The following is a 72,089-nucleotide window of genomic DNA, read 5'->3' on the forward strand; positions in this document are numbered from 1 at the left end:
GTCAATAATGATGGAACAACTTTAAATAATTAATTAGACCTACCCAATTAACCCTAAAGAGATGATTGGATGCTAAAATGCACATGAATGGAAACATGAAGGGGTATTACATCCTCCCCTCTTGAGCTATACTTTCTTTTGGAAGGACCATACATCACACATCGTGAGAGAAATAATAATATTCTAATAGCCTACAATTAAACATAATATCAAGATGAAAACATCAATCATCAAGGATCAAAAGACATTTAAAGACTAAAATGCAAGATCAACACAAGCTCAAGTACTACCTCCAAATAAAAAATAATGCAAATAAAATAATTAGATCACATCCTCACATACCCGTCATATATAAGGGATCAAGAGGAATTAGATGATGTCTTCCCAACAACCCAAATTGATAACAAAATTCATAAGGTGTTAATCTCATATTGCTTTTGACAAGGTAGTGACAAAACACTTAGTCATAATCTAGCAGAATTATAGTGCAAACCACACATAGTGTATGTCAAGTTATTAGAGCGAGTTGAGAAATCAATGTGAGCTAAGTGATCAAAGCATGTCGAGCATTAGTTGTCAGCCAATACATGCTGAGCAATATGGATACTTAGTGTCGAGTCACTCAAGTGCCAAGTAGTCTATACATGCTGAGTGATTCAGGTGTCGTGTAAACATAGAGTGTCGAGCTATTTTGAAGTTGAGTTACAACATTAGGAGAACAATCAAGGTCGAGCATCAGTCTTTGGATGCCAAGTGAACAATTTTTTGGCATAGTTGTTTGTAATGGCATAAACTTCTATGTAAACCATTTTTTGGCCAACATAATCATATTTTATGATTATGAAAGATAAGTATGGAGGTATATTGTGAATCCCTATGCAGTACATGCAACCAATCAAAAAAAGGGAAACTTAAGGCAACAATATGGATTAACCACAGTCATTGATTATTACCTAATCCATCCCCACTAATGCTTATTTAACAAGCAAAACCATAGAGAGTTTGTATGTATGTGAGAAGATGAATGCTAAGAATAGAGAGAGCATTCATGGTGGCTGAGATGACTATGATAAAGCCATGCATTGAAGAATTAGTTTGAGAAGAACAAAGTATAGAAGCGAAAGGACACAAGAGACATATATGATGAGGAGGATCAATGTTTAATTAGTAAGGAGAAGATCTGACATCAAGAAGAAAGGTGCAAACCAAAGGATCATGGTGTTGAATCATTCTAATAGGTGATACAAAACAAATCTCTTAACCGAGTAGTTCTAACAAGGTTTTGTAAATCTCTTAATTGTGTGCTTGCTTTATTGTAAGTTTAGATCCTCTAACAAGGTGAGACCTAATAGTCTTTGTAAGCCTTTAACATGCCATACCTTTCACAGGGTAGATCATAGATTATGATCAAACACATTGTAGCCATAACAAGCCACACTTTACAACTGCAGTAGTGAAGATTTGTGGGTTTCATCCCCACCCCAGTTTTACCTTCTCATTGGAGAGTTACTAGGTAACCAATTTACTATGTTATGTGTTATTTACTTTATGCTATGGATGTGATGCATGTTATGTTATTTCAGTTTAGATGTTAAGTTATGAGATGGATGTTGGTGATATGTTTTAGAGGCAAAAGTTTTAAGTGTTGATTCACCCCCCCCCTCAAAACTTACTTTCACATTGTTATTTCCAACATAAGGATGGTGGCTAGGGTTCAATCCAACAATGTGACTTGTGTTGTCTCCATGTCAACAATACTCCATCAAGTAAAGGTACACTCATTCCTTTCTATTTAAGGGAGACACCACATGATAAATACAAACATGTATCACAAAGATGGACACACACGCGCGCGCACACACACACACACATGTATGTTTGTATATATGTACATACACTATCTATACATTGTAGTAGATAGTGAGAGACAACATGAAGAGGATGAAGACATCATGTAGATCTCCAATCATCGTAGAGTAGTCACATATATATATAGAAATAAAAGAAATGTCAGTAGGGTTAAAAGTATCAAAATTTATAAATAATAATAAAAAAATGACATAGAGGAGCATAAAAATTGTTTGATGATATCAATGTATCAATATAAAATCAAATACCAACTACAAATCTCATAGGTAATACACATAATAACAAGTTTTTCATTACACGCACAAAGTACAATAGCATGGATGATAATCCTTTTTCTATCTTGTACACTAAATTAGAATCATCTTCATAAAATAGTCAATTTGACATGCATATGTATGTATATGTGTGTGTACATACATACATACATATACATATGTGTGTGTATGTATGTGTGTATATTAAACACACATATATACATATGTGTGTACATATGTACACACACACACACACACACACACACACACACACACACACACACATCTGTGTGTGTGTGTAATATACATACATACATACATAAAGAGAGAGAGAGATCCAATTTTGAAGCACATTCCTATCACTAGAAAGTTTTAAATTTATTTTACAATGCCCCATGCAAAAACTTCTTTCCGAAGTAAACAAGAACCAAACGATTCCACATATTCTATAGTGTAAAGTAGATCTATAGACATACTAAAACATCCATATTCCTAGTTAATACAATAGTTTAGCTAAAATTTCACTTTATGTACCTTTCAACTCTACACAATCCAAGCATGAAATTGTAAATGCTTCCTACTTTCTATATATGTACATATTCCAAATATACCAACTTGCACAACAACATATAGTTATTTTTGTGTTTCATTGATCTCAAATTAATACTAACAACATAAAATAACTCATTTTACTTAGAACCTCAAATTTGTGCAAAAAAAGTCTTGCATGCAACAATAAGAACGGTAATTGTCAGCAATACAATAAAAACACTTCTTTGTTTATCAACACATAGTGAATAATGTACTACAAAACACAACATGATCTATATTGAATCTTATATATAAGCTTGAACAATGCAAAATATGCATTCTACTAAACATATGACAACCCCAACATCAGGACTACACAACATGAGACTTAGGAAAGGTACCACATTAACTCATGATTCCCACATCTAATTCCTTACATATGATCACAAAGTCCACCTTATATACATCCTTGATGAGGAATTCACAGCAAAATACAAGACCCACCTTCAAAGAAATTAAAAGAAACGAGTTTAGCCGCCAAAGTTCAAAAATAAAAGAAATTATGTCTTCAATTTCAACAATAAATACATAAAATTTAAAGTGTTGTAATATTACATAATATGTAAATTGAATCTCACAAATTGTAGCTAAACCATCACAAACAAGATTGAATAAGTAGTTGGTCAACACAGTCAAAGATAAAAATGTCATAAAATAAAAAATTACATCAATATGTGGCTAGAAGGTTATTGCCTAATAAGGAAGATGAACTATTTGTTTGCGTACATAAATTACTAGTTTGTACAACACTCCAGGCATACCAAAACTATGAGAAACTTCTTTCTACAAGGGTTATCCATTTTTTGGAAAGGATAAGAAAAGATGAATACTTATCATTCATGATCCATAAGAAACTTAAGAACATGTTGAATCTCATGAGACCAAGTATAGAAAAAAATATTTAATTCCAAATGTAATGCCCTACCAGGGAACCCAAGAGGATAACTCATAATCTAAGAAGGACAAATAACGTTTTTAAAAATAAAGAGTAGAAATATCCTAATAATTAACATTGCATATAATATTGTCTCATCAATAATACATTATGTTAAATGCAAAAATAAATTTTAAATACTAATCAAATAACACGACTATGTTAGGTTCCCCGACCTTGCCACTAGCAATGAAAAGAAACAAGACTAAGTCAAGTACACAACTATGAATTCATGAACATGATAAAAGTGTTAGTTAACTCAATAAGATGTGCAATCAAGCTATCATGTATACATGTAATAAATATACCCCAAGTCAAAACATTATCTATATATTTATGTTACTTCATTACAATAATTATTGATATATGTTTACATGAATAATTACAAGTAATCACTGAAATTTTACATGTATACATTTATCTTTGTCTTCTCAAGGAGATAACCATACTAAACCAATGTACCAATATGATGATATGAGATATGTTACATCATTACTTTAACATGAAGCTACATAACAATATATGATGAATCATAGCATCATCTGGCTTCATGGATAAGAAACTATAGAGAGGAAGAAGCAAGACCATCCCAACTCTTGATAAAACTTTAAAAAATACTTGATGGGAAAAATATTTGTCACCCAACCACATGGAACCCTAAGGTTTACTCTCCCAATCCAAAAGATAACACAAGGTCCCACACCGCAATAAAAAATACAAGTAGGTCTATAAGTGAAGAAATATATTTAAGACAAGTAATAAAAATAGGAAATACACAAGGGTAAACAATAGGGTTAACACAAGATGTCATGAGATACTAGAGGTGACTCACTAGGCAAATGGAGTGAATCTTAAGAAGCATGTAGGAGATTTTCATCACATAGCCTCTTTTCTAAGTTATCCTTGTCTAGTTCCACTGGATCTTGGCCCTCAAAACTCTTGGATGCCTTGATGGGATGCTATAATAATATATAATGCATGAATGTCCACATTATTCACAAATAATCATTAGAAAAACTTAACTAATCATGGATACTTATCCCCTTATTTTTTGAATAAGTATGTACTTATATAGAATTCTAAACAAGTATACAAATTCCACTCCTCATTCTATCACCCACACATTATGCATAATGATTTTTCATTCTTTTATTAAATCTATAACTTGTAAAGTCTCCCATAGTTGAAAAAGGCAACTAGAAAAATATAATGGGAAATAGGTTGGCACTATACATTCTTGTGGTGTGGAGGAAATAAAATTGAACTACAACACATTATGTCATGAACCAAAAATATAATTATACATATTATATTTCTTCTTGGATTAAATGAGATAGAATAATGAAATGTAAACACCAAAGGTCAGCCAAACCTAGAGTAGAAACACCATCAAAATATGAAACTAAGTCTTAGAAATCAATAATCTCATGTCATTTGAAATGAATAAAGCTAAGGTAATTAACATATCATTATAGAAGTTGACTATAAAAAATAATTACATAAAAAAATATGAAGTATGCATTCACATAGGAACCACAATCAGTCACATCTAATAATAGACAACAAGAAAATTCATTGTACTTTGTTTTGAACCTCAAAATATTGAAATAGTTATCTCCAAAAAAGTCTTCAATAAAAGGACAATCTCATTAATAAATTTTCAACATAGAGAGTATGTAGAGAGATATACTCAACACTGATTATACATAAATTATTATTCATGGCAATATTAGCTAGTTGACATCAATGACAACCATACTAACACATCCATGTTGATTCTCAATTCTACCCAATATTTCAACAATTTAAGAATATTTCCATGCTACAATAACCTATATGTTTGTGCATATATAGGTACACACACACGCGCGCGCACACACACACACACGCGCGCGCGCGCACGCACACACACACACACACACACACATTCACTTTATATGTACATTTGTATGTGGGTATATACAAGATCACGATATGTCCTAAAGTGGTGATGTGATTTTTTTTTCACCCGTCCAAAAATACAAAATGTGTGTTTACTTTTTAGTAGGCTTGGTGTCAATACACCTAGCCAAAGGAAACCAAAGTACAAAGCACATAAGGTATTTGATAGGTATGGGTTACTTGATATGTATCAAATATCCAATAAGTAGCACATTGTAAGATTATAACATGATTTGTAACTTGTAATTAAAAAAATAAGTTATATGATATTTAAATTACCTTGTAAAAAATGAACATGACTAAATCTATAATACACAACCTTACACAATTTGAAAACTTGATACACATGGCATACATACCTTAAAATAGATTATTGGATTACAATGATTAGCTTCTGGATTAGGGTGATTCAAAATGATAATGGTAAAAATGCTAACACAATCTAATCCAAAAGCTAATCATTGTAATAATAATGGATTGTGGAAATATCATATATCTTAGACTATTGAACTTGAGAAACTTAAATCTTAAAATTGAAAGAACATATTTAAAATCTATGAAATGAAATGCTTTAACAATCTATAGGAAGAGGAAACTTTTTTTTTTAAAGAAACCTTTCCTTACATGAATTTATTTTTAATTGGTTGGATATACTAGAATCTAAATTTGGATAAAAATGTTATTCAAATATACTAGATGCTAACAAGTTGATTTATATGGCTAAGGAGAAAGGCATAGTTTATGAAAGCTCAGGGGTCACAACAAGCAAGCACACTTTCTCTAGAGGTAAAAGTATACAACTTAAAAAGATCCATTCACTAGAACAACCAATACCCATTGTGCTTATTTATCTCCACAAAATTAAAATTTGATCGATACATGTCGTGAGCTAATTCATCCTCTACATTTTAGTTTCACCAAGATCTAACTCCAAGATCTAAGAAAGAGATGTAGAAATTTAGGTTCACCAAAAAGAAGGTAAACATTGAATGCAAATAAGCTAAATCTAATAAGAAAAGTGCATAGCATGTCGGGTTCACCAATTAATGTAGGGTAAGAAAATGAAATCAATCCAACCATACATTAATAAATGGGGGAGGACCAAGGTCCACCCCTTGGATAAGGTTTGATTGATAAAAAAGGAAGTATCAATGCAAACGGGATGAATAACTCATATTTATTTCCCTCTCACCTCCACCTTAAGAGGGTTAAGCAAGGAGATATGCAATATAGAGATAAGATATAAAGATATGACAAAATGATAAAGTATATTGAAATGAAAGAAAGGACGATGATATACCTTGTGAAATAAAAACCTAAAAATTAGTTGTCAAACAACTTCTAAAAGGACTGATTCACATGCTTTGGATTGAAAATTGCACTATGAACAAAACCCATAAATCATTTAGTGATCTTTCAAGGGTGAATTGGATCTTCAGGGGTGCAATGTGCCCTAGATTGACTATGTGAGATGTTGATTTTGATTTTTCAATTATGATAAACGATAAAAAAGGTATCCATATATGCAAAATATTCATCAATTCGAGATCCAAAACTTGCAAAATAAAAGAATTTTTTTATTTGTTGTTTGGGGGGGTTACCTCAGTCAAACCCTAGTTTAGGAATTAACCTTGATTTGAAAATAGAGATAAAATACCAGTAAGTAGTAGTCATAGATATAACATGAAGCAATGTAAATCTATGAATATGCTCTTGAATTTGGAATGTAATCAAGTATGTAGATTTAATAGGCTTGACTGAACTTCAAAACCCTAGAAAGGAAATCAAAGTGAAACAAAAACCTTCATGAATGATTGTGCTTGAAATTCGCCTTATGAATGTAGATCTTGAGAGGATGAATGTAGAAGATGTAACAAAGGATCTTGAATGTATGAAGAGAGATCTTGAATGTTGGAATGATAGATCTTGCATAGGCTCCTTCAATAGATTGAATGCATAAAATTCTTGATCTTCAATGGAGAATTAACTTGAATTCTTTGAATGCTTGAGAAATTGAGAGCTTGAGTGCTTTAACTTGAACACATGATGATGACATATTGTGATGATGGAATGGAGCAAATGGAAGGGTTTATATAGATCTTAGAATTAACTAACTCCTGCAGGTTGACACACCTAGGAATTAACACCTTGAATTTACTTGGACATGGGACCCAAAGAGGAGACCTAAAATGGGTCCCAAACAAGGGTGCATTGTGCCCTTGAAAGCTAGGTCCCATAACCTCCAAATAGCTTTTGGGGTAGGACCACTAAACTCACTATCCAATTGATCTTTCAACTATTCCTTATATAATAATTGTTTGTATTGTACTTTAATCTTTTTTATTTTTCATGTCAATAGACCAATCACTGTCAGACCTTGTAGACTAGGTCACGAACCTCAGATCCAAATATCAAACCTCAGATCTCACAATAAAACCTCACCACTGAAGCTCTCTTCACCTTCACTTTACTCTACTTATCTTCGCATTCCACTCTTCATGCTTCTTGAAATCATTCATACATTCCATACATAATAAAGGAAAATGTCCTTCCTTTATACTGAATCCATAAAAAAATTCCCTGAGTCAGTAATTACACCTTCTCAATTGATTATTATAGGACCTCGTTTGGTGATAACATTGATCTTTCACCTTGTAACTTGAATAACTTTATGTACATGTGACATTATGATGAGCGAGCATAGCTATGCCATCTTCGAAATATCTTGTTCACATCTTTAATTTCGACTTCTCAAAATATCAATTCTGACAAGTTTACCAGAACATGCTTTTGTAAACTCTATCTCCAAACAATCTTCGCCAAAACTTGTATAACTTCTTCCAGAATTAATATCTTATGCTTTTGAGGTTAGTTACATATAATAAACACATAGTATTATCTCCCTTTAACCTCGCTTAGTAAAAATGCTCAACTATCTATCTATACCAACTTGATCTTTATCGTTGTTCTTTTGTCAAATACCATAGAAAATTGTTGTGTTGACATCAATGACACACATAGTCATGAATGTAACATATCATCATGATAATGATCTAATCATGTTTCTACAATACTCCCCCATAGAAGTATCATCAGTATTCATGCTTCCAACAATTTCCCCCTTTGCCATTGATGGCAACATAGATGAAAAACATCTAGTTCCAAAAATACCAACATTAAAAGATTGTTATCCTTTCTTTTCAAATCTTCTTCATCAATTATTATCCCCCATTGATATACCTCAATGTGTTCTATATCAGCTATAATCTCTCCCTTCAATGTACTCTATATCAAACTATTTTTCATGTTGTAATCTCTCCCCCATTGACATCAATGTCAAAGGTTTCAACAACCAACAATATCTGCAACAACTATCTCTTACTTGCTCAACTATCCAAAGACAATATTTAGAATAACATCCAACAATAGTCCTAGCTGACTCTGCCCATCACAGATACTCCCCTATATAGGAAGCATCAACATTCAATCTAGACAAATAATAGTGTTGTTATACTAATCTGCTGCACTCTTGCATCATCTACTATGATGTAGGAAGGGGCATAACCCCAAGCATAGCTCACAAATACTCAAAAGTCTCTTTGGGAAGAGGTTTGGTGAAAATATCTGCAATATGCTCTTTGGTGCTTACATTCTCCAATCTAATTTCCTTTTCTGCAACTTTCTCTCTCAACATGTGATATTTGATAGAAATGTGCTTAGTCTTAGAATGCAACACTGGATTCTTAGTGTGAGAATTTGCTTTGGAGCAAAATTCACCCAAGATCAAGGAACTCAAGCACAAGCACAATAGTAGACCAAAGAGTATGATCAATATGAGAATATATTATCTCAAGCATGTGTATACACACTAGGAGTGCCTATATATAAAGGCCTCTAAGATGCATCTAGAATGTGTCTAGAAAGAACTAGGAGATAATCATGACAACTAACCACATATCCTCCACATTGAGAGGATAAGCATGATGAGGTGTCTCATGTGTATAGATGTTGTAGACACCATGTGCTCAAATAAAGTGCTTACTCTTATGTTGTAGATACCATGTGCATAATTAGAGTGGTAACTCCTGTGTTGTCAACATGACAACTCACAAGAGTATGCATACTCCTAGGTGACTAACTAATAAATAATAAAATATGCATTAACCTAAGTAAAATCAAGTAAAGTGTAAATAATACTTATTTACACCAACACCCACCCTTAAGTGCAACTTAGGGGAATGTACTTAAGTTTACAAAATCTAGGATGAAATGCATGATGGGTCCTGGCTACTAGGCCATGTTAGGTACCCATGTACATAATGCAATGCAATCTCTCATAAAGTGGAGAAAGAGGGAAAACCACATGGGAAAAACTCTCCCCCAAAAAGAGAGAAGAAAAAAACACGATGCATGGATGGATGGAGTAATCAAGACCCCCCCATTACGACATACATCAAGTATATACAAAGGAGAAATATGGGAAGAAGAAGAGAGACAAGGTAGTGTCCCACTCCCCATAGAAGAGTGCTGACCACTGATAGTTGCTCTGATGTAGAAGTTGATCCGAGACTGCTGAATGGTGTTCCTCCCCTTTGGAAGCAACAATGTCGTAGGTACAAATGAGATGCTTTTGTTGTGTGTAGAAAGAATCCCATTGATAAATGTTGTATCTGAAACTTGCTTAATTGTCCCTGTGTTGATACTGATGATTGCTCCTTCCAATACTACTAAGAAGAAGTGTAGATCTAGCAAGGATGTATGTAGAACCTATCCCAGAGAACATACTATCTCCTCAACTGATAAAGAGACCCTCTACAATCGTTATTCATAAGTATCCACAATCACATCAACCTGTAGAGAATGGATAGGAGGGTCAAAGTGAGCCCTCATGACAACTGAAGAAGTGTCTACTTCATCAAAGAGAAGATGGATATGATCAGTGTTGTCCTCCAAATCTGCTAAGTGTGACTCCACGAACAAACTTGCAATGTCTGCCAAGAAGTCATCCACTAAAGTTGGAGCTAGAAGACGAGGTGTACCCTACTGTACTAGACCTATCACTATGGAAATGGATGAAGTATTCACCTCAACGAAGAGAAGAAGAATATCATCAATGATGTCTCCCACATCAAAGCACTCTATTTCTGATAGTTCCTCGTTGTCAACTTTGATCTTAAACCAAAATGGAATATGTGACAAGACTCCATGAGATCAATGTATGTATGCACCCCCAAATGCAAAATTAATCAATCAACCCCCCTAATGTATGATTTGAGCACTTGATAACCACTTGCCAATGTAGGGCCTATTTCTGAAAGCAATATTTATGTCCATAGAAGCCTATACCTAATTACATATCTGGAAAGTAGACAAAAAAAATGCACTTTTAAAAAAAATGGAACCTGATTATGTGTCCAGATGAGCCCGTACTGAGCATTTGAAGTGGCAAAAATTGAGATTTGTGAGTTGTACAAAAATCAAGAACAAAGATCTCAAACAACCCGCACCAATGTGTAGATCATGAAATTCTACCCCAAAACAAAAAAAAATTGCTCCAAAAAAGGAGATCGTATGAGGGAGATATCGTTGTTGTTATTATTTTTCTTGAATCGCCGTCGTTGTGCCTCCAAAAATAAGATGACTCTAGATTTCACCTCAAATGCCTAATTTTGGTGAAACAAAAGTTGATTTGGGGGTTTTTGACCTTCTGAATGTGATGCAAATATCTAATTTGCACTAGCAAGCTTCAATATTCACCTACAAAATATCTCTCCTACATGCCTGATGGCCAAAAATTTCTCAAAAAATAATGCAGATCCAAAAAAATTACAAAATTGAAAGGAGATCCAAATGAAAAATGTAGATATGAAAATTAAATATATAGATCTGAAATGATCATACCTATTTTTCAAATTGGGTCCTTCAGGTTGTCAATTTGCAAAAAAAAATTGGCTCAATTTTGACTATTGCCGAACATAGGCGAATTTATAGTCAATTCACTAAATCGACATTCTGAACATAATGGTGAGGTCCACTTTGGCTCTAGATGCTCCAAATATCTGTAGATTCTTCGGATCTAGGTCGAGTTGCTGAAGCAAGATGGTCTCGAATGATGATCTGAAGAGAATCTCCCCGAGCTCTGATATCATGTACGAATTTGGTATAGCTTTGATACCATGTAAAAATTTTCCTTAGAGAAAAAATCACCCAAGATCAAGGAACTCAAGCACAAGCACAATAGTAGACCAAAGAGTACGATCAATATGAGAATATATTATCTCAAGCACGTTATACACGCTAGGAGTGCCTATATATAAAGGCCTCTAATATGCATCTAGAAAGAACTAGGAGATAAGCATGATGACTAACCACATATCCTCCACAATGAGAGGATAAGCATGATGAGATGTCTCATGTGTATAGATGCTGTAGACACCATGTGCTCAAATAAAGTGCTTACTCCTATGCTGCAGACACCATGTGCATAATTAGAGTGGTAACTCCTATGTTGTGAACATGATAACTCACAAGAGTACGCATACTCCTCGGTGACTAACTAATAAATAATAAAATATGCATTAACTTAAGTGAACTTAAGTAGAGAGTAAATAGTAAATACTTATTTACACCAACACTTAGACATATTCATTGTGCTTGTGTTATCACAATGTACAACAATAGGTTCAATGAATTCTATCCTTATATCCTTCAACATTTGCTTCAGGACGTCTCAAAACATGGTGAGGAATGATTTAAGTATTTGTGGTAGAGGATTTTTGCCCACTTGTTTGAATGTTGACACATATTCAAAACTAGTTTAGTCACTAGAGCCAAATCTCGCCACTTCTAATTTTTGATACCAATACCTCCTAGTTCTAATGGTCTACATAACTTATCACAACTTATGATGATCATTTTCTCATTGGAGGATTTCCCCTTCTAGAAGAAATTCCTCATCTTATTTTCCATCATACTTCTAGCTTTGGTTGAAAAAGGTAAACATGACATTTGATAAGATGGGAGAGTAGATTATTATTTTTTATCATGCTATCCCTCCCTACTTTTGAAAGCCATTTACCTCTCTAGTTATCTATTCTAGAATCATATTTTGATGTGAGTTGATTTCAGGCACTAGATGCCCTATTATCCTTATCAATGGGGATTCATAGGTATTTGCATGGAAATATCCCTTAATTGGAACCCCTTGAATTGCATTTTTCATCTTCTACTTAAGGATTGATATTGATGAATAAGATTTCTAATTTGTCCAAATTCACTTGTTGACCTGAGGCTGTCATATATATAGTTAAGATCCTTTGTGATTTCTAGCATCAATTAAAGAGATTTTTTACAAGTAAAATGACATCATCTACAAATTGTTGATGGGTTACACTATCAACCTTATCTGTGACTCTAACTCCTATTATTAAATTATTTTGATGGTAATTAATTATCATTTTTCCATAAGCTTCAACCATAATTACAAATAGGAAAGATGATATGGGTTCTCCTTCACGAAGGTCTTTAAAAATACTAGAGAAACCTTTTGGTGTACCACTGATTAATACTAAGATTTTAGGAGTTGAAATATAATTGAGAATTAGATTTATCCATTATTTTGAAAAACCAAAAGCCTCTAAATATTTACATAGGAATCACAAATCTACTTTATCTTAAGTTTTCTGAATGTCCAATTTGATAATCATACTTGGTCTTATTGAGTGAATAAGTTCATGCATACTAATTATTCAATAGAAAATGGATCTTCCAGGAACAAACCATGTTTGTTCTTACGAAATGAGCATGGTGAGGAATGATTTAAGTATATTAGCTATTACTTTGGATAATGTTTTATAGATGGTATTACTAAATGCTATTGGTTTGAAATTGCTAAAGCTTATGTGGTTCTCTTTTTTTGGCATGAGTGCTAGAAAAGTTTTGTTAATTTCCTTAAGGATGTTTTCTAATTTCCTTGTGTTCTCTATTGCCTCCAATAGTTCATCCCTTAGAAAATGTCAATATTTTTGGAAAAAATGTTTGCTTGTAGACCATCTAGACTTGGGGCTTTATCTAGTTTCATTTGAAAAAGTGTATTTTTAAATCTCTTTGTTTAAAAAACTACTGTTTAGTAGCTAATTGTCTTCTCTAGCTATCATTTTAGGGATACATTTGATAAATTATTGTTGTGATTCATTATTAGATGCTTCCCAATTGTTAAGGGGTTTTCCAAAGAAAGCTATGTAAAAACAACAATTAAAAGGATTGGGTAGAAAATCCTTCAAAAATATCCATAGAAGCTTATTGAATTCTTTGTTATTTAGTCTTCTTTGTTTCATATTCTTATGAAAAAAAATAGTGTTTTTGTCTCCATCTTGAAGTCAAATTTCTCCAAACTTTTGTTTCTAAAATGTTTCCTCTTTGAGAAGAATCTCCTCTTGCTTGTGTAATAATTCATTTTCTTTGAAATATTTGTTATTATCCATTCCATTTATAAAACTATCTTCATTTAATTCTTTTATGTCATTTTCTATATTTTCTCTTTCTTCAAATATATTCCTTGTTTGTTTCATTTTTAAACTTTGTTTTTAAGTGCTTTGAGCTTAAGATAAGAAATAAAATATTTTAGATCCTTCCAAGGATTCATCTACCCACTATTATTCTGAGTAAGTCAGAAAATTATTATCTAAAGATCACATATTTTCAAATTTGAAAGAGTTTCTGATCAATTTAGACCTAGAAATTGAATTAATTGAAACCAAAGTGTATAACTAAATGTTGTTAGGTCCCACAAAAAGGAAATCGCGATGTTTAAATTTATCTTGTCAAATTTCAATCATTGTTTAACTCAATGTTATCATAAAGAATATTTCTTAATGAGTCATACATTTCTATGATACATCCATTTCCTTGAAAGAGATACTCCTAAACATTTTATATAATTTTTATAAAAGATATATATGCTCATTTTCCTTTACAATTAGAAAGCTTCGAATAAATAAATAAATTATACTATACAAAATATTCCAAAAACCCATGGCAACAAGCCAGAACTAAAACATTATTATCGGGGACTAATACAACGGTTACAGCTAATATTCTGGCCGCGTAAGGAGACAGCTAAAAATAAAAAGAATCGTATAAAAAAAGTTTCACAAATTTCCATGTAGAAAATAAAGTACGAAAGGCTCTACACGTACTCCGACCTCGTTGTATTCATCGAAGGATATTTCCCTGGACTAATCAACGGCAACTGTAGAGCGCATTAAATATGACCCACAGGTTCCACCTCTTTGACTTACACTAAAATACCTCAAGTGGGTCCCATTTTTCACGTTAAAGACCCCCCAGATCCACGCCACTTGAAAGGCGCACTGCCGTCAGATCGTGGGGCGCAATCCTGTCCGTTCAATTAAAAATTGGCGCCAAGCAGCATTACTAGTCATAATGCGCTTTAGAAACAATAGAGTTGGACAACTAAAGCACTAAAATATTTCCACACATAAAGTAAACCCGCCACGCTATACATGTCGCCGCCAGATATAGCGGAAACTCTAAATTTTGTCGCTCTCGGCGCTAAATATATAAACGTATAAATAGTATTCAATTGTTCTTACAGGTGGGCTCTCCCGCTTGCTCACATGTGAGTGCAATTAAAACCGCCGCACAAGATTCTTTTCTTTTCTCAAGGCGGTTTGGAACTCCTGGAAACCGCTTTCAGTGATGCGTTAGAACGCGTGGGAGTGCTAACAGAGACGGTCAGCGCTTAATAAGTAACGTAGTTTGGTAGTGATGCAGATATGTTTATTGCGGATAACGTCGCATTGTTTTCGTCTGTTCGTCAAAGGACGGATAGGGATTGCAAAGACTGAAGACTTTGAGGCCAAGACTTGAAGAATTGGAAGTCTCCACGGTTTTTCCTGATAGTCCTACAATGGTAGCTTTCCAGACAAGGATTTAATGGATAATGGAGTGAGACGGATTCGAGGGAGTGTGGTTGAGATTTGGTCCGAGGAAACAGGTAGCGCTCTGACAGGTGGTGGCTGTGCAGAGGTTTTCATTGTTCGGAGTTAAAAAATAAAAATCTTTGTTGTTTGGAATTACGTATTTGACATTTGAATCTTCACAGTGCCAGTCGCAGGAGGAAGACGGGGGAAATAAAATAACCGCATGGAAGAGTAAATAAATGATTGCACTTGGAGCATCGGGTAAAAGGGAAGAATATTCGCCAGCGTCATTATTATACGTGATGAAATGGTGAAGTTTATAGTAAGGGGGGTAGATCTCGAGGCTATGTTCGGATGCTTGCAATTATACAAGAGCATTACCTGCTTGCTTTTCAATTTTGATCAGGCTCAAGCGATTAAGTCGTTCGAGTCGTTGAGATGACGATCGGCTAGTAAAGTTCTGTCTTGTGCTGTAATGGAAAAGCTGTCGAGCGTTTAGGTGTGCTAAATGCCCACATTCTGAGCTCAAAAGAGTTTCGGTAGCTTTCATGTTATCGAAAGATTTCGTTTCAAGAGCCTTCAGTTTGGCAGCTTAGCTTTGCACGTCTCTCTACTAAATACCAGGGGATTTAAGGAGTGAAGATGATGGATAGTTTGTTCAGCCGGGGTAGTGCCTCAAAATGGTAGGGAAGCTTTGCTTTGTTTCCATCAATGGTTAGTTTTCTCTTTAGGGATTTGTGAAATGTTATAAGTTTCTGAATGCAGAACAGTGAAATAAATTCTCTGTCTTTTATGATTTATATTTTTCTTCATGTTGTTTGGAGGATCTTGTTAATTTTATTCGCTTTGTGCGAGCAGCAAAACTTTGATCAAGAACATAAAATCCAGGGTTGAAGTTCTAAGGAAGAAGAGAAATGGGAAGGCAAGTTTGCAAAGAAGAGATATTACAGAACTTCTACAGAAAGGGGAGAATCAGAAGGCGCTTTCCAGGGTGAGAGCATTTAGTGATTACAGTAATAATAGCTTGCTTAAAATTAATTAATTTTCTCCTTATCTGTATTCAAAGTCTTTGATCCTCTGAACTTCTACTGTGCGAAGGCTTTCCATTTCATGCGAGTCCCTTCAAACTTTCGTAAAATTAAACTTTCTTTTCCCGTTCTGAAGGGTCGGAACATGTATTTCGTTCAGGTAAAATAGTCACAACTAGGGGACACGTTCAAAACTCAAAACTTCTGTGGATGTTACTATTTTGTACGTCGGATGTAGGCAGAGATGAGGTTCGTTTTACCCCGAACTATGTCCTCAGGTGAAATCCAGGTGTATTAAATTTGAACAACGGATGAGGTAAATATGAAGAAATTCCCTAGTAGGCTGCAACAGAGGCATTTCATAACACTAATTGGTGTCTGCCTTGACCGTGGCCTAAGAAACAGCATTTACCTTGGTACCTTTAAATTAAAATTGTTTGGTGGGTTCCTACAGTTGTGTACAATAACCAAATCAGGTCTATATTGCATGCTAGACAGGGAAGTGGAACATTGTAGGCTGAAAATAAGGGTTGAACAGGAAAGAAACTAACATGAAGTTTCTTTAAAATTTCCATAGACCCTGGAGACCTTGTTTATGAAAAGTCTTAAAGAACCAGACCTATAATTACAATTGCTCCTCGTTCACAATTACACATTGAATATTTGTAAACAAACATATACTAAAGATAATCACTACATTCATCTTTTTCAAAATTCTGACTTGACCTGATGGCTTGGCTTGTTATTGGGTCTATTTGTTCTGGATCCATATGGACTGATCTAGGACGGCCCTGTTTTGCAAACATTCTCTGCTTTTGGTGCTTGTAGCATCTGAAAAAGCAGAATCCAGTGTTGTTGACACAGGTTGCAATTCTAATATTTGTTGCTGCTGCTTTATTGTTTTGAATTGTAAACTGTAGAGGTTGCAATTTCTTAGACTGTGAATGGTGTTATGATTCTTCAAACTTTGAGATTTTCAACAAGATAGACAGGCATAAGGTTACCTATGAATATCATTATTGGTAGAAATACAAGTCTATGCGGAATCATTAGTGCCACTAGGATTAGTAGTCTCATTCATAGCCTTACGATGAACATCAACATCACTATGTATCTCATGATCACCATCATCAATTGCAACTGTTTCAAAGTGGGCTTCAAACTCCTTAGACTCTGGTTCAACAACCCAATGTTTTGAGTCCCCTTTTTGTAGGGTTTCTATTTGTTAGTTGCAAGCCTCAAAGTTTGAATGCACAAAGACCAAGTTATCTGCCTTCTTGGAGTTGAGTCGGTTGCGTTTTATTGAGTTGATGGAGTATGTGCTCTAGTTCCTCTCAGATGATGATGAACTAGCAACCTATCAAGATTTACAAATTTGAAATTATAGAGTGAAGAGTTTTGAATATTTATCAACAAGAAATTAGAAATTAGAATCTTAAGATTAAAGAACTTACTTGTGATAAAATTTTGATGGCAATGGGTTGCAAGTGCTGGTACATTTGACAATGGAAGTACCACCATTTATGAGCATCAACATTGTTCTTGTCTTCAAGAGCTTCAAGACCACAATCACCGGTGCTCGTGAAACTCATAAATTCAGACCTCATTGTAGATCGTAGGTACTTGGGAAAGAGTCTTCAAAGGGCCGCTTCGTACCCCTGAGCAACTTTAGGATCTCTGTGTGGGACAACTCTATTGGTACTCCCTTGAGGACACATTGGCAATAGAACTTGGGGCTCAATGCAAAGGTAAGTAGATGCAAAAGAGGTAGTTATTTTGTTCTATCTCTTTACCATGATTACCTGTAGCTCCTTGAAGAACTTTTCATTAGGATCTTGCTCTTTCTCATTTATCATATTTTTAATATCCTCAATCATGGAGTCAATTCCATCATATAACTCACCCAAGCAAGATCTATCCATGTTAGTGTATCGAATCATGCTCAATATAGGCTCAATGAACTTCAAAAGGTACTCGACATGATCCCACCAAGAGTCATCTAGTATCAATGCACTAATGGCAGCTGCCTTGGCACTATTTGATTGTCTGCATATGCTTCAATAAGCACAGATTACCATTCTAGACAATGCCTCATTAACCTTGACAGGACATCTCAAAACAATAGTGTTGGAGGCAAAGTGGTTTTCAACAACTTATTTTAAGTTCAAAACAATAATAGATTAAAAATTTAAAATCAAGACTAAAATCTAAATTTAAAAACATAGAAAGTTTACTAAACTGAAGTGACTAGATTTCTAAAACATGTTTAAATTTTAAACTATTGAACTTACCTTCAAGAGCTCCACTTTCAAGAATTTTCCAAATATGGCTTCCTTCATTTGGTGGTTTGTGACAAACATTTGGATATCCTGTGCCTCTACATACATTTTTTTTATCCACTAAACCTTAGGGCCAATATTTTGCAGCATTAGGTTGAGTGAGTGCACAACACAAGGTGTCCAAAAATGGGTTTGTATTGCTCCTCAACCAATAAGTTGGCAGCTCTATAATTCTTGGCATTGTCGATTATTACTTGAACACCATTTTGAGGTCCAACTTGCTAAATGGCTTGGATGAGAATGTTTGCAATGAAAGGACCGTCCTTTACCTCTCCTTCACAATCCACAACTTTCTAAAACATTGCACCTCTTGTAGACACTACAATAACATTCACCAAAGGATGGTTCCTCACATCTTTCCATTCATTCGATACTATTCTCGCACTTGCTTCGACTCATGAATCCTTGACGAGCAGCATGGAAGCCTCTACACGAACCACCTCATCATCCAATAAAGTGGTGTGTATCTTCTCATAATCAAGGCCTTTGAACCCTTTTGGAGCCTCATTAACTACCCTCACCATGTATTACTAATATGTAAGAATTCGACTCTAAAACATTTAACAAGTATGACTAAGGAAATTGTCTACAATGTGAAAACTTGGAAAGTAACAATACTGAATTCATAATATTCTCCAATTACATCAGACCTCGTACAATGTTTTGTCTACCTTTGAATTATGGAGGAATAATGACTAAATGAATTCATACATGCTTATTTATGTTTGAATCACTAACACATGGTTTGCAATCACAAAACAAAATAATTAATGGAACTTGCATAACTGCGGCTGGCTAGTAGACTATACTACTCATCTTTGGCATGCTCTTTAAGGGGCATAAGTTCTGAAACTACCAACACTGCAGTCAGTCCTATATTCGCACTTGCTGCTAGAACTCGCCCTTGTGTGATGACCTTGACCCGTGCCCTCCTTGGACTCCCTACAGACGCCTCACTTATATCTGATATGTGCCAACCTAGTGGACAATGATTAAGACACGCAATGTCCCTCTGACAATCCCTTTGTGCAGCGTTCAGACTTCCATCATTGGTGCAACAGATTGCGAGGATGGGGCTTGCTTCCCAATCGGTCTTCTGAAGATGCCCATGCTCCACACTACAACTCGCACTTCCTTGTGAGTGACTACCATAGTAGTATTATTGCCATCCTCCTGAGCCTCCACCTTCTCTTATACTGCAAAACGTATTTGTAAACAGGGGTTATATGGTCACGTTTGATATCTTATACTCCTCCTTTCTGCACCTATTGTGGGTCTTGGTCCTGCAGCTTCTCCTTGCCAATGAGCAACAACTTTCCCCAATATTCCTCACGACTAACAGAAAGGATCTTGATTGAAGCAAATGCACTATACTGCCCACCAATTACTAGAGAAATAATGTAACAACACTGTCAACCGATTACTATTGAATGTGAGAATTGATGGAATACTATTATTCTACATCTTCCATACCTGAACCTGATGTAATCTCACAAGGAATATTGGGGCTACGTCCAGCTTCCCAAACTTTCTAAGGTTTTTCATCCTCAAGAAGGCACAATGACATTTAAGCAACCTATTTGTATTTCAACAATAACATATCTCATGGTGCAAATCCCAATATAGATACTTGCTTTTATAACTTCGATGTGAGGGGAGATGCGAACAACTAGGCAATGTGGGATAAAAGTCTATTTTGTCTTTTAGTCACTTAAGTCATTTTTGTCATAAAGTGACTTTAAATGATAAAGTACTTTATAAATCAACTTAATAAAATAAAGTGACTTAACTTTAGGAGTTCCCACTTAAATATCTCCCCCAATGAAACCAAATAGATTCTTAGGACTGGGCAGCATCCTCAAAATAAATGTCGTTAGCCTATCCGGATGGAGAGATAGACCAACAAGGCGCCATTAGGTCTAGCGCAGAGAAGGGGACATTACATAATATGATGAGCAAACAACACAAATGACAATCCATTTGCATAGATGCATCTAGCTATGGCTTGATCAATAGTGTCTCTAGCTTCATTTTGAAATGATGTTTCAAAGGGTCCCATTGCTCTCTTACTTACAATTTGATATTGAGGAGAACACAAGAATGGATGGCCCTTTGCAGGTGGTTCATTGGTAGTGGTAGTTAAAGACATAGGTGATACTTTTCCTTTCTTTGAAGGCCTACCACTTTCCAATGGATGAGAAAATATTGCCTTCGTAGCAGCTTCCTCCACTTGCTTTTGTTCTTGAATATATTTGTTCACGATGTGATTTGGAAGGAAGGTTTTAGGTAGCACTCCGTTTACTCTTGGCTTCTCGGTACAAAATTTAATGTCTTTTTGAGGAATAAAGCACAAATGTACTTTTACTCTACTATAAGAGCTACTAAATTCCTCTTTGTAGTGGCTACAAATCCACACATAACCTCCTCCACCTGGCATTAGTTGAATCATTTCCACATATTTTCAAAGTGGGTAGCATTTGTTGATTTTGAAGTGGGGGTTTTTGGCATCAGAAGCACTTGCAGCCATTCTTTAAATCTATAAAGAAAACACAACAAATAAAAAATAAAAATAAAATGAAAAAAACTCATTTATGTACACAAACTGTAATGGATGGATGTACACAAACTGTAAGTTGTAGGAAATAACATGAGGCATAAATAATTACACCTGTCCAGCCATGAATAGTAAGTACTAATGCTAATAGATTTGTAATTTTTGAAATAGAATATGCAATAGAAGTGTGTCATAGCAGTCATCCCTACCTCTTTTTTTTATTTGTGTTATTTTGAAATTTGCAGAAGAAATGCTGCCTCAGATCTGCAGACCCAGATCTGAGAAGTCAAGACTAATTGCTGCCTCTGTTATTTCGTAATACACAAATCACTGCCTACAGTCAAGACTAATTGTTGCCCAAAGTTGAAGTGCGAGCACAGGCAAAGGTAGGTCAAATGAATTAAAAATTTAAAAACTGCTGCTGACGCTGCCTACAATCCAAGTTTGAAGTGCAAACTGCTGCCTGCCGCTGCATAAAACCCAAAACGGGCATTGTATTAGGTCTGGGGAGGTCGAAGGAATCAAATAAGACAAAAAATCGCTTTATGGAAACATTGAAAAGTCAACCAAAGGAAACATTCTGTCTGAGCTCATCAGACATTTCAAAAGTTGATCGAAATTCCTGCAAATTCGACCAGGGTTCGAAATTCCTGCAAATTCGAGCAAATCCACAGGGAATTCATCAGACAAAAGATGAATTTGACCAGAATTTGAACAGACTTAGAATTCCTAGCCAATCAAATGTCGAATTTGACCTATGAGGAACGAATACAGTAACTTAGGTTTCCAACAAAAGTCTTGAGGTTTTTTTCCTCTTTAAGTTTGTGTAAGCTTTAATAGTTGATTTTGTCATGAGTTTGGATCATTTCAGTCATTGTTATTCTCCTTACAGTGTCAAACAATATGCTTTCCTCATATTGACAAACATTATTGCCTTCAAATATTGGAGAGATGAATAGAAAATAGAATAATGTGAATGTCATTTTATAATCTTGTCTAAATTATTTTCATACTTAATAGGAAATACTCACAATAAAGTTTAGATAATAAATAAAATCTCATTGTTTCTATGCCTCATGCTATCATTTAGGTTCTGTTCTCTTTAACCAGTTATATATCTTATAAACCATAAAAAAATGCAAAAAAAGGGAGTTTACAGAGGTTATCTTTAGGGTTTTCTAGTATATCAGCTTCACTGTTTCTACTAGTTGTGGGTTTCTATACTATGAGGGCTCACTGATTATTTGAGCAACATAGTATAATCTGTAAGAAAGGGAATAACAACTTTGTAGGGTAATATAACTAAAAAAGCTACTGGGATTTCAATGGCAGATGGAAAAATGATTATTATTGCACTTGCAATCCACTATATTCTGGCAATATCTCATAACCAACCTTGTAGGTATTATCTCATGGAAATTTTCTTTAAGTATTGTTGCAATCTTGACTAAAAATTGATTCCTCCTGATTTGTAGGTAGCCAACCAATTAAGTCTGGATATTGCTTTGTACAGTCTCACACAGGATCAATCAAGTGGACTTCAATTTTGCAATTTGCTTGACCCTTTGTTTAGCTCCATTTTCTTTACCATTTTCAATGCTTTTGTTTTTGTTTCTAATGTAGAGGCTCGGAAATTGAGGACCATATATCAAGTATTTCTGACCAGACAAATGATTTCTAGCATTTTAATTTGGAAGTTCACAAGTGATTGGTGCTGCTGACAGGTTGACCTACTATTCTTGGAGGAGAATGTTTTATCTGCTTATAATATGATTGAAAGTTTTTGTGATTGTATTCTGAATGGTCTCTCTTCCATTCAGAAGCACAAGTAAGCATCTTCTACCATCAACTCTTACTTTCTGTATCAATAGTAACTTAATCATTGACATATTTTATTAGAGAGTTCATTGGAGTAATTTTTAATGTTTATGCTAAACCAATGAAAGAGAACTACTCAATTCTGGTTTTAAAAACTGAACTTGTATTATGGGTTTATAAATTTGCCCCATGACAGTAGAGGTCTGTCTTCACAGTCAGCATTCTAATGTTATTCAGTATTTATCAAATGCTAAGCTGGCCAAAAAGAAACAAATATATTATCTTAGGGAGAGAAAATTTATCACTGGCTGCAGAAGCACTATTTACCCAGAGATGTCTCATTTTTTAGACAATGTGTTCATTACCATTTCCAATGGCATCCACACTATTTCTTGCAATGAAGTTCTGTGCTCACGGGATCTCATATAGCTATTTAGTTAATCATCTTTTCATCAATCGTGAATTTTTACTCTTGTTTTTTTTCTTCCATAGAGTCCATGTTCCTATTGTTTTCTCTCATATAAAGATAATTTGATCTCTACTATCTGGTGCTCAGAATCATAATTACCAGGCATCACAGTTTGATAAGGAGTCAATTTAAAAACATTTTGTTAACAGTTGAATTTGGTGGGAATTTTTGACATGTCCAATACCTACTTTTAGAGCCTATTTGATGTGGAGCTTATCTCTGCAAGCGTTGGAAATACTGTGCCATTTTTACTCTTTCCTTTGACAATCATATTGAGGTTGTCAAATCTTTTTATAATATTTAAAACCAATTTTCAAAAAAAAAACTCAGGAAAAAGGATATTTATAATATATATTGAACTTGGATATAAAGCACATCAGAATGTACAACAGATAACCATGTCAACTAAATACTAAATTTTTAAAATAAAATCATAGCTGGAAAATTAGCCATAGTCACTCTTTATGACAGGCAGCATAAACATTTAACTTTTAAGCATCCTTAAAGAATGTATCAACACATTTTGCAGATAGAATGCCAACTGCATTTAAGTGATCTAGTAAATTATAGCACTCTAAAAATGATCTAAATTTGATTCATGCATGTCGCATATCCATTATAAAGACTATAATAGGTTTGCATTACCCGTTGAGGAGCAAATTCCAGTTACTGGACTTGTGATTAAACTAAGGCAGTCAAAACCAAACATGTTTGTGATGCTTGAACCTGTTCAAGAAATATAGATATGAATGAATTTGTCTATGACCAAAATCTTCCCAGATGAGACAGTGGATGGTCATAAAACAAACTACACAAATTGGATGTCAGTTGGCCTGGATGCTGTTCATTGGGTTGCTTAGTAAATTGGAGTCTTTAGATTCAGACATTCACAGATTTAAAAGAGAGTTAGAAGAGAGCCTTGTGATGAAGATGAGCAGTCAATTTAGACATGAAGAGAATTAAAATTGAGTTGCATTGCAAAGGCAGATGTGAAGACATAAGAGAACACAGTTTGAATGTGCAGAATATGAAAGAAAGGTTGTTGATTATATTTCATCGTCGTTTGATATTGTAAGGTTGCATTGTCTATTGATAGTGGGTTGGAGTTATAGCTCCACCTACTAGATTTCCACATCACATTTATTTCCTGTAAAGTTAAATTCATTTGTGTGGCGGGTGTGTGCTGATATAGATTTCCTTTCCATGTTTATTTGTTCACTTCTCATTTCTTCATAAAATTCATGCACTCTGCTTACTCTTTTTTTAATTATGCATAGATATAATACCAATCCTGTATAAATCGGTCACAAGAAATAGTAAAGATTGGTGTTGATGAGATAGACATGTGTCCGAGTTAATGACAAGAAATATTTTACCTTGAAATAAGAGGGCAATCCCTTAAAACTGTAAAATGTTTCATAACAAAGAACCTGACAGGACCAGCTTATTGCTATGTTGGAAAGGAGTTTTTGCTGCCAGTCTCCACTTACAGCAGTGCTAGAAAGGTAGAATTTAAACTCGAATCTGCACTGCTACACTTTAATCTCCAGTTTATTAGTTCTTGGGCATTGGTTTAACTCTAACTGAACTAATTTCTTGTAGCTTGCTTTAACAAATGATATTCTTCATTGCCTTCTTACTAAAAGCTATTCTCCAAGCACCTCAATATACCTACATTCCCTTGGGAAAAATAATTAAATCATGAAGAAAGAATTTTCTAGGAATTAGATCTGAGAATTGGGTAGCAAAGAAAAATATATTAACAAATAAAAAATTATTTGGAGGACCACTCTGCACTAGAGCAAGAGGGAGATCAATTAACAAAAGAAAGTGTAAAGAGATTACAACTTGAGCCGTCAGAAATCATTCTATTCATTATTTAGAACTCAAAACTTCTCATAAATGTTAAGTTAATTGAAGAATCTTGACATGTTGTTTCGAACTATCTCTCATCAAGAATCAAGAGCCTATTACTCTTGGGCTAGACTCTTGCTCTTTTCCCTTTTTGAAAGAAGGGCTTCCATGGTCCCCATTTGTAGCCCCATCTAAAAGAGTTCTTGGCTTTTGCATAAAGATATTTTGAGACATTTTTTGTTAATTATTTGTTAGAGGGAAGCAAAGACATCAGAGAAGAAGGTGGAGGGGGGGGGGGGGGGGTGCTGGCAGGGGGAGGGAGGGAATTCCTATAGGTGCAATTTCCCCTTCCTCTAGCCTAGTCTCCTCAAGGTTCAACTTTGCATCTTTATTTGTGATTAATCTTTCCATTGTAACTTTCTTTCCACGATCAGCGTCCTTGGGCTTGTCAAGTTTTGACTTGGATCCATGTTTTCTTGACACTCTATAGTTCACTTTAGTTTTACTACACATTGTTTGGGAGATTGTTAGGATTTCTTTGGTCAACGAATCATTTTAATAATCATCTTATTACAAAAAATTATCATATGGTCCTTTGGAATCCTGTATTTAAAAGAGGTTGTTTCTATTAGTGGTTTGCACAATTGAGGAGCCTTAGTTGTTCCTGTATTGGGACCTTCTCTTGGATGAATTTTCCTTGATTTGCCATGAGTTCGCTGTGTTTTTTCTAGATAAAATGTGGATGTGGTTTTCCAACTTCGGGAGCCCTTCTTCAAAGTTGAAAACAAAGAAATGGAAGCCCTTATAGATTTACAAAATCCATACACCAAGAGAAGAGTACATTTGGATGGAGTGTTAGAGAGGTATGGAGTTTTTTATTAGTGCACATGCTTGGACATTTGGATCCAAAAATCAGCAATTTGCTAGATTCATATTAATGGAAGTCACTTGCTATTCCAGCAAGAGTTTTGGCAAACATACATTTGCCAAACAAGAGGTAGGTTATCAAGCCTAATATAGAGTGAGACGTGTGTAAATATCATTGAAGAAGGGATGAAAAGGAACGTTAAAGGCACTTGAAAGTCCATTCTTATTGAAAGACCATAGTCCATTTTCTCAAAAGTACATTTTCAATTGGGGTTTAGTAATTTACAAGGCAAAAACTGTTAAGGATAATAAGGGGGTTAGGGACAAAGGGCCAAGAGTCCATGATCCACCCATAGATCATTGGAACTGATGGCTTCCTTTCAATCACACGACAATAAATTGAGCAACCTTTCAAATCTCCAAAATGCATCCACTTGTTGCTATAAGTGTGGGTAGGGAGCTAATGACAAGGATATCCTTGAAGGAATAAGCCTTTCTTTTGCAATAGCCATCTTTGTATCACAATGGGAGTAGAAGTTTTCAGAATTGAGACAAAGGGATGATTTGGAGTTTCCATGATTTCTGTGGAAGGATCATTGTTGGAATGAGGCACAATGACAGACATTTTAATAACCCACATCAAGTACTGCCTGTTTGACCTTGTCTATTTTCTGCATATCCTCAAATGGATTGTTCGTGGCATACACGCAAGGGGTTTGTATACATGTTTGTAGGCAGCTTCAACAAGCTTCCTTGCTACCTTGCACACATGGGTTGTGTTTATTACAAATTGACCCACATTCTTAGGGCCTACTTGCACAATGGCATCTTTGATGATATGAAATTGAAACTCCACATCCTTGTAGTGTTTGGAACAATTGATAGCCCTGAAGAAATAAGGACCCTTTGTACATGTCAAGATGTCACCATAATAATGTTGTTGGTCTCAGATTGGTTTTGACAAATGAGTGTCAACACACTTAACCCAATTCTTAAGATGATGCCGAGTATAATACATATGCCGAGCTACAGTGTGTGTCGAGCCAGAGAATTCAATAGGTGCCGAGTGATAAGTGATGCCGAGTCACTATAGGTGCTGAGCAAAGTATAGATGCCGAGCAAAACATAATTACTATAGGAGCAGAGTGAGATAGAATTCGTATATGTGCCAAGCATCAACAATTAGTAAGTGCCAAATAACACAGAATCAACATATGAGTTTGTATCTTCACAAACTCAGATGTAAACCGTTTTTGGAGCCGACATAGGATGAATCTCGAAGGATCTTGAAGATAAGATCGATTCTTTTACATTATCTATGTCATCAGCATGCAGCCAATAAGAAAAATGGAGAAGGCATGCAACCAATAGGAAAAGTGCAAGAATTGAGCAGGAAATGAAGAGTGAATATTGATTGTAGATTCATACCTAACCCTAAGTCTTCAAAGCCTTTAAAAGGAGGACGATAACCCATTGTATTTGTGGATGTGAGAAGTGTATGGGTGAATTATAGTGAAGTTCAGAGGGGTGTGTAAAGACTTATAAAGAGCAAAACAACATTGCAGAATTTAGTTGATCAAGAACAAAGTATTAGAGTTTTGAGAAGAGACAAATCAGATCAAGCAAGGATCAGAATAAACAAGGATTTGGAATCAACAATTCAAGATTGCAGGTCATCAGGTCAAGACATTCTTCTATACTTTCTAACCATTGTATTGTGAGAATAAAAATCCTATGTTGATAGGTTGGCCTAACAGCTATATTGGTTTAATAGCCATGTTGTAAGCCTTTAGACAAGGTGCTAAGGGTAACATTCCAAGTGAATGTTTGTAAATCCTTTAACTAGGTCACTTTTAACAGGGTGTAAAGTCTTTAACAGGACAGACCATTGGAAGTGGTCAAACTTTGTAACCTTGAACAGTTACATATTGCTGCAGTGATACTTTGTGGGTGGCATCCCCACCCCAGTTTTACCTTCTAATTTTGGAGGGTTTTTGGGTTACCAAATTCTTGTGTTATCTGTTTTCATGCATGTCTTTACTTTCATGTTTACTAGATGAATTAGATAAAAGGTTTTGAAAAGGTTAAAGTTAGTTACTTTTGATTCACACCCCCCTCTCAGAAGTAAATCTTCCCACTTGTAAATTCCAACAATTGTCTAATGTTGACCCCCTATCTATGATAATATTCTATCCATTAGTGACCTATGTACCTTTCATTTTCTTGATAAGATTGTTTATTTTGGAATAGTTGCTATCCAAGGTAATAGTCCTCAATTTTGTTTCCTTTGATAGAACATACTAAGTCCTCGCTCTTATTTAGCCTTGGACTTGTGATAAGGAGATGGAGCAAGATGGAATGGAATGCCATTGGAAAAAAGGGATTTTCCAACAAGATCATCTACCTCATCCTTTATTTTTATATTAAACATCTTTATCACTGGGTTGGGAGATGAACTTGTCACTACAAATTTGCCTCAGGTCTTGGTGCGCTAGATTAAAAAAGAGGAATTTGTCAATGTCTAGAAGTTCTAGTAAACTCAATGCAATGGCAGTTGGTGGTTATCATGCTCATCACTGCCACTTTACAATCTTTGTATTGTTGCCCTTTATTTCGAATTCAAAACATCTCAAGCCACAACACTTTTGCCAAGGACGTGAAGACGGTGGACATTGACTCTAGTCAAGTTGCGAAAGAATTCAAGCACACAAAAATGGCATTTCATTGTCTGATCAAATTATCAGATTTGGTTGTTTGCATCTTGGTAGCAATTTGTTTAAAAGGGACCTTATTATCAAAAGGATTCTTTGCCGTGTTTTCAACAACTTAGAAGGGTAATTGAAATGGGAAGCACATCCAATCAAATTAGTTTATTTGTGCCTTCCCCACTCCCTTCTCCCCTTTATCCTCTTGCCACAACCCCCATCCCATCTATGTTCTTAATTTGCATTTAAGTGTTTGGATTTTGAGCCTTGTTATTGTCACTTATGCCATGAGCATTGAGAACTCATGGTGACACTGCAAGAAATCAAATATATGGTGTAATTTTACTGCATAAACTTAAATAGTAAATGCAGCTCAAGACACAGGGGTTCTCATTTTTAATTTTTAAATTTTTTTAAAAAAAAAAGTTTCACAAAATATAGAAGTAGAGAGGATAAATGAAAGTAGCAATCTTTGTTCTTTCAGCCATGAGTCGGTGTCAGATAATTGATTCATAGAATGCTCAAATTTAAACTTAATCTATCCTCCACAATGTTTCAGGGACAGTCCAAGGGCCAAGTTTTGGGGACAGTGGGATACACACATTTTATTATAAGAGTGTGAGAGATAATAAAATTTCTGAGTTAATGAACAGCACTATGAAAATGTTAGAATGATGTTGGATGATGTCTACAGAAAAGCCTTCATGCCAATCACATTCCGAAAAGAAATTTGTACTTATCACACGATACTGCAAACACCAGAATTTGGTAAATACTACTTTAATACCATGCAAACAGTTTTGAAGTTTAAAACTTTGTTTGAACAATGAAATTTGAAATCCAAACTATTGTTGATAGTGTCAACTGTTATATTACTTATATCATCAACTATGAATTTGAATCATGATATATTTATTGCTGTTATACTATAGTTGTTGCTGTCACTCTTGCATGATTAATTTAATTACTGTTATGATAATATAATGCTGCCATGATATCTAGGGCTGTTGTTACATATGCTGTCATGACATATTTAACAGTCCCTTTGTAATTGTTATGAACTATTATATATATATAAACCTTATAAACTATTGTTTTTCTGTAGAGGACGCTTAGCCATACTTAGGATGATCAAGGGACATGTGAGACTTCTCCGATTACCTAGGGAATGTTTAGGTGTCCCCTATACATTTCCTGCTGTCCCTGATTTTGGTGACGCGTTCAGGGGAATTTCTGTTTTTTCTCATATCGGGGGTGGGGGGGGTGTGGCTAGAGAATGTCTCATAACCATCCCGCAATCACCAAGACACCTCAAAGGACGGGGACGAGAGTTTGAGGGGTGGGGATACGTCCCCCTGTAACCCATAATTGTATAATAAAATATTATTCAAATAGTGTCACAAACAAGGATTTGACTCTTGTCTTTCTTACTTAAGTTCACATGATGTGCAAAAGCAGTGTGCACACAAACAATTTAGTCCTTATTTGACCATTTAACAAAATTAAAGTCTAAAATAAAAGATTTAATTATTCATAAATGGTAAATGCAATTAGTTACAACTAAAAGATGATTTTATGAATGATTTTCTTATTTTAGATTGCACAAGGTACAAAAGGAGAGGATACACTAAAGTTATATCAGCTATCTAATTTATGACCATTCAAAACAACATTTGAAAACCTTTCACACATAATTAATAACCCTAATTCAGCATTTATGAACCCTACAACATGTATAATTTTTTGTAACATAAGAAGAACATTCATACCATAAAGCTTTGAAGTTGTATACAAAAAGCAATATTTGAGAACCTTAAATTTGAAAAAGAGAGACAATAAAGATAGCTATTTGATTCTTTAATTGACATTTACATTTTGTTTTGATTTAAACTTGAAGTCCTTAACACATTAGATGTGAGTCTTGGACTTACCTTATTGAATGATGATTGGAAAAAAATATAAGTTTTTTGAAGTGGATGGAGACTCTTCCTCTCTTAAAGGTCAAGGGAAAATTTAAATTATCATCAGAAAATTGTTGGATGTTGATCACAACATTGATTGAGGGTGAGCTAGCATATTTATAGCTTTTTAATGGGTGCAAGGTGTCGGAGGGGCCCATTTATTAGGCTTAGGGCAGCAGGAATGGTCTTTGAAAAAATGTATTTTGTTTTTTTAAGTGTTGTTTTGGGCAAGGGAACTTCCTGTGATCCTGGGGACTGGGATATTTAAGGGACACCTAGGCATCACTATCTAGGGGAGAGAGTCTACTCGCTGCCGCTTGCAAGAGGCAGTGTCTTGTCCTATAAGTGATAGTGGAGAGGCAAGGGGACCCAAGATCATTGCAATTACTTTCTTATACCCTCACCCACAACTCTGCATACATGGATGTGCACACCATGAAAACCACTTCAACAAATTTTTGGTTAACAGGAAACTTCAATCTACTTTGCAGATTTCTGGACAAATCAATGCCATTTTTCATCCCATCCAACACATAAGATTTGGGGTGTTGGTGAATTTCAATACCAAATTTCCAACTGAATCTTGGGAAATAAGATTTAACTTGTGGAGAAGAATAAAAAGTCATCCAGCGATAACACTATTAAGTTGATTTTGATGCTAAAATACTTTGAATTCTCTTCCTTCGTGTGGCAAAACATTAGAATTAACCCATTTCATAGTGCATGCCATAGTTAGTACAATCTCTTAGCTACTATCAACTTATTTTCCCTTACTAATGGTAGTTGCATTGGCCCTTATCTTTTAACCTTGTGGAAAGAGCACTATTGTAGACTTGGCTTTGAGCAGGTTGCATCTATATGACAACATCGCCATGGTCACAATGCTTTGTAGGCTTTTTTGGTTCTTATAGCACCTGCCTTCTTTGTCTTGGCTATAACTCCTTTTTGTAAAGTTTTCTTACCAGATTTCAATGTGAGGCTGACTGATGCACAACTTTGATCGCAGGATTAAACACTGATGTCGCTGAATTTGATTTGTTCCAGAATCTGTATATATTAGTGCAGAAATAACAGAGATAACAAAATGTTCTTGACCTTGAGATGCTATCGATCCTTTGATATACTTGCATTAATTGATTTCAATGCCTTGTTATGTTGGGCAGATCGAATATACATATAACAAAGAGAGGTGTAAGGGTGAGAATGGAGACATGACCATTCACTTTTAAACCGATTCAATGTTTGTTTATCATAACTGTAACAATATGTACATCGTACTGGTATACATATACACATATGTATATATAGATCCAGATCACAGTTAATATCAGACCGAAGCTACATGCTTTAACACTCCCTCTCAGCTAGGGAAGACAAAGTGCATATATACATAAGTTCTCCTTATTTGAAAAGTGATATCATCTAAATAGTGATATACTTAACAAAATCAAGTCTCATGATATCTACCATAAGAGATCATGGTATATCCATAGATATTATGTCACATAATATCCACCATGATAAAATTGAACATACTGATCTTCTTCAGATATCACGTCACATGATATCTATCAACATGTTCTTTTAACTATCATGACTTGTCCATGAATATCTGATAGTAATCTAATAATCATAAAGTCATCACCTTATAATATTAGAGTCAGCATTTCATTATAAAAGATTGTTACCTTTTGATAATGTACATAGGGTAAGCCCATAAGTCATAGAGTCACACATAGGACAAAGGAGTTTACACTTTAAACATCTTTATTAAAAATAATACAAATTTACAAAGTTGAGACTCAATCTCATAAACTTCAATCATACTGAGTTTCTTTCTGAAATGATCAACCTTCACTTTTGGAAGAGCCTTGGTGAGAATGTCAGCTGTTTGATCACGTGTATTAATATATTCCAACTGAATAGCTCTTCTCTCCACCATGTCTCTTACGTAGTGGTAAGGAATTTCTATATGCTTGGCTCTATCATGAAATACCGGATTCACGGATAACTTGATACAACTTTGGTTATCACAGTGAATAGTGGTAGGTTTCATAGGCTCACAGAATAAGCTAGAAAGCAATTTTCGAAGCCACACTACATCTCTAGCTCCCCTTATTGCTGCAATATACTCTGCCTTAGTAGAACTTTGAGCAACTGAAGTTTGCTTCCTGCAGATCAATGAGATCATAGTTGATCCTAAGCTCAAACAACATCCTGATGTGCTCTTCTGGTCTTTCACACTTCCGGCCCAATTAGAATCAATTTATCCATGTAACTCCAAGCTAGTATTCTCATATTTAAGTTCATTTCCAATAGTGCCTTGAAGGTATCTTAATATACGCTTCAAGGCAACAAGATGTATTTCACGAGGTTCACACATAAACTAACTTAATGCGTTCACAACATAGTAGATATCAGGTTGAGTATTCACAAGATACATCAGAGACACAATTATCTATCTGTATAAAGTGGGATCAACTAGTCTGGATTCAACACTTGCTTCCTTTAGCTTGTGTAAGTTGGTTTCCATAGGTGTTGACATAGGTCGACAGTTTCACATTTCAAATCTTTTCAGAATATCGATAGTATACTTCTTTTGATGTAGGAAGATATTCCCAGACTTTTGACAAACTTCCAATCCAAGGAAGTAATGAAGAATCCCTAAGTCCTTCATGTCAAATTTAGAAGTCAAATCTTTCTTACACTGATTAATGAGATGGTCTTCTTCTGTAATTAGAAGGTCATCAACATAAAGAATTAGAATCAACATATCACCTTTAGTTACTTTAAAGTAAAGATTTGGACCAGCATCATTCTTGGTGAATCCAAGACTTAGAAGATATTTATCAATCCTTTCATACAAGGCTCGGGGAGCTTGTTTGAGTCCATATAGAGCCCTTTTCAATTTACATACATAGGAGGCAACATCACGAGTCACAAATCATTCTGGTTGTTCCAAGTACACTTCTTCCTCAATTGTTCCTTTTAGAAAAAGTAGTATTTACATCCATTTGATGAATTTTCCAACCTTTAGCTGGTGCAATGGCTATTACAGTTCTAACTAATGTATACTAGGCAATTGGTGCAAAAGTTTCTTCAAAGTCGATTCCTTCCTTTTGAGATAATCCTCTAGCCACAAAATGAGCTTTATGTTTTTCAATGCTACCATTTGCAGCATACTTAACTTTGAAGAGCCATTTGGACGAAACGACATATTTTCCTTTAGGTCTAGGAACTATATACCAAACATCATTTTTTAGTACGGATTGATATTCTTCCACCATTGCATCTTTCCAAACTTGATGTTTAAATGCTTATGAATATTAGAAGGTTCAGAGTTTGGAATCTTACACATGAATGCATTGTATGTTAGTTTTTGAGGTCTTTTGCTTTCTCTGAATGACCCTTAAGGTGCTGCAAATTCATCTCCTTCCTCTACTATTTTCCTTGCCCAAAGAGGCCTTTTAGAATTATTATCAAGACTCTCTTCTTGAGTCTCAAGAAAGATCTTATTTTCATTTGAAGTCTATTCAGGGTACTCCATCTGAATCTTAGGAGCAGGAGCCTTTTCTAGAGAACATGATAAGTCATCTGTATCTAGTTCATCTGAGATTTTGGCAATTTTAAAAGCAATATCTTCTTCAAAGATGACATCTCTGCTAAGTTCTATTTGTTTTTGTCCAAGTATGTAGATTTTGTACCCTTTTATAGTTTCACTAAAACCAATAAGAATTCATTTTCTTCCAGTAGGCTCTAACTTTGTCCTTTTCTCCTTAGGTACATGAATATACACAGGACATCCAAATATCCTTAAATGACTAATGTCAGGTTTCTTTTCTGAAAATGCTTCTTCAGGAGTTTTGTTGTCCAAATGTGAGTGAGGACATCTATTCTGAATATAGATTGTTGTATTAGATGCTTCAGCCCAAAATGACATGCTCAAGTTTTGATCATATATCATAGCCCTAGCAGCTTCTAGAATGGTTCTATTTTTTCTTTCAGCAACTTCATTTTGTTGAGGATTATAGGGAACTGTAAACTCTCTCTTAATCCCAAAAAGTTTGCAGAATTCTTTAAATATTTCAGAAGTGTATTCTTTCCCATTATTTGTTTGAAGAATTTTAATTTTCTTTCTTGAAGAGTTTTCAGTGATAGTTTTGAATTCTTTAAATTTAGAAAGAATCTCTTCAGATTCTTTGCACTTAAGGAAGTATATCCATATCTTCCTTGAAAAATCATCAAGAAATATCACATAGTACAAGAACCCTCCTAAAGATGGTGTAGCCATGGGTCCACATAGGTCAGAGTGCACTAGTTCTAAGTTCTAACACATCTTTAGTTTTGCTCAAACTATGAGGAAATGACTTTTTAGTGTTCTTCACCAAGGCACAACCTTTGCAGGATTCATTGTGAATATGACTTGATTTGGGCATTCTAGTTACCGACTTCTCCATAGATGTTAGAGCACGAAAGTTGATATGACCTGATCTTCTATGCCATATTTCATTTGAATCTGAAGTCTCATGAACAAGTGCAAGATTTGTCTTAGGGCAAAACTCATATAATAGTCCATGCTAGTACTTTACCTTCCATAAATGTAATTCTACAACTATCACCTTCAAGTGCTGATATAGAAATCCCTTTTAAACTTGGTACATATAGAACTCCAGAAAGCTGAATAGATTTTCGGATTTCAATTTTATGGTGCAGGTCCCAACTCCTTTTACGGAATGTGCATAATCATCCCCAATTATAACTTAATGTGTTTCTATTTGCATGCTTTCTAGGTTATCTTGAAATCCAATGATGTGTCTTGAAGATCCACTGTAATTATCAAAGTGTTGGACTTGGTTGATATTTGACTAGAGAATGTTGAGTAGAAGGCATATTTCTCAGAATCTTGACCTTCGATTGATTTATCAGTTTTGGCAAATGATGCTTGAAGTTTTGATCGATTAGGACAGTTTAGTGCATAATGTCCATATTGATCACATATGAAACATTGAATTTTGGACAAGTCTTTCTTCTGTTTTGACTGTCCTTTTCCATGAAATTTTCTTTTCTTTTTGGTGTTCTTCTTGCCCTTCTTATGAGAGTTGGTGTTAAGAACATGAATGTTTTCATCTAAGGTTTTATGTTTTCCTTTAATCATTTGTTACATCCCAATTTTTGACTTAGCTTGAAATATAGCTGTTGAGGTTCACATGAGGTCAGTTGGTAGTTTAATTTGATATAATTTGGCAAAATGGTATGATAGTTAGTCATTATGATTTCAAGTGAAGATGACATGTTAGTTGATCGTTAATTGCGAATTCATGGAATTAAGATGAAAGGTTAACTGTTATAATTATTTATGAATAAATAATTTAATTACTAAGAAATTCCTTGTAGGAAGCATGTCGAAGGGGTGGAAGCATTGTTAGAAAAGAATTAGGTAGGGCATCACCATCACTGGGCAGAGAGGTAGAGGACCTAGCGATTTGAAATAGGATACATCTGTGGAACTGCATGAGTTATTTAAATAAATAATAAAAATAAAAATAGTTGAGTTAAAATATAAAATGTTTCTTAAAGGATTTTAATATATCTTTCATCATATTATTTTAATTAATATTTATAAACATGCATATAATATATAAATGATTCGGCACTATTATAATTTAATAAAATGATGTTCATATGAACCTATAAGATTATAATAATGTTCATAATTTAATAACGTTTGGATTATAACTCTATTTTATTATTCCTCGCTTTAAGCCAATTAGCACTTGGTCTGGAATCAATTTAATATTTGGCATTTGGAGCTATTTTATAATCTTTTCTCTTTTTAATCATTTCCTTTTCTCTTTTATGTTTTTAATCAATTTATTACTTGGGGATCTAAGTCAAATTTATGGTTGGAATTCGTAAGATTTATTGAAATGGATGGAAGCCATAGAGTCGGGCTTTTATTATTTATTAATTAAGTGATGTTGCTTATTAGATTTTAATAATTATAAACTTTTAAAAAACCTTTTATCTTCTTTCTTTCTTCTCCTTCTCCTTTCTTTTTATTCTTTTATTCGATTTGTGCAAGTTTTGAATATGATCTTTGTAACTTCTGGGTAGCCATAAGGTCGGTTCAAGTTTATATTAGGAACCATTTAATGTATCTCGGCACTCTTATTTTCCTTGCTTTGGCGTCCATTAATACTCTATACTTTCAAGCCTTTTACATCCGAATTTCCCTAGCTAGCAATAAAAATTATTTGCAGAGGTAGCAGCGGGTATAATCTTGCATACGGCTGAATAGACTTGCCGCGGATTGGAGGTCTTTCCAATCGTCCACGCTACTCAGTAACCAAGCAGTGTCACGTAAGGATCCATGTTGCATTCATAGAAACCGATTTCCATTTGTTCATAATTGTTAATGCATAAGTAAATGTTCCTGTAGCAGACGTACATGATCTTCATCTTACATTACAAGTGTGTTATTATTAACTGTAGTGTCTGCGATCTGAGATTGAAGCATTTCATTTTTCTTTTCAGTCTGCCTCTAAATTAATTGTGAAGCAAGACAATGATTGAAGTCGACTAAAGTCTTTCATATTCAGTATGACCTTCTTAAGATCAGTCGGTTGCCTTTGCAATATTTTCTATTTCAAGTCTGCTATCTTTATGATATCCGAATATGCAATTGTCCAAATCTATCTTGAAAATCTGTCATTTCTATTTGAAAAATATATTACAGATAATAAGTCCGGTGCTTCCCATGTTCTGATTTTAAGTTGCTGTAATTTCTTTATAGAGACAAGATAATATCTCTGAGTTCTTTTATGATTCAAGACAAGAAGATAACATTCCAGTATTTAATCATTACAGCCTGATTGGCATCTATAAATATTTCATTAAGTGAACACCAAGGAATTCACCAAGCGAAGATGCCAATATGTGGTGAAGAAGTTGTAAAATATCTTTGTGATCTTTAATCTGAATACACTTGGGAATCACCGGCTTGGAGGCCTGAATAGGGTGAGGAGGTGAAGAGAACCAACAAAAAGAGGTTGACATTAGTATTCATATAGTGATACATAAAACATTTCTATAGCTTATGCATGATTCACTTAGAAAGAATGTTGTTAATTTTGAGATCTTTAAAGAATATAATCACAAAATGTGAAATAATGATTGTATATAATCTTTTTGAATAATTGTTAGAGCCATCTGCTTCGAGAATTTCGAATACTTGGGACTCACCCGGCTGTGTAGCCAAGAAGATGGGTGATTAGGTGTGAGAAAGGAATCACCAATAATATGAATCAGTATCAGTTATGACATTTCAATATTTATCATCTAATATGAATTAATTAATAGCCCATGCACATTCTTGCTATTGTGATCTCCTGTTGCCAAGTCGTATGGTGAGTTAACTACCAGTAAGCCCAGTGGATGGTAAGATGACCCTTGTCAATTCTGGGTAGGGAGGGCCTTTCTCGTTAGAGATTGTGTGGGGATATGTTGTGGTCCGAGGTTGGGTGGTTAAGCCCCTGATAATGTTTCACCTCTTTCAAGATGCCGGACATGCATTAGACAGAGATAAGCCATGCATTCAATTGTCTAACGAAAACAAGTATTATCACTTTTAGTTATGAGGAGGTAAGATTAAATTGAGATATTTCATTGTTACCATTATTTTACACTTAGATGTAAGGGATAGATTCATAAATTACTTTTCATTTATATGAATATCGAATATAAGTATATTTCTAATCTTGAGTTACTGGCACAAATAAGTAATAAGAAGGAAATGAAATCCGAAGCCCTAATTGATTGTGTGACAGCTGGAACCTTAAATGATATAGTGGTATTGGAAACCCTAATTGAATCTATGGTATCGAAAGCCCTAGTTGAATCTGTGGTCGGAGAAGCCCTAAATTGAATCCGTCGTCCTTGAAGCCCTAAATTGAATCCATGGTCGTGGAAGTCCTAAAATGAATCCGTGGTATTGGAAGCCCTAAGTCAGATGGTGGTATCAGAAGCCCTAAATGAACCGATGGTAAATGATGCCCTAATTGATACAGTGGTATGTGATGCCCTAATTTAAACTAGTAGAAGTATTTAATTGTAATTATCATTTGATTTTAAGAGAGCGGTTTTTAGATGATAGTTGTCATGTGAAATTGTTATAGTGTATTTGTGGACTAACCCGAGTGGTTGCAGAAGCATCCCTAGTTTGAATTTGATCTCAGTTTTCTGAGGTATGTAGTTTTCAATTTCTGTAATAATTTCATTTGATGATATTTCAAGTTTTTAAGTTTAAAAATTTTGTCTAACTGATTTTAGCAGTAAATCTTATTCACATGAACCTGAATGATATAACTGTCTTCCAATGAAACAAAGTAATAACTGTATTCTTTGAGTATGATAGATGTTAATTTAGACCCAAGAAAGCAGGATGTCACATCATTAATTTCGATTCTTCTTGAAGACAATCAGATCTCAATCGGTCTAGTTTTGGGATTTTAGATCTTGCACTTGTACAAAGGACTCTCATGAATTTGATAGTCCTCCTAACACTATTAGGGATAACTCTTGGTTGTCAATCTCATAATTGACTGAAGATAATTGATCTCTCAATTCTGTGATTCTTATGAAGAAGGCGTTCCTTGTTTCTCCTTTATTCATGCTGATATTATTCATTTGTCTTTTAAGAACAAGTTTTCTACTAGTGTTATTTACTATGAATGCATTTTCAAGAGCTTTAAACATGTGATATGTTGTTGCATGTTTTGCCACAATAGGCACAATGTGATATCGAATGACATCCACGATTATCTTCATGGCCTTCTCATTATTTTCGATCCATAGAGTTTTCTCTGGATTATCTTTAGGTTCTTCCATTTCTTCTCTTATAAAGGATTCTAATTTGTTTTCTTTTAATAGCATCATTATACGAAGTTTCCATGTTCGAAGTTATCAACACTTGTAATGTGGTGTTCGAATCTTAACATGTTTGTCATCTTGAAGAGTAATGAGAGATTGCAATTTAATGTGAAATGATCTCTTAAACTTAATGAGATCTCTCCTTAACAAGGCTCTGATACCATGTAAAGTTTTCTTACCAGATTTCAATGTGAGGCTGACTGACGCACAACTTTGATTGCAGGTTTAAACACTGATGTCGCTGAATTTGATTTGTTCCAGAATCTGTATATGTTAGTGCAAAAATAACAAAGATAACAAAATGTTCTTGATTTTGAGATGCTATCGATCCTTTGATATACTTGCATTAATTGATTTCGATGCCTTGTTAAGTCGGGCAGATCGAATATACATATAACACAGAAAGGTGTAAGGGTGAATGGGCATGTCCCCAAATGCAAACATGACCATTCACTTCTAAACCAATTCAATGTTTGTTTATCACAACTGATTTTAATTAGACTTAACACAAGTCTTAAACATGTAGTAAGCATGTTTCATCAATGTCTACCAGCTTAGAGGGCAACACTGACCTTTAAAGATGGCTTTGAGGGCCTCTGATGTATTTCATCACCACCTCATACTCACATCTTTCTCCATTTATAAAAACCGTATTTGAAATTCACTATTGTACTCTTGCTCACATTATCCAGCTTTTTGTTTTAAAATTTGCCTCTTCATGTACTTTTCCTCTCTATGATATATTGGGAAAAGCTAGTTTCTTAATCAATTTGTTAAATTCATCTCACGAGTTAACAGGAACTTGTTTTCTCAATGCCATTCAATACACGATACATTCAAACCATGTTAAAGACTATTGCTAGTCTCAATCTAGCAAAGAAAATCTTTTGTTCGAACTAACTGTATGCATGCATAGATATAGCTGTAATTGTGCTGATAAATGGTCAAGCTTCAATTTTAAATGCATCTAGATCTCCTTTGAATGGTGTACCTTTAAATTGAAGCATCCTTGGTAGACTTGATTCAACATGGAAAATTCCTTTGTTGGAGTGGGCTTTACCCTTGCTCTTGGTAAACATCTCCTCAAGAGTCTCATGAGACCCTCAATAGTCTTCATTTACCGAGATATACTTGTAACATCAGCCTTTAGCTTGAAGATTTTTGCTGCTTCATCAAGAATTTTTGCATTTCTTGTGATGCTTCATAGTTCTGGTTCCAACTATAAGACTAAATAACTGTTTACAAAGGTATTGAATTTGATGAACCCATGAATTTGAGCTCACTTGGCCTGGATGGCAATGTTGGCTGCTAATTGTGCAAGTTTTGTCTTCCGCAGAAAGATCAGAGGAAAATCAGATCAGAGAAAAATGATAACAGTCTAAAAGAAATTTGGAGTTCATTTTCTTTTATCGAATCTATATTGCGAAAACAGTCTGTTTTCAAATTTAACCATTTAAGAAAAGTAGAGATTCAGATCATACAGACTTTAAGGTCATTACAACAAATCTTTTCCACTTCCTCTGCTTGTACACATGAACTTGCAAAATCACTTACAACACTTCCCTAAGAAAAGAACCTTGGGTCTGATACCGATCTTGATTCATAAACTAGAGTAAGCTAGCCCTCATTACGAGTCATCATGTTTAATTTCTTAATAAAGGGCCAACTGTATAAGAAATTGAGGACATTGAGAGCAATAGACTGCAATTTGGAAGATAAAGAGATTTACCTTAGAGAGCTCAATTTTTGAGATAAACCAAATTGTATCCATGAGATAATACTTTCACAAGTACCTGGTATCTGCCTAATGCTATTGGTAGAATATACTTCTACAAAGTAACTTGGGCTACAAAAGTTTGAATCAGAAATAAAATTAATGTAAATTTTAGAGCACATGTTACCCAGTTTGAGCAACCTGGCTAGATCACCTTGTGACAACTCAAAATAATGTAATGACGAAGGTGAATCTGATATCGATGTTGCTAACAACCTGTGAGAGATAAATGGTGATAACAGTCGCACCAATCTATCTGCTACGAATTGGCTGCCCCAATAGGAGCTTGACAGGTTGTAATTATGCATGTTGATTTAAGCACCATCCATTATGCGTTTTTGATTGGGTATGCTTAAAGGAATGATGATTGTTTGTTCCCCAATGCAATGCCTGGATACTGCCAAATTTTAAACTGAAGATTAAAGTGGCTGTATGTTTACCCAACTAATGCAATGTGGTTTTCATTCTTTGCCCTTATGGATGCATTCTACTGTTACTTGCGCTTGGGATTGCTTTAGAAAACTAAATGTATAATTGTAATTTATTCACTTGGATTTAATCATAAAAAAATTGGAAAATAAAAAAACACTGAAAAATGCATTTAAAAGTGTGGGAACACTGTTTCTGTTATTTCGAGCCAAATAAAGGGAAACAATGCTGCTTTTCCCTGAATTGTATACCAGTTTCATAGCTTTATTTCTTTTGACCATGGTTATCTGGAGACCCATCTCCCACCCCCTTAGATGTCTATGGTAACACATCTACAGTACCAGAGACGTCTCCAGAAATTTCCTGTCGCACAAGGTTCTCTTGGCTGTTGTCTCCAGCCATCTCTTGACCAGAAAATGACCTCTCCTGCTATCAAGCTTAGGGCAAAACATGCTAAAAGGCAAAAAATGAATGCAGATAAATAAAATAACCCTTCATGCTGACATTCTGCATAATATAGTAATCTATGCAAATTTATAGTGAATGGATCTACTGACAGTGTAGTTTTTGAGGACATATGTCATAAACGGTTGTATGACTGAAATCCTGTTATTGTAATGGCCTAAAGAGAAATTTCGTTTATTATTTACTGTTCTTGTATGACTCATTTTACATTTACTGTTCTTGTTCTCAAAGGTTCTATGTCATGATATTTTCTAGAAATTTTTAAATTATATCGAAAAACAAATGACCTCTCCAAGTACCCATCTATTTGTGAAAATTAGCTGTATCAGTATCGGTACCAATCTTTGGCATCTCCAAGTACTCACGTCTCCTGGTAAATGTGCTATAACAAACCTTTAAAACAAATTGGTGTTGAGATCATAAAACACTAGCAGTAACAACACTTTAACTAAGTGAGAATGGAATGGATGTTCACTAATGATTGAGCTCCCTTGAGTGTGTCCTAATCGCTTCAATTATTGGTTACTTTGGCAGATTTGAACCTAATAATTAGGTTTCCAAGGTACAGTAAATTAGGTGACTATGCTTCGGGAAATAATTGACTACAATTTATGCACGACAATGTTTTGGATCACATGGTCACCCATCATCAAGATAAGGAAATAGAGATCCAAAATGTTGATGCAAACAAAACTTGCACAAACATCACCTAGATGCAATGAGTGCTAAGTGTTCCATTCATTCTCATAAGAGATGGGTTCTTGTGAACCACTGAGTTTGACTCAAAAATCTACGCTTCGAATTTGAATAGCAATATCACAATTTGACTTGTGGAAAATCTCTCCTACTTATCGATTGATGAGCTTTAGGGGCTTTCTAATGAATGCGTTGTTTATAAGGCACAACACTATGAAGGTTTTGCAATTGGTGTTGCAAACAGAGCGAGCTTGATGATGGAGGAAACTCTGTAGTTAAGCATGCTTGAGCTGGAGTAGTATTGAGATGGGTGACCTCCTAGGAAGTCTCAATGCTTCACCTCTATGAGCATCACCTAGATGCAATGAGTGCTAAGTGTTCTATTCATACTCATGAGAGATGGGTTATTGTGAACCACTACCCATGAAACATGGGTCAATGAGTTTGAGTAAAAAATCTACATAGTTGAATCTTGATAGCAATATCTCATTTTCTCCGATTATTTCATAGCCTACATACTTTTCAAAAATATCAATCTTTTGTTTGGTTTTTTGGGAAAGAGTTCTTGTGAGAAGTCAAATTAGTTACGTCTTTAAGCAGTCTAAAGATTTAGGATGCATACAATAAAAGGAATGTTTAAAAAGTAATTAAAAATAAAATATTAAAAGGTGAGAATTTTCATAACTTTTTTTGTTTCTCGGTGTTCTGTGTATATAGCATGTATTAATATGATTACTTTCATTCTCTTTTCTAATACAACAATGTATTTGAGAATCAACCTTAAAGTAGTTCTGCAGATTGGATATGCATGCTAGCAAGTCAGTAATGCTAGATTATTTATGGTGGCTTTTGCATTACTCTAATGAACAAAATTTACAGGGACTGTCCGCAAAACATTAAAGAAGCTGTGTCAAGCCTGATCTTTGCTGCTGCAAGGTGTGCAGAAATCCCAGAATTACAGTCTTTGCGTGGTGTTTTTGCCACAATATATGGAGAAGAGTTCGCAATTGCAGCAAGAGAAATGCATTCTGATTGTTGTGTGAACCAACAGGTGCTTCTTATTACATAAAATTGGTTTGATAATCTGTCAGTAGCATTTTTCTGTTCTACAATTTTATGGCTATAATGAGATCCATCGCTTGTTGTGAAGAGATATGTAAACCTAATAGTATTCCTTTTTTCTTGTGGTATAGATTATAGAGAATCTTTCAGGTGGGCCTCCAACAAATGATGCAAAATTGAGCCTAATGATAGAAATAGCTGAGAAAGCAGGTTTGCAGTGGGAGCGTTTAAATTTCAAGGTAGAAAACATGATACATTGTTTTCTTCTCTCTTGCAATTGTAATTCTATTTCATTTCTGACCTCAACTATGAAGTACCATATAATTTGCAGGATGCTTTTGAAAGACAGCAGAGTTCAATTTCTTCCCATAATAAAGCTGGCTTGTCGAAAATTCCATCTTCCTTGAAAACAAATTTGGATGGCACTGTGGTGCATCCTGTGGAAAACGGTAAAATTTTAGAGAACCAATATTCTAGAAACACGAATAAACAAAAAACTTCAATGTCCACTAGAAGGGAAGACTTAAGGCAAGTAGAATGTGAAGATGTATATGAGAGAGACATTCCTGTTGTGTCTAGCAGTGTTGAAGAGATTGGTATTATTTCAAATAACCATGACAAGACTTTTCAAGCAGCGAAGCCAAAACCATCTGCTAGCTCACGGAGAAATGTGCAGAAATCTGCTGCTGACCCTGTCCATGCTGCTGATTGTGAAAGGACTTCATATAAGCAGCAGTACAATGGAAATCTTGACCAGTCTTTCAATACCAGTATAGGAAGACAGGAAGTTGTTGAAGACTCAAAACATGGCTACAATAGATCTTCACAAAATAAGAATTCAAGGCACACTTGTGATGAGCAAATCAAAGATCCTTATGAATGTAAAAAGGGGTATCCAAATGTTCCTTTCCTGGAAGAAAACAATGAGATACCTGAGAAAGAACTTGCCTTGAAATCAGCTACACTAATCAAATCAGGTGCAGTTTGCAAAAGTAAGCCTACAGGCAGAACATCTTACTTGAACATGGATGGAGAAACTTTACAGGAAGCTTCTGAGGAGTTCCGGAATAGGAGGTTTCCAGATAACTATTCTGTCACAAGAGAAGGATCGGTACAACCTGGCAATGGATCATACCAGTATGGAGAAAATGGTGTACATCATAGTAGACATAGGGGGCACAATAGAACATCTAAAAGCAAAGAATCCTGTGTTGAAAACGATGAGGTTAGAATGTTTGACAAGCCTTGTGAAGGTTTCCGTAGCAATTCTTTACAGGGCTGTAAGTCAGAATATCAGGACTTGTCTAAAACTAGAAGCAGTATGATGTCAAAATCAAACAAAATGCTTTCTGGGTCTACTTGCCATGATGTTAGAATGGACAGCATATACCATGCTGATGAAATTGACAATTGTAGGCTTCCGACAAATGGTTCAAAATATCCTTCTGTTGAGCCATCAATGAAGAAGAGCTCTGGAAGGAAGGCATATGGTGAAGGATTTTTGGAACCCCAGGAAGGTTCAACATTTAAGGTGGTTGCAGATTATCCTGAAAAGTGGGATTCAACATCACGGTACACTGGAGGTCAAAGTTACAATGAATTGCATAATAAATGGCATGGCTCTGATGGCAATTATGAATATCATAATGAATTAGATTCAAGTCCTCCGGAATTTGATAAGCATCATAGAACATATGAAGCAGGATTGGGTCCGTCTCAGGCACATGAAAAGCTACGTGGCAGAGGAAGTGGGACAAGAGTTTATTATACTGATGAATATGATGAGAAGCATAGTATCAGGAGGGAAGCTGATAATGGTGATAGGAGATCTGTGATCAGGAAGCCTTACGGGGTGGCTAATGTTTCTCAACCAGCAGATAATGAAGAACAGCACGAGACATACTATGCTTTCCAAGAATCATTGTATGAGACAAACAAAGGCAATTTAAATTCATTAGATAGGGTACCATATGATTCACATAAGCATGGGGACAGAGGAGAACAGAAGAGGAATCATCCTTCCAGAGACAATGGAAGATCACAGAATCCGGTGTATTTATCTAGTAAGAATCTTCGTGAAAGTGTTGATAATTCATCAGATGAGGAGCAGAATATGTGGCAGCCAAATTCTACAAGAGAACACACCAAATATGCATATCCATTAGATGCTGACTCTAAAAAGAGATCTGATGTAGGTTGGCAAGCACAGGAAAACAAACCACAATACGGGAGGAAAGGTTCCCTAGATTCACGTAAATTTAATGGTGATCATGGTAATCAACACCCAGAGTTACAGGACTACCGCTACCGAAAGCCTGATAGCTTAGGGTCGTCCATGTATGAAACTCACATAACTGACAGCAAATCTGAAAGGAGGCATTTAGATAGTCGTCAGTGGGAAAGCAGCCCAATCAATGATAATTCTACTTTACCAGAATACAAAATGGTCTCATCAGATAAGAGAGAAAATTTTGCCAGTGGAGTCAAGGATGTCCATCAAATTGATGGATTTGAAAACGTAAATAGATATCACAGGATGCAATCTGAAAGGAGGCAAAAGGTCCCCGTATCCAATGATTCCTATATTCAGCATAGCGACCAGACAAATAGTTATCATGTGTTCACCGGAACTAATGGCATATCTGAGGACAAGGAGCCTTCTCCTGAAGAAGGTAGAAGGCAAGATATTCAACAGTCAAAATCACAAAGAACCAGAAGCAAACAAAGAACCCGCGAGATTCAATACGAAAATTTGGAGTCAACAAGTATGAAAAACTTTCCCAGGCCTCCGAGGGATTCTCATGCCACAAGTGATAGGCTTCATCCTCACCTGCCACCTTCATCTCGGGCTCCTAAACCATCTTATTTTATTCCCGAGGATCGACTTGAGAAATCAGTGAATGCTGTTGATGAAGTGGCCCCTCAAAGGCATCAAGAACATTATAGAACAATATCATTGCCTAGCAAATCTCCTGCTCGCTCAGATTCATTGAAAGCTAAACTTGTCAAGAGTGTATCTGATATGGGTGTTCCTGGCGCTCGACATGTCCACCCAAAGCTTCCTGACTGTGATGACTTGACTGCTCGGTTTGCAGCCTTGAAGCAGCAGCGCCAAGCAAGCAATTCTGAATAGCCTATTCATTCTACTGTATGACCATCACTTTATCTCCCTCGTTTCTTCTGCTTTTGGCCTAACTTCAAGATCATGAGCACTAGCTCAGGTTTAATCTTGTGAATCTTTCAAGAATCGTTGTATTTCATTTCAATGGGTTTGTACTTGGTTCTCTCTCATCAGCATGTTTTCGGATGGCTTATCCAGTGGTATTAAAGCTTTTTCTGTTGCCGGATGCCCTGTGATAGGACATGAAAGTGCTGTACTGTAGAATAAGAGGTTAAGAGTATCGACTATTGCTTTTGTATAAAGTCATGCTAACTATTGCTTTTGTATGAAGTCATGCTTTTTGAGTGTGTGCATGCCTCATCTGATAATTTAATATTTTTTCAATATAATTTATTAAATAAATAATTTTATATTTAATTAATTATTAAATAGTTGGGAATGAGCCCATCCGGAATAAGCCTTCTTGGATGCAGGACTCCCACAGCATTAACATCCCGTTTGGCTGTGGGAATAGGAATAGCTATTCTAGAATGCTTATTTTGGAATAGAAAATGGGGCTACGTATTCCTGTTCTTTGTTTGGTTCCGTCAATATTTGATGGGGAATTTGCGGACTCCAAAATTTATGTTTTCTAAAATAAATAAAAGTGGAATAGGAATATTTATTCCAATAACACCTATTTGGGTGGAATTGCAAAACCCTATTTTTGGGTCAAAATTGGAATATTTATTCCTATTTTACTTCGTATTCCAATTTCGATTTGATGCATCCAAATGGAGAATTCAAAATTTTAAGAATTTACATATGCCTATTCCGCTTGTATTCCTGTTGCCAAACAGGGCCTAAGGGATGAGGCAGGAATGAAAGATTTTGGCAGAATGGATACCCCTTAGCTAAAGAGGTTTTATGAATGTCACAAAAACTAATTTTACATTTAATTAATTATTGATAAAAATTAATAAGAAAACATGGTTGATAGAAATAAAATTGGAAGTGAAAGAAAGGGGAGACATGTATAAAGGTGTCATTAAATAGTTTATGGCACAAATGTTTACTCTATTTTTATTTAAGTTTTTAATATTTATATTTCTAAGTTAATAATATGTGGTTTTAAATTGAATTATACTACATTTATATTTCAAAGTTCAATTAGTTGAGGTCATACAATTTAGGTATTGCAGCAAATATAGATGGTATAGACCATCCAAAGTGTGGTAAATGAAGCAAAAAATGTGGGAGCGGGGTTATGAAAATTACATCATAGAATGTTAGGGGCTTAAATGTTCCTAACAAGAAGCGATTGCTAAAACACAATTTATTATTATTTGAATAATAAGAAGCAAAAAATGTGGGAGTGGGGTTATGAAAATTACATTATAGAATGTTAGGGGCCTAAATGTTCCTAACAAGAAGCGCTTGCTAAAACACAATTTATTATTATTTGAATAATAAGTCATCTTAATATAAAAAAGCAAACTAAATAAAGAAGAGGGAAAGAAACTTAGCAAGAAATTGAGAATGTGGAAAATATAAATGGTAAGAGTTAGTTCTTCTCGATGATTCACTGGTAATTAGTAATAACTAGATGGGGAAATATTATAAGTTTCAAAAGTGAAATTCAAGTAGTACTTATAAATGTCGATGGACCAATACCAACGAGAGAAAAGAAAATAGTATGGAATGAAATTAGTATCTTTATGGAGGCTAATTCAATAGAGAATATCTTCGTAGGAGGAGATTACAATGCCATTTTAAACTTAGAGGAAAACATGGTGGTGTTCAATCCATAACACATGTTATGGTAGATTTTAGAGAATGGTTTTAAAAAGATAATCTAATCAACATCCTTGCCTCCAGTGGATATATATATATATATGAAATGATAGAAGAATAGGCTTTTTCGATATAGCAAAAAGACTAGACAGATTTATTTATAAAGACAATTTAAGCACATTCAACTTCTCTTTCGACACAACTATACTCCTTGATGCAGCATTTGACCATTTCTCGACTAGGTTAGAACTAGTAGAACAACATAAACCGGTTCGGAATCCCTTCCAATGTAAGAAAATGTGGCTCTTAAATGACATTTTTCTTAAAAATATAGAACAATGGTGGCTAAAGGATAAATTTGAAGGTTCTAAAATGTTCTGTTTTGTGGCAAAATTGAAGTTAATAAAATAAAAAATAGTACAATAGAATTAAAAACGTTTTAACAATATTTTCAAAGAAAAATTAGAGAATGAAGAACTAAAAAAAGTTTAATGAAGAAGTAATACAAGATGGAATGGATAATGATAAATATATAAGGGAAAAAGATCTACTACCAAAACAAGAAAACATTTTAGCCAAAGAAGTATATTGGAAAGATAAATCATGTGAAACATGGTTAACATAAGGGGACATAAAGACAATTTTTCCCCATAATAGCACTCTTAATAGAAGGAATATTAATAGAATAGTGAAAATTCAAGACAATGCTAGAAATGGAACATAAAACCCATGTCAAATAGTAGATATCTTCGTTGATTATTACTCTTAACATGTTAAATAATTATGATTCGTCTAATCTAGCAACTCAGAATAAGATGAAAAGTACTATTGCCAAATTACTAACCATAGAAGATAATAAATATTTAAATAAAAAATTCTCCTTCGAAGAAATTAAAGAAGCATTGTTTAGTCTCAATTCATACACATTTCTAGGACTTGATGGCTTCTAAGCCTTTTTCTTTAAAAAATGCTAGAATATTCTAGGATACGACTTATGGGAGGCCATTAGGCAACTAGAAATTTAGGAACTCTCTTATCTAAAATCAATAATACGTTTCTAGCATTGATACTAAAAAATATAGAACATGAGGAACCAGGGGATTTCAAGCCTATAACATTATGTAATACAATTTATAAAATTCTAACTAAAGCATTAGCTAACAGAATGAAAAAAATCTTATCAAAATTAATCTCAGAAGAACAAATTGGCTCCATCCCAAGTAGGTCAATCTTTGATGGTATAATAATAATCCAAGAACTAATACATTTGGCTCAAATTAACAAGGAACCTTGTTTATTAATGAAGTTAGAGATTCAAAAAGCTTATGATAAGGTTGACGGGTGTTTTTTATGCAAGATATGGAAGCCTTCAGTTTTGAACATCAATGGATTAATTTGATATATAATTGTATTATAACTCCAAAAATATCTCTTCTTAATAGTGGTTAGGATAAAATATAAAATTCTAAAAACTTATTATAAATCAATAAAATACATTAGGTCGCTTAAGACACGATAATAATTCACATTTAAAATTAAAGAAGATTGCAAAAAACATACATTCAAAACAATTAAATTGATTAAACTTACCCTCAATAAACAACATCTGTGTAGACTTTAAGATTAAAGTCATCCTATTATTTATAACATAGGCCATAATCTTAAGTTCCGCTGACATATATGAATATCCTTTTTACAGTAGTCATATGAGTTTCCCTTGGATTAGGTGAAAACCTTGGAATAATTCCAATAGCTAGGGAAATATCTAGTCTACTATGTAAAACATATTGTAGCTTTCTAATCATAGGTTTGTATTGTGTTTGATCAACCTCACTAGTAGTGTCTTCTTTGGACAATTTCACTCTAGTCACCACAGGCGTATTGTTTGGTTTAGATTCATCCATCCCAAACGTTCTTAATATTTCCTTCACATATTTATATTGATTAACATAAATACCTTTAGGTATTTGACATACTTGTAATCTAATGATTTTTTTCATCTCTCCAAATATTGGAATTTTAAATTTGGTACTCATTTGGTTAGAAAATGACTTACTCAACCTATCATTTCTTCCAAATATTATATCATCAACAAATGTTTTAGTTTCACTTGTTCTAGTAAATCCTATCTTAATTAGATAAGATTGTAACCTTTCATACCCTGCTCTCGGGGCTTGTTTCAGTCCATATAATACTTTTTTAAATTTGCAAACCATTTCCTTCTTTCTAGGTGCAACTTTGGGTTGTTCTATGCAGACTTCCTCTTCAAGTATTCAAATCGGAAATGCCGATTTAACATCCATTTGATATACCTTGAATTTATTGTACATATCATAAGCAAACAAAGTTCTTACTCCTTCCAATCTAACAAAAGGTGCAAACGTATCACCATAGCCAATTCCTTCTTCTTGTGCATAACCTTTGCAAACTAATCTAGCCTTGTTTCTAACCACTTCTCGATTCTCATTTAATTTATTTCTAAAAGTCCACTTTTTTCCACTCACATTCTTAGCAGCATGTCTTGGTAAAAGTGTTCAAGTGTTATTCTTCTCAATTTGATCAATCTCCTCATTCATAGAATTAATACAACATTCATCATCTAATGTAGCTTTAATTGATCTAGGCTCAAAATCATCTATTAAACATGCACCTTCTCTTATTTTTTTTCCTTGTTTTTACTCCAACATTTCTATCTCCAATTATTTGTTAAGGTAAATGGTTCTTCCTCAAATATTTGGCAAATACAAGTTCAATTCTTTGATTCTCAACATTTTCTTCACTCAATAGGGGTTTAGCTTCCTATTCGGGTTGTACTATCTGGTGCTCAAGTGTTACTAAATGAGACTCAATAACCATTATTTGATGCTCGAGTACAACTATCTAATGCTCAGTAGGCTTGTGCTATAACTCAGGTAGAGTGTTCAGTGCATTTTCATAGATATAGACAAACTTATTGTAATCTTTAGGTTCTTTCTTGCTTTCCAGATCAATTCTCTCTGCAAACTCATCAAACCTTACATTTATACTTTCAATCATCTTGTTAGTTGTTGATCTCTAAACCTATGTTGTCGATTAGTGTCCAAACACTTAGTCATTTAGTAGGCAAGATTAAAAGGTCATCATTGCGATTGAGTTATCTAGTAAAGATCAAGCATACAATACCTATGCCAAGTAGGATAGTGATTGTAGAAGTTGATGAAAGCCAACTTCACAACTCGCCAAGATCACCTGCATGCAAATAACTTGCTGAAGGGAAACCAAAGAAGGAAGAGGTGGAGCTTGGAAAAACTAAACAGACTGGGAGAGAAGATATTGCAACAATGAAAAATGTATTGCTGTACAATATGACTTGAAAAGATATGATATAAATTTACAATAGGAGAGCCTATTTATAAAGGCCTCTAGAAAGCTTGTAGAATAAGCTAGAAAGTGCTAGGAGATAAGGTTGACAACTAAGCATATATCCACAAAAGGTGGAATATCCTCGATCAAGGTGAGAAGATAAGTATGACTTAGATAGGAACAAACTCCCGTGTTGTCAACAACTTCTAAACTACAACTAATAAATAAATGCATTAACCTAAGTAAACTTAAGTAAAAGCATAAATAATACTTATTTACTCTGACAGTGATTGCCAAGTATTCAATAGCGACTGAGTAGATGTACGAGCTGAACAATATAGTTGGAGTTGAGCAATATAGTTGAGATTGAGCATGTTGACAAGTTATAAAGTGCCAAGCAAAGAGGAATATAAAAGTCGAGTCATAGCATGAAGAAGTATACATGACCGAGCGTCAGAGCATTCAAATGTCGAGTAGTTCAATTTTCACATATAAGTTTGTAATGACACAAACACATATGTAAACTGTTTTGGCTGAATTTTATATAATATTTAATATTTGTAGAGCCAACTAAGAAGATGATCACACGTCATTTTAGAAGGTAATGATCCTAAGGCATGCAATTCAAGCAATCAAAAAATGGGATAGAAATGACAAAATATGATGAAGTGTAAGTTGTCGATTAAGATCTAGAACCTTCACAAAACATCTATTTAAGGAGGATTCTAAGCCTAGAATCGTGTGTAGAGAGAAGGATAAGTATCCTTATATGCAAGTGTGTGTGGAGATGCGTATGAGTGTATGCACATGTGAAGGAGTGAAAAATTAGTTTGAAAGCAGATCAAAGAGAGAACAATCATAATAGTGAAGGACTGAACAAAGCCGATTAGGAGATTAGATCAGAGATATAGCAAAGAGGAGACCCAAGATTATCTTACAGAGAAAATTGAGGGTTAGGTACTGAATTAGTTATTGTTAATTGAGACATGGTAAATCTCTTAACAAAGTGATCTTAATAGACTTATGTAAACCTCCTAACAGAGTCCTTACTTCATTGTGAGTGTAAAATCCTTTAACAAGGTGAGACCTAATAGTCTCTTAAGCTTTTAACAGGGTAGACCCCTTATAGGGTAGATGATATCTTATGATTAAACATTGTAACCCTAACATGTTAACTTTATTGTTGCAACAATGAAGATTTGTGGGTTTCATCCCCACACCAATTTTACCTTCATCTTGAAGTGTTTCTAGGTAACCAAATCATTGTATTATGTGTTGAAATATTTATGGATGTGATGCATTTCATTTATGTTTCAACATTATAATTTTAATGGTAGATGTATTATATAAGATGAATTAGGTGTGAATTTATGAAATTGATTTTGAAGCAAAAGTTTAAGATCCTCTCAATATCTTGTTTCCCATATACTTATTCCTATTATTGTTACCCCCCCCCCCCTCCTCTCAATATCTTGTTTCCCATATACTTATTCCTATTATTGTTACCAGATCTCAATTCTCTTATTAGGAAGTCTAACAACTTGAGAGGATCAGATTATTAAGATGGAAGTGTATATGATGGGAAAAATTGTTGAAAATTAGATGATTGATATTTAGATTGTATTGCAATAATTAGAAGTTGCAAAAGAGGAGTTAACGAAAACCTTAAAAAGAAGAAAAGAGATAGCTATTCATCTAAATTGCACTCAATATGAAGAAGTTGACACAGAAGGAATGCTTGACAATGGAAAGACTAGTAACAATGATGAAGCATTGACAAAATTGCTAGAGAAGAATAACACCCTAGCAAAAGAAGCAAAATATCTAAGACAAAACAAGAAATTCAATCAGTTACACTATGTGATGTAATCAATAAAAAAAGGAAAGCAATGAAAGACAAGATCATGGATGAAGAAGAAAAAAGAAAGGTGGCTTGAAATCATGGAGAGAGATTATTTGAAGTACAAAAGCTTACCAATAATCAGTTGGATATGATAAATAAGCTAGTAATTGCAAATAAGGAAGCAACTAAAAAGGATTTGGAAATCACAAATCTAAGGCTACAGAATGAGAAATTAAAAAGTGAGTTAAGGCATGAAAAGTAACTCATGGAGAGAATGAATAAACCAAATGAAACAATTAAACACTTTGAAGAAATGTTGAGGTCATCTAGAACTAAAGACACCTTTGGACTTGGATACATCAAGCACTCTTCATCTACTGAAGAAGGAGAATCATCCAAAAGTGGAGAACAAAGGAATACAAAATCCAAAGATAAACCTAGATGTCATCACTATGGAAAAATTGGTCACACAACCAAGATTTGCAAAAGCAAAAATGCTATGCAAACTCTTAAACCTAAACCAAGTAGTAATTGTTTTAATTGCAAGAAAGTATGACATCAAGCACATAAATGTAGATCAAAGAAAAATGACTCAACCAAAAAGTGATCTAAATTCCAAGGTCATTTCTACAATTGTCAAAAGTATGGACATAGAGCTCATGAGTATAGATTTAAGAAAAACTCAAACTAGTTACCTTAAAAAAACTCATACATTAAGGAAAGACAACTCCTATAATTGGGGTTACAATACATGGTACAATTGTCACTATTGTGGAGAATATGGACACATTTAAGAGAATTGCATCAAAACACATTTCAAAGGAAATTACAAGAAATGACTAAATGGAGAGATAATATGTTTTATTTGTCTCAAAGTTGGACATATCAATAGAAACTGCAAAACTAGAACACCAACACCAACACCCAGTAATGGAAGTGACAAACCTGAAGGAAAGGAAACATGGATAGAGATAGTAAGAGCTAGAAGCAATAGAGTGGACGAAACTGTGATCACCCAATCTGATGGATCGGGTGATCACATCACATCTCACTAAAGAAAGAAGGTATGTAGGAACTGTATACTCAATGTTATATTTTACATCAATTCCTAGCATATAACTGATAAAGGCTTTTTAGTATAGACCGAGTGATCAAGGAAGGTAATATATTGGCCAAATGAATTAGTTATGGCTGAGTGAGTAACCTTGACCGAGCTAACATGGAGACTAAGCTAGCTGTAATAAACCAAGTACGAAGACATTAATTGTAGCTCTAAAATAAAAGTTTGAAGGTATTTATTGAATTTGGACATTCATTTGCATTCACCAAGTGATCAAAGAGCTTACAAGAAGATTTCAAGGCGATTGAAGCAATTTTAGCGATGAGAGCAAAAAAATCACAATAGTTTATCAACAAATTTGTGAAACAAAGTAGGTATTATTCTTAGTGCCGAGCTAAATATTCAGTGAAGATATTTGAAAAAGATCTTTATTTCAAATTCTAGTTCAGATTTGCATCTCAAAGTGAAATGATGAAGGACAACAGTGAAAGAATCATAATAAATGATCAAAGTCCTCCATCAAACTTCAAAAATTCAGTGAACCTCGAAAATAATTTTGATGCTATTGGAGCCTTATCATCAATTCCACCTAGAGTCTTGATTGTTCAAGATTTAAGATCATATTATTTATGCAAGGTTGGAGAAATCATAGATTTTGAGATTAGAGCAGCTTATGATAAGCTATGCGTTGATGGAATCCTGAAGGATGAATACAAGATCATTTCTAAGAAAGGGCTTACCCATGTCCTAAGATTTCCAAAGGTTTTCGAAGTTGAATGGATAAATATTATGCTCAGCTGTATTCATGATATGAAAATATGGTTATAAGGTGGGTCAATCAAGATTAACAAGGCTTTCATTAGCAGGGTAACTAGGTACCCTACCTTGGATCGACCAACGAGTATTAGAAGCAGAATGAAGAATGAAATTGAAAATCTGACCATAGAAAAGTAGAATGCTCATGGTATGTCAATTGATGGAATTGAGAACCCATAAATTAAATTTTTTGTTCATGTGATAGCACACAAATTTTATCAATCTAGTAGATTGAACAACATACCCTATGTAGCAGTGGATTTGGGCTACAAAACTATAAAGAAGGATCATTCATATGATCTTGTCAAGCTGAAACTTCACCAACTTACATAGAACTTAGAGGCAGTGAGGAAAACGAGTAACACCTCTTGTAAGTTTAGATCCTTATTAGTTTGTATATTTTTCTATGTATAAAACTCTTTTCCTACTATTGGAATAGTTGCATAGGGTAGGAATAGAACAATTGTAGAGCAGATTAACGATCTAATTAGTAGATTGGGAGAAAAATTTGAAGCAATAATGGACAAATACTTTAAAGAATTCAAGGTAAAGATGAGGAACAAAATGAGAATTTCTAAGTCAGTTGTGGATAAATACTACGATGAAATATGTTTCATTGTAGATACAAATTTTGTATATGCACAAATAGTTTTGTTGAGGGTAGCATGGCTAAGGCCAATGCCCTATGAAGTAAATGCAGATGAGGTAACTACAATAGTTACTACATGCCCAAAGAAGGGAAGAAAAGAAAGAGTAATATTAATGAGGGTGGTAATAAGGAACAAGAAGAAGGGTCTGGACAACCTACATAAGCTAAGGAAGGAAAAGGAAAAAAACTTGCTATTGTGAAGTCGAAGGTCACCAAACATAAAAAAGATTGTTGTGATTGAGCCTAAGTTAAAGGTCAAACTGAAAAAGGATATGCAAGAAATGGTGACACATCAGAAGCCAAAGGGTAAGGTGATCATCACTAGGAACAGGACATCTTAGCCCCCTACCAAGAAATTAATAGGAAGTCAATCTAAGAAGAGGAAACTGACTGAAATACAAAAGAAACCAACACAAGAAAAGTTGAGGAGAAAAACTAATTGTAGCACAGGAGGAGGAGGAAGATGATGAAAAGACTGAGTCAGATGAATCTGTTGTCACAAAAGTTTGCACCCTTGTCCAAAGTTTTTACCTAAGGACAACCTTTTGAGACATGGAAACAACCTCCAAGCTATAGGACTTGAGCTGTGAGGCTGAGTCTCTAGAGAAGGGCGACTTCCTTTTCTATCAGGATGTACCTAACTACTCTTGGAGAGGAAAAGGGAGAAGGAATGCATGAAAGAAAATATACCTACTCTAACCTAAAGGGGTGATGCACCAAAATAGAGTGTTTGAACTTATCTCTGCCCATGAATGCACAATCAACCAGTTATAACCTTAAAGGATACATATTCAAACCTTGCTTAATTCAACAATCACATGTAGATCAAATAACAAATAGGAAGAAACCTCACTTAATATCATTCGAATGTCAAAAGTAGATACAATCATGCAAATTGCATAATATAGACAAAAACATTAACCAGAGGCAAAGCAATCTTGCACAGTGTGTTAATGGCTAAAAGAGACTCAGTAGAGGATTATAATGGTTCAAAAGAATGATAAATTATAGTAGTATGCATGAGAAAATACTAGAGAATCATAGGAAGATCAACCCTTATAGAGATTACAAAATCTGCCTTTATAGCTTAGGCATAAGTGAGATATTTGTAACTAGAGTTACTCCACAACCACTATTTTAAATGCTTAGAGAATAATCAAATAACTCTGGAGAAAATATGATCGTGGCATAGATTCAAATACAATGAAATCTAATATTTTTCCAAAATAGAGCCTTGAGAACACATAACGATGCTATTAAGTCACTTTGACCAAGTAGATGGATAAAACTAGAGGTGGTAGAGTGTTTTTCTTCGATCACTGGGCATGAAATTCATTAGAGAGTGGCTGGAATCGATCATGAAGATCATATCATGAAAGAAAACATCTCTTTCCCATAGTTAGCTCGACAAACTAACAAAGTCAATAGGTCAATTGAATCCAACAACCAAGATGGGCCACGTGGGCCAATAATCTTATTTCTTTTTGCCACCCCACAAAGTCTCCACACGGTTTAACGATTTTACTTTTAACTAACTGCACCACCCTCAAACTTAACCACGATAGTTAACAAAAAATGTCAACCCAACTACCAATGCTAACTGCAGTGTTTACCTCCTTGGGCTCGTAAAGACATGTGTCCTTTGGGCACTTCCTCGCAATGTCTAAATTTCTTGCAATCCCATTATGCGGGAAAGCACTGATCATTGATCTACAGAAGATTGACAATTGATGAAAATCTTTGTCATTACTGAGCTTGCCCCATTATCTTTTGGGCCCATGGACCACTCAACATCCACCTCAGCACGACCTGGCATCCAACTGGCACCATTTTCCAATCTTGGCGGCCCACACGGAAGGATGAACCCACTACTCCATATGTCACAATGTCGCTTCCCACATTTTCAAAAGGTCTGAAAAAAGGCAGAATGCGAGAAAGCAACTGCCAATAGAACCCTAGCCATACTCCAGCTCACATTGGTATGTTAGCATGATACCTTACTTCATCTATGGCTCACAAGAAAGAAGACCCATACGCCATGTGGCAGTGAGGCGCTTACCCACCTTATGTAAAGGTCGTTCACTTTGAAGAAGTGAGAAAGCGCTTGTTGTAGATTTGTGCAAGATCTAATGGCATGGAAAATTGTAGGAGCCAAAAGCAAACTAAGAAGATATGGAAATATTATAAGGTTTTATTTTCATTCATTTCATATTTCCATGGTATTTGAATATTTTAAAAAATGGGAAGCGGTCGTTTATCATTTAAATTCAAATGTGGCAATTATTGTGGGAGAAAAATTTGGCCAATAGATTCTAAAAAACTTCAAATAGTGAAGAGACTCCCTCCAATGATTGTGGATTAGGTATGTGCAAAATTGATAGAATTTTAAAGTATTATGGGAGATATTCAGTATGATTCTTTGAATATTGATGGTCAAGTTAAGCTTGAAGGTGCCATGATTATGATGATAAAATTTAGATGCACATCCCTGGAATTGGGTAATGGATTTCTAGTTGGATTGTACAAAAGAGTGGATGCAAAGTGGAAATGGGCATTGTCCACCAAAAATTAAATAAGAGAAACAACACTGGCACAAGCTATGCTAGATTTGGGGAAGACTCATATGTCTATAGCCCTTAAAGATTTTATCAAGAAGTTTATGCCACGGGACATGGCATAAATGGTTTTGAAAAATAAAACTCATGAAGTTGAGAAAGACAATATTCATATATGGAAAGAAGCATTTGGATTGCTTACTCCATCTATGGAAGTGAGGGAAGGTCGAGATACAATCGAACTCAAAAATGAAATACAAACAAGAAGTGGCCAAGTTGACTGAGGAGATTCAACAACTAGTTAGTCAGTGTGAATAGAAAGAGACTATCACAATAGAAGATGACATTGACACCCCTCCACCTAATATGAATACACTAAATGAAGAGGAAATTCAAGGCTTAATGAAAGATTCAAGAAAACTATGTACTAACCCAATTTTGTTATAGATAGTAGAAAATCCAAAGCTTGAAAATAAGAAGATTGATGATGTAAACATGACATCAATTTTAGAAGATACAAGTGTCGAGCAACTTGCTAAGGCTTTAAATGTGTATACATCATTAACTTTTATGCCTATTTTGCAAAAGGAGGCAAATTTTGAAAAAGACTCATGCACTAAATTGGTAGAAAATGAAATACAATAGATAGAGTGAGAGGCTAGTCAAGCTCTTATTCAATTGTCGAGTGAAAATGCTATTTAACAAACAATTGTGACACCTATGGTGATTTCTACACAAGTGCATCAATCAAAATCAAGATCAAGTGAGAAGGGGAGACACCTGCACTTATCACTACTAAGTGATACACCTTCACGATCTCAAGATGTGACTCATTCAGGTGAGGAAGATGACAAGTTAGTGAGCCTATATGAGGTAATTAAGTTACGTATGTATGATTTGAACAATCTTACACTAGAGAAAATACAAGAGGTACAAACTTTGTTGAGTCGTAAGGAAAAACAAGAACAATTGAGAAGAGAGCAGAAGAGAAGACATGAACTACATACTATCAAAGATATTTCTATAGATGCATTTGAAATTGGAGATTTGAACAACCAGCATACATTTTGGATCAACTTGTATATTTAGTTGATAAAATTCAGACATAAGACATAGGCACCAATGAAAAATTATTATAGTGGTCTAAAAGAGGAATGGAGCAAAAAGTGTTACATAAAGTCTCATAAGAACTTGTGCATATACAAGTTGAGCTCTCTACATTAGTTACATAGCTGGAAACAATTTTACAAACCATTAATTCCTTATATTTGAAATTGTGTGATATTTATTTCCTTACAAAAGATACAATGCACTCATTAGAGCTATTACATGCATACATTAGAGCAAGTGTGATATTACATTAGAGCAAGTGTTATTGCATTGGGCAAGAATGCAAGTTCAAGCTCATCCTCTTATAGTGAACTAACATTCAGTCAAAAGAGGTTAGTTGAGCTCACAAATAAAGATATAAAGATGAGGCATAAGTTGACACTAATTCAACTTCAACTATTTCCACATATAGAGATTATTCAGAAGGTGTTCTCTGTTGCCAAAGGCATTTTGAAGAAAGATACACAATTTTCACATATAGCCGAATTCATTGATCTAGTTGTCGAGGTAGAGATTCAGTTTCAAATTTTGGAACAAGTTTAAGAATGATGGAATAAAGGCTATGCCAATATTGTGGCAAATCATCAACAATTCAATTAGCCCCAGTAGCCTCAAGTTCCATCAGTGACAAAAACAAGGGGGATACAAAGATGAAAGAATAAGACAAGGTGAAGAAAATAAAACAAGGAGAAGCAATGCGTAGATCAAAGATCAGATATCAAATATTATAGGATCAAACTATGGTCTTAGGGGGAGTACTCATTTTTAAAAGAAATGATTATTTTATTCATGACAAAGTGTTTTTGCCACTAACATCCAAGGGGGATATTTTTGATCTCTAAGTCTTTGTTGTCAATTAGTGTCCAAACACTTAGTCATTTACTACGCAAGATTACAAGGTCATCATTGTGACCATGTTATCTAGTAAAGGTCAAGCATACAATACTTATATCGAGTAGGATAGTGATTGCCGAGTATCCTATAGCGACCAAGTAGATGTATGAGTCGAGCAATATATTTGGACCGAGTATGTTGAAAAGTTATCAAGTGCCACACAAACAAGAATATAGAAGCTGAGTCATAACATGAAGAAGTATACATGAATGAGCGTCAAAGCATTCAAGTGCTGAGTATTTCAGTTTAGAGATATAAGTTTTCAATGACACAAACACATATGTAAACCATTTTGGTTGAATTTTATATAATATTTAATATTTGTAGAACCAGATAAGAAGATGATCGCATGTCATTTCAAAAGGTAATGATCCCAAGGTGTGCAATTTAATCAATTAGAAAATGGGATTGAAATGGAAAAAGATGATGAAGTGTAAGCCACAGATCAAGATCTAGAACCTTCACAGAACATCTATCTAACAAGGATTCTAACCCTAGAATCATGTGTAGAGAGAATGACAAATATCCTTATATGAAAGTATGTGTGGAGATACCTATGAGTGTATGGGCATGTGAAGGAGTGAAAACTTAGATTGAAAGAAGATCATAGAGAGAGCAATCATAGAGGTGAAGGACTGAACAGAGTTATCAGATTAGGAGATTAGATCAGAGATGCAACAAAGAGGAGACCCAAGATCAATTTACACAGAGAACCAAGGGTCAGGTACTGAATCATATATTGTTAATTGAGATAAAGTAAATCTCTTAACAAAGCTGTCTTAACAGACCTATGCAAACCTCCTAACAAAGTCCTTCATTGTGAGTGTAAAATCCTTTAACAAGGTGAGACCTAATAGTCTCTTAAGATTTTAAATAGCAGACTCCTCACATGGTAGATCACATCATATGATCGAACATTGTAACCCTAATAGGCTAACTTTATTGTTGTAATAGTGAAGATTTGTGGGTTTCATCCCTACTCCAGTTTTGCCTTTATCTTGAAGTGGTTTTAGGTAACCAAATCATTGTGTTATGTGTTGAAATCTTTTATGAATGTGATGTATTTCATTTATGTTTCAACATTACAATTTTAATGGTAGATCTATTAAATGAGATGAATTAGGTGGGTGATCCAACAATAGTGGGTGCCACGTTTTGACCAATTTTGACATTGAAATCAACATTTTTGAAACAAACCTCACATTTGAGTGACTATATCTCTAAAACTATTAATAATTTGAAGATGATGTAAACTAGTGATTTCTAGTACTTTGTTCCTACTTTGTAACCATATTTTTTTATTAATTTTTTTTAATTTAAGTCAATTTTTTCTTCTCCCTCGAAAAGTGGTACATATGAAAATCAATATTTTCAAAGAGTGACAATCCGCTTGACAAGCATAACTTTTTTTATACAAATGATAATAAGATAATTCTTTTGATGTTAGATTTGTAACATCAATATCTAGAGGATCGATTTGGTTTGATTCAATTTGGCTGAATATTGTATAGTTTATGAAGTTTTGAAGTGACATCAATCGTAATTCAGACATATGTTCATTTTGACAAGCATAACTTGAAATCAATATATCATAAATCAATTTTTTTTATTCAATAGAAAGCTAACTCAGTAACCTATTTCCTAGAGATTTTTCAAAATTTTTGACCTAATTTACAATTTTTCCTGAAGTCTCAAAGTCAGTTGATGTTTAATTGTTAATCAACCTATAATGAGTTAAACTCATATTTGAAATTCTTAATGAATATATAATACCTATTAAAATTATACTCGTTGGAAAGCTTTCTTCGAGCAACACAATTTGACATTTTTAGATTTATAGTAGGAGGTCATTTGATCCCAATTTTGAGGGTCAAAAGGCCACTTTTTTATTTTTTATTTCTAAAAAAGAACAAAGTTTCTTTTAAAAACATGTTTGCATGAACATGTTTTTAAAAATTAGGTATGTAGTTGCAAACCTTTTTTCATTAAATGTTCGTGCAAACATATACTATTATGTTCACGTGAACATATACTATTATGTTCACACGAACATAATTTATGTGTTTGCATGAATAATAGAGTTCGTGCGAACAGTCTTAATTCATTTTTTAAACATTTCCAATTTTGTTTGTGCCACAAAAGTGGCAACCACTATTGTGGGCTCACCCAGGTGTGGATTTATGAAATTGATTTTGAAGTCAAAAGTTCAAGATCCTAATTCACCCCCTCACCCCTCAGTATCTTGTTTCTCGTATACTTATTCCAACAATTTTAGTAGCTTTGTTCAAATATTTATAAGCCTTTCACTTAAATGAGTATCCTAGGAATATACCTTTATCACCTCTAACATCATTTTTACCATTTCTAGCATCCTTGTGAATGTAACATATACTTCTACATATTTTGAAATAACTTACATTTGGTGTATGACCATACTACAACTCATAGGGTGTCTTATTTGTTCCTTTCTTCAATCGAACTCAGTTGAGTCTATAAATAATAGTACTAATTGATTTTGTCTAGAATATTTGAGAGACTTCCTTCTCAATCATCAACGTTCTTGCATAGTCCATGATAGATCTATTTCTCCTTTTAGAAATGTCATTATTTCGTGGTGTCCTCAGTACATATAACTGTCCTTTGATACCATTCTTAGCACAAAAGTCTGTGAATTCAACATAAACAAATCCACTACCTCTATCAGATCTTAAATATTTCAAAGATTTACCAAGACCCTTTTCAAATATTTCTTTGTACCATTTAAATGTATCAAAAGCACATGATTTCACTTTCATAAACATTATAGTCATCATCTTTGAATAATCATCCATAAACAATATAAAGTATCTATCACCATAGTAATTGTCAACTCCAATTGGATCACATAATCAGTATGCACTAATTCCATAATATCCTTGGAAGTGCGTTTCTTGCTAGAAAAACTAAATTTTGTCATCTTACCAAGTTGAGATTCTTTGCACATAATATTTTTTAGGTTTTTGCAGATTTGGTAAGCCTCTTACTCTTTTCTGTCTATTGATTTTCACCATATTTACCTTATATTCCATAACCACACATCCTCAATTCTAGAAAATAAACATGTCTTAATTGTAGGATCAAGGTAGAATAAGTTACCTTTATTTTAGATTCCCATTCCAGTTAGATTACCTTTATCATCAAACATCTTGGCCTTCCTTTTCTCAAATTCCAGCTTGTGACCCGAGTTATTCAACTGAGAAACACTCAAAAGATTATATTTAAGTCCTTGAACCCAATATGCATCATCACATCTGATCTTATCATTCATCATTAGCGATCCTTTACCTTTCACCGAGTATGAAACATCACTACTTAACAATTCTACAATCATCAATTTCTTCAATTTTTTCAAATTTACTTAGATCACCAACTTCATATGATGTCAAAAATATCTATCAATAATCCATGAATCATTCTTAGTAACATGTTAAATAAGGGCAGTTTAATTCTCATACCTTTCACCATTTGGTTCTTCTTTGATTTCATCAGAGATCATTTCAACTACTTCCTTGTCAGCATTATAACTTGTCAAGTGGTATGCTCTTCTTCAATAATGTAACATGAATTCTTGCCTTATCTTTGTAATCTTTGTTCTTCCTATATTTGTAATCTTTCTTTTCATTTCTATCAATTCTATTAGATTTTCTTCAATTAGGACATTTACCAACAAAGTGACCAACCTCATTGCATTTGAAACATTAGATCAAGAGAAATTTACCTTTGTATTTACCTTTACCTCTTGATAACCTTCTTGTAAGAAATGCTTTAATCTCATCCAGATCATCTTCAATTTTAGATTCACTTTCTTCTTTGGGTTTCTTTTCTTTCTTTGGGTTTCTGATGGTTAGTGAAGACTTAAAATAATTTCAAATTTTAACCATACTTTTATCATAATTTCTCAACTCAAATGCAGTCAATCAACAAACTAGACCATCAAGTGTCAGATCATATCCAAACATAGCTCTTACTTCTTGAATAGTTGACACTTTGATAGCATAAACATGCAAAAGAGTTCTTGAGATTTTACTTACAATTTCAGAATCCAAGATGGCACCTCCAACAACTCTGATTGCACTTATAGAATCCTTGATTCAATTTTTATATTGTGCAACATTTTAACCTTCTTTCATTCTCATATCATCATACTTACCTCTCAAGATTTCAACTTTGGCTCTTCATACATTGTCATCTCCACTAGAGACAAGCTTCAATTTATCCCACATTTACTTGGAATTGGCACAGTTCTTGACATCATCGAATTCAACATTATTGAGAGAAGATGAAATATCAATCATTATATTGTTGCGATTCCTTTATTCTTTCATTTTCTCCACAGTTAGGGGACCAACAAGTGTGACATATTCATTCTCCAACTAGTGTGTGAAATTATCTCCAATGCCAAAAAGATGCAGCTTCATTCGGTCTTTCTATGAGGAAAGTTCTCATTGTTCAGCTTTGGTGGCTCTCTCTTATACATTTTGATCTTTATCTCAAGTTCCTTTGAACTTATTTCTTTAAGCACTCATCTATGATACCAAACTATTAGATAACTAAGAGGGGCCGGGGGGTGTGAATCGGTAATGTCTAGCTATCTAGTAGTCTCTTTAAACATTTCATCACCATCAAAGAAAAACAAACATTAACAAAACTAATTTCAATATATCCAATTACATGGTAGACTGATCAAAATCTATACTTAACTCATATATCAAATTCTTTCCAAACCGTTATCAAATAGTTCCTTGCATTACTAACATTCATTAATTTTTTAGTTATTATCTAGTGATATCTTAGTTATTACTGAGTTGTAGTAAACTATAAAATATGTAAAATAACTTGTAACACAAATAAAATTCAAACAATTTTGACACCAATATTTTAATGTGGAAACCTTGCTAAGCTAAAAGTCACCTAGGATCAATGACCCAAAAATTTCGCTCTTTTGAAGTGATCTCTCTTAGGAGACTGCTTTGTTAAAGTGACCTTGTTAGAGGAATTCACCAAAAGATCATCTAGACCTTATCACCCCTTGTCTATGACTAAAAAGAGTGGCGTAAGTTAAAGGACTTGCAAACACCACTAGTAAATGTTACCACATAGGATTTCACTTAATTGTTCTAATTAAGTAAATTTTTTTTTTTGATAGGACCCAAAATATTTTACAAAGAGCAAAGCACATAAGTATTAAAAGTCCAAATGAAAGTATGCATCAACACTCAGAGTAATAGTATCTAGAACCAAAGAACCCTCAACAAAAGGGCAAACAATAGAGACAACAAAAAAACTAGAGAAAGACAACAAAAGAATAGCTAGAAAGTCTTCAATAGGTTCACAGCCAGAATGGCCAAAATGTCCATTTTAAGTGTAGAAGCCCTTAGCTCATCAAGCTCTTTATCTTCCAACACCTTAGGTTTCTTTGAACTTTCTCTAGTATGTTTACAAGGTCTTTGATCATCCTTCAACTCCTTATTGCCATGGTCCTTTCTCCCCTATTCCAACTTCTCCAAAAGAATCTTAATATTTTCAATAATGACCTTTAAAATCAAGCAACTCTGTTCAAAAGTCTTTCATTGTGTTCTCAATACCCATGACTCTTCTACCTAACTTATCAACCCTATTCTATAGATCTTTCACCATTTTGTCTGTATTTCTAACTGTCTCCTCTAGGGATGGAACTCTTTTCATCATATTGTTTACATCTTCAACAATACCAATAAGATAGGTAAGTCTGTCCAGGTGTTGGCCCAAAGTTCTCTACCCCCTATTGGTATTACTAAGATGCTCAAACTCCCTCCAGATATCTTGTGTTTGATGATTTCATAGAATTGTTAGATCCACTCAGCGCTTCCGCTAACTTTTTCTTCCAATTGTTAAATAGTAACAATGTTAAGTTATCATTTTGATCAAAGAGGTTTGATTGATCAATTTTATATTATGTATCTTCTTGTACTCAAAATAAAAGATTGAAATAGTCAACTAGGGTATGGCCCTTTTAATTATGTAATAATATAGGACTATGGTCCCAGGAAAGACTAGAGGTTTTCTTCTCTGTTATTTCCTACCAGTGCTTGTTGAACGAAGTTACTTTATTCTATTATTATTATTATTAATATAATCAAGGCCTTGGAAATTTAATGATCAAAAAAACAAAAAAAAACAATGTTAAGTGATCTATTAATACTAGGAACTACATTTGCTTGTTTAGATATCTGTTCTTTCTCACTGTCTATCTTTTCTTCACTCGACTGATTCTATCTTTAAAAAATCTTCTTCTTCTCTTCTCTCTACTTTGTTCAATTCACTTGTCTCAACAATCTCCTTCTCACACTTTCTTCAACAATTAGCACTTCCTGCATTTTTAACACTTCAAAATAATTGGCTTCTAGCCAACAACATGAGATCAACTCCACAACCTTTTGAAATTAGCTCAATAGCCTAAACTGTCTTGTTCTCCTCCTTAAATAGATATCTCAATGCTTCCAAATCTTCCCATCTTTTTTCACCTTATTAGAATCATCGATATATGTTTACAACTAAATTCCTTCATACAATGAATTTAGACACATAGAAAATATAACATTTCGTATAAATTTTTTCTATCCTTACACTTCTTCAATTTTCTTTGTTAGATCCTTCTTTAATTTTCCCATCATTGATCTTGCATCAAAATTTGACTCTTGCAATAGACATTCTCAAACATTCCAATTTTCCATCAAAAGTCAGCCTTAGATTCTAATTTCTCAAACTTGTTCATCTGGTCATCATTGGGTAAACATTACATTTACTTGAGAAACATATAAGTTGATTAATACTAACTCGCTTGGGAAACACTGTGTTCTTCCTTCCTTCATAGTTTCTCGAGTAATATTGTAGTCACTCAGTGAGTACAATCTCTCTTCATTAATCTTGTGACTCGGTTAAGCTTGTGATCTTCAATACTTCTCAATAATACATGATTGTGAAATAATCAAATCAATATTACATAATCATTTTATAACTCATTCAAGTATCCATTGAACACCTTGCATATCAACTTTGAATTCATCATACTTTGTTCAAATCCTCTTCATCAATCAATTAGTTATGTCTAGCTATCTAGTAGTCCCTTTAAACATTTCATCACCATCAAAGCAACATAAACATTAACAAAAATAACTTCAATATATCCAATTACTTGGTAGACTGATCAAAATCTATACTTAACTCATATATAAAATTCTTTCCAAACCGTTATCAAATAGTTCCTTGCATTACTAACATTCATTAAATTTTTAGCTATTCTCTAGTGATATCTTAGTTAGTACTAAGTTGTAGTAAACTATAAAATATGTAAAATAACTTGTAACACAAATAAAATTCAAACAATTTTGACACCAATATTTTAATGTGGAAACTTTGTCAAGATAAAAGTCACCTAGGATCAATGACCCAAAAATTTCACTTTTCTAAAGTGATCTCTCTTAGGAGTCTGCTTTGTTAAAGTGACCTTGTTAGAGGAATTCACCAAAAGATCATCTAGACCTTATCATCCCTTGTCTATGACTAAAAAGAGTGGCCTAAGTTAAAGGATTTACAAACACCACTAATAAATGTTACCACATAGGATTTCACATAATTGTTTTGATTAAGTAAAAAAAGGTTTTGATAGGACCCAAAACCTTTTACAAAGAGCAAAGCATATAAGCATTAAAAGTTCAAATGAAAGTATGCATCAACACTCAGAGTAGTAGCATCCAGAACCAAAGAACCCTCAACAAAAGGGAAAACAATAGAGACAACAAAAAAACTAGAGAAAGACAACAAAAGAATAGTTAGAAAGTCTTCAACATGTCCACAGCCTGATCGACCAGAATGTCCATTTTAAGTGTAGAAGCCCTTAGCTCGTCAAGCTCTTTATCTTCCATAGCCTTAGGTTTCTTTGAACTTTCTCTAGTATGTTTACTAGGTCCTTGATCATCCTTCAACTCCTTACTGCCATGGTCCATTCTCCCCTATTCCAACTTCTCCAAAAGAATCTTAATATTTTCAACAGTGACCTTTAAAATCGAGCAACTCTGTTCAAAAATATTTTTCATTGTGTTCTCAATACCCATGACTCTTCTACCTAAATTGTCAACCCTATTCTGTAGATCTTTCACCATTTTGTCTATATTTCTAACTGTCTCCTCTAGAGATGGAACTCTTTTCATCATATTGTTTACATCTTCAACAATACCAATAAGATAAGTAAGTCTATCTAGGTTCTGGCCCAAATTTCTCTACCCCCTATTGGTATTATTAAGATGCTCAAACTCCCTCCAGATATCTTACATTTGATGATTTCATAGAATTGTTAGATCCACTCAGTGCTTCCGCTAATTTTTTCTTCCAATTGTTAAATAGTAACAATGTTAAGTTATCATTTTGATCAAAGAAGTTTGATTGATCAATTTTATATTATGTATCTTCTTGTACTCAAAATAAAAGATTGAAATAGTCAACTAGGGTATGCCCCTTTTAATTATGTAATAATATAGGACTACGGTCACAAGAAAGACTAGAGGTTTTCTTCTCTGTTCTTTCCTACTAGTGCCTGTTGAACGAAGTGACTTTATTGTATTAATATTATTAATATAATCAAGGCCTTGGCCATTTACTGAGCAAAAATAAATAAATAATGTTAAGTGATCTATTAATATGAGAAACTACATTTGCTTGTTTAGATCTCCATTCTTTCTCACTATCTATCTTTTCTTCACTCGACTGATTCTATCTTTAAAAAAATCTTCTTCTTCTCTTCTCTCTACTCTGTTCAATTCACTTGTCTCAACAATCTCCTTCTCACACTTTCTTCAAAAATTAGCACTTCCTGCATTTTTAACACTTTGACATAATTGGCTTCTAGCCAACAACATGAGATCAACTCCACAACCTTTTGAAATCAGCTCAATAGCCTAAACTATCTTGTTCTCCTCCTTAAATAGATATCTCAATGCTTCCAAATATTCCTATCTTTTTTCACTTTATTAGAATCATTGATATATGTTTACAACTAAATTCCTTCATACAATGAATTTAGACACATAGAAAATATAACATTTCGTATAACTTTTTTTCCATCCTTACCCTTCTTCAATTTTCTTCGTCAGATCCTTCTTGAATTTTCCAATCATTGATCTTGCATCAAAATTTGACTCTCGCAATAGACCTTCTCAAACATTCCAAATTTCCATCAAGAGTCGGCCTCAGGTTCTAATTTCTCAAACTTGTTCATCTAGTCATCATTGGGTAAACATTACATTTACTCAGGAAACATATAAGTTGATTAATATAACTCGCTCAGGAAACACTGTGTTCTTCCTTCATAGTTTCTCAAGTAATATTGTAGTCACTCGATGAGTAAAATCTCTCTTCATTAACCTTGTGACTTGGTTAAGCTTGTGATCTTCAATACTTCTCAACAATACATGATTATGAAATAATCAAATCAATATTACATAATCATTTTATAACTCATTCAAGTATTCATTGAACACCTTGCATATCAACTCTAAATTCATCATACTTTCTTCAAATCCTCTTCATCAATCAAATGATATGGTACTTTCTCTATTTAGCATAATGTCGAGCCAACTAAGTCTTTGACATCAATGAAAATATAGCAAATGATATGACTCTTTCACATACATTAATAAAATCATCACCTAATAATCTCCTACTATCAATTACAATATCAGTTGGGGCTAACACAATCCATATGGGACCAGGAGCACCTATTGGAAGACACATCAAATGATTAAATTTTAGCGATACCATTGTTATTGTCTATTTTGTTTATGTACTACCATATGTTGAATTGATTTACAAGGAAGAATTATTTTCAATTTAAAAATAGGTAATATAAATTAAAAAAAATTCAACGTAAAAATAGCTCTATTTAAAAACAAAAATTGATTGTAATTAAAACTTTAAGACTTTCATTGTAACCATTTTTTCTAAGTGATGAATAAATTCCATATTTGATATTGCATAAAGAGAATAGAAATATTGAAGTACACAAATGATGCAATACAATTAATTTATTAAGATTTGATTTTAAAAAATAAAATAAAAAATATTTTGTCTAATTAGTCTAATTTTTTTATAATAATATATTTTATATTATATAAATTCAACATCTAATTCTTTGGTTGTATTTGTACTTTTGACCTCTTTAAGAATGATTTTATTTCAACTTTTGACTTCTTATACTATAAATAAAATAAAAAACATGTATAGTTCTTCACAAATAGTAATACTTCAAAAATTACAACATAAGAGCAATAGAAAAGAAATGCACCTATTTAAGTAACCAAAAAAATTGTTATAAAAATATATTTTAAATATAACTAAATAAAATATAATTGAATATTTTTAATATTATACA

The 72,089-nt window shown here is 34.1% G+C and overlaps 1 protein-coding gene across 1 annotated transcript; it reads left to right on the forward strand.

Annotated features, from left to right (window-relative positions):
* The first annotated feature begins 15,207 nt into the window (after positions 1-15,207).
* On the forward strand, positions 15,208-47,933 carry LOC149556701 (uncharacterized). Its single transcript, XM_089831163.1, has 6 exons — positions 15,208-16,216; positions 16,392-16,524; positions 23,179-23,282; positions 44,300-44,471; positions 44,614-44,721; positions 44,814-47,933. The coding sequence occupies exons 1-6, from the start codon at positions 16,176-16,178 to the stop codon at positions 47,613-47,615; spliced, it is 3,360 nt and encodes a 1,119-aa protein (XP_089687289.1). The 5' UTR covers positions 15,208-16,175; the 3' UTR covers positions 47,616-47,933.
* Positions 47,934-72,089: the final 24,156 nt, after the last annotated feature.

This window comes from Cupressus sempervirens, chromosome 5, assembly GCF_028749045.1.
Source record: "Cupressus sempervirens isolate cs-2001-9-10 chromosome 5, ASM2874904v1, whole genome shotgun sequence".
Lineage (NCBI taxonomy): Eukaryota > Viridiplantae > Streptophyta > Pinopsida > Cupressales > Cupressaceae > Cupressus > Cupressus sempervirens.

What these genes read in the sequence shown, in the direction of transcription:
- LOC149556701 (XM_089831163.1), top strand. Translation starts at nt 16,176, where the DNA reads ATGATGGATAGTTTGTTCAGCCGGGGTAGTGCCTCAAAATG. An exon ending in ATTGTTGTGTGAACCAACAG is followed by an intron (nt 44,472 to 44,613) that starts GTGCTTCTTATT and finishes CTTGTGGTATAG; the next exon opens with ATTATAGAGAATCTTTCAGG. An exon ending in GGGAGCGTTTAAATTTCAAG is followed by an intron (nt 44,722 to 44,813) that starts GTAGAAAACATG and finishes TATAATTTGCAG; the next exon opens with GATGCTTTTGAAAGACAGCA.